Below are 71,062 nucleotides of genomic sequence, written 5' to 3' on the forward strand. Positions count from 1 at the left end.
AGAATCCTGTTCAGGACTAATTCTTCCCTTTGCTTATGTGTTGAAGTATTTTTCCCTGTTTACTCTGGCAGTTTCAAAGGTTCAGGTCTCACATTCAGGTATTTAATCTGTTTTGAATTGATTTTTGTGCATGGTGGGTGAGAAATACAGATCTAATTTCGTTCTTTTATATGTAGAAATCTAGTTTTCCCAGCACTGTTTGTTAAATGTTTACACCTACCCTGAGCCTAGATCTGCTTGTTCTAGAACAGTGGTTCTCAACCTTCCTAATGCTGTGACCCTTTAATACAGTTCCTCATATTGTGGTAACTACCAACCAAAAAGTTATTTTGATGTTATTCCATAACTAATAATTTTGCTACTGTTATGAATCATAATGTAAATATTTGTGTTTTCCAGGGGTCTTAGATAACCCATGAAAAGGTCATTTGCAACCCACAGGTTGAGAACAGCTGGTCTAGAAAAAGCAAAATATCTTTAAACAGACTCAGTTCTGATCACCCAAATCATTTGATAATTTTTAAGGAATAGAAAAAAATATGAGCTGATCAAATCCTCAGAACTGTTTCTTGTCTCCCACAGAACTGTGCTGTACTCAAGGTGTGTCCTTGGCAGCAAGGAGTGGCTGTCTCTTTTGGGGAAATGCTTAGTCAGAGAGTATTTGTAAGGGTTCTAGAGCCCCACTCGTCCATAGAATTGCCCAGTTGAATACGATAAACTGTCAACCCCCCTGTTGGAAGAAGCTTCAGGAACAAAAACTGCCATTGATTAAGTAAAATAAAAACGATGTGTGTCGTCATCTCTGATGCAACGCTCAGTTTTCCCTAGACCTTTTACACCTCAGTGGCCATGCCTCTCTCAGCCTGGTTTGTTGGTAGGTGCCTCTGTTGTTAGCTGCCTGGGAATCTGAAAAGGACGGAAGAGGTGGGAATGAAGCTCTGGAGTTTGACAGTCTGGCTTGGGCAGGAGACATGAAGACTCTGGGCCTAGAATTCTTCATCTGCAAGCCAGATAAAAGAGTATGCCCCACTCGGGTTACTGACCTCTGCTCACAATAACTCTGAGAAGGAAGAGAAGCAACACAGGGGCATGGCTGCTTCCCAGGTGTTCATTGAGTGGCACCTTGTCCTTCTGATCCAGTATGAGACAAACAATGTTTGGGACTAGGGAGATGGCTCAGTGGGCAAGAAGAGCAGCAGCTGCAAAGGCATGTGGACCTGAGCTCCAAACCCAGCATGCCTGGAAAAGTCACTCTAGTAGCCCCAGTGAGGTGGGAGTGGCGAAGAGAAGAGGCTCACCCGAGCTTGCTGGCTGATGGACTAGCTCCAGGTTCAGGGAGATCCTGACTCACATGAATAATGTGGAGAATGATAGAGCCAGACACCCAACATTCTTTTCTGGCCTCTGGGCAGGGGCACGCATGCCTCCCTATATGTGCATATAACACACACACACACACACACACACACACACACACACAGAGAGAGAGAGAGAGAGAGAGAGAGAGAGAGAGAGAGAGAGAGAGAGAGATTATCTTATCATCTCCTTCACAGGCACTGTGTACTTTAACCATTAACTACAAAATAAAGATTAAAAAAAATTTAAAAAACCCACAAATCTCAGTGTTATATAGTTCTCCAGTGGCCCCAACCTGCTTTCCAAACATCCCTAATCTATAACTTATTATTAATTGGACAATCCATCTCCTCTCACTTGATATGCCCCCTTTCCTGTTTGAACTCCAACTTTGTTTCAAGGTGTGGACTGAATCCTGCCTCTTCAGTGAAGCCTTCCTGACTTCAAGGAATGCTCCCCACTCATGAGTTTAACAGAATACCTGGACCAGCCTTTCTCAGTTTTCTCTTGCATGAGACTACACTCACACGTTCCATACACAACCATGGGTACCCAGAAAAAAATGTGACAACTAAATTAACTGGGTGTGGTTGTAGTAACTCTTCCCCACTTCTAGTCAAGAAGATAAATCATTGAGTGGCATCACAGAGAGTCTTCAAAAGGGAAAAATAACTCTGATGAAACTGAGGACTTTACGACTAGTAACAAATCTCACAATGATGTCACAACTTGGAGCTGGAAAACCTCTGGTTTATGTTTCTAGTCTGGACTGTAGTATACAGGCATTTCTCATGGGATCCTGTCAAAATAGCCCTAAAGCTAAGCTTGCAGTTCCATGGCCTTTTTTTTTTTCGGTCTAAAAAATGTCCTCATGATCAGTGTAGTACAAATTAGCTAGGTCTTAGGAGAGCTCACAGGAAACTTCTGCTAGAGACGTAACTGTACTAAAGTACAAGAGCACCTTCGTATACTGCATGGCACAACTTAAGGACCTTTCCAGTACTGGACAGACGCTGTGAAGAGAACAAAGTCGTGTGTGTCTGTCCATGTGCGTATGTGTGAATGAAAAATTCAGGAAGAGAAGACAGACTTCATGGAGGAAATGTGGGAGCCTCTGATGGGGAGAAAACTAGGACAGACAGAAGAAAGGGGACCAGGAGAGGAATGATTGTACAAAAACAAAGGGCACTAACTTAGACTGCTTGCTGTTCAGTTCTTGTCTAGCCAGTTAAAACTGAAATTCCCAGAACTAAATGAGGTGTTACATACTAAATACATGTGATATATTTCTGCACATTACAGCTGCAATGCATATCAACTAACTGGTAGCTCATCATTTTCATCATTATTAAACCCTGGAAATGCATTTCATATTTATGTATTTATTTACAGACATGCATTTTAGTTCAAGTTACTCTGGAACTCATAGTCCTTTGCCTCATCTACCAAAGTGCTGGGGTCACAGGTGCATGCCATATTTACAGAAGACAAATATTGTTTTTATGTGTGTAGCTAATGTTTTCATTTTGTGATTACTATTCAGGAAATTTTTGGGCTGGAGAAATGGCTCAGAGGTTAAGAACACTGGCTGCTCTTCCAAAGGTCCTGAGTTCAATTCCCAGCAACCACATGGTGGCTCACAACCATCTGTAATGAGATCTGGTGCCCTCTTCTGGCCTGCAGGCATACATGCAGGCAGAACACTGTATACATAATAAAAAAATAAATGTTTAAAAAAAAGAAATTTTTAATGCATGATTCACTTTATTTTGGATTTAGTTTATTTGCTCATTAAATGATGGGAGACGGTACTTGAGCAGTCATGATAAACAGTATGAAGTATTTGAGTAAAGAGGATCCCTAACATTTCGACATGTTGTGTATTAGTTTCCTAGGGCTTGTGTAATGAAGCCTCTTCTTTATGGGAAATTGAAACTGCTAACACCATTACCCTCTTCTCTTACAGACTTTCACAATCAATATTTAAACTGGTGACAATGATATTACATCTTCAGAATAATTCATTTCCTATTTTTATCCTGAGGAGTAGACAGCACAGCTAGCTGCTTAACCAGTTTTCATAAATATCAAGATGAAACTTGTCTTTGAGGTATGGCACAGACTGCTGATCTTAAGAAATTTTGCCTGAAGATACTTGGAATCACTTGTGAACTGATCATTCAAACATAAATAGACAAATTCCGAACTTTTATTGTCATGTGTCTCTAAAAATGTTTAAAAAGTTAGAAAGAAAAGAAGTTGAAAGATTTTTTATTACACCCAAAACATCCTTTGAGGAATTGCAAAACGGAAAGAATGTTTTTTAACATTGTTAATACAGTGGGATGAATGGTCACATATCAGTGCTATAACTAACACACGGAAACATGGCTTATCAACAGCTGCTGATGCTATCGAGGGCAGCAGTTCACCTGCACGGTGGCAAGTATCTCACCTGTGTGTCACACATGAAGGATAGAAACAACATTCTCACAAAACAGCAAACAACGCATGTACACACAGTGCTTTAGTAAAACACCCAGGAAGTGGGATTGCTTACACATATACTCCATGTGCAACTTGTCACACACTGGAAGTTGCACTCAAAAAGGTAATAACTTAAAAGAGGTCAAGAACAAAGTCACTCATGGGAGGTACCAAGATAGAAAACAGTTTTGGATCCAATGGTTCTGAATTCAATCTCCAGTTGTGTGCCTTACTAGCTGTGGGAGAGCTAGCAAGTCACAAAGTCTCTCCAAAACCAGTGTGGCTGTGTGTGTGTGTGTGTGTGTGTGTGTGTGTGTGTGTGTGTGTGTGTTTAATGGGGAGGAATGCATGAGCAAGACACATAGTCTCTCCAAAACCAGTGTGGCTGTGTGTGTGTGTGTGTGTGTGTGTGTGTGTGTGTGTGTGTGTGTTTAATGGGGAGGAATGCATGAGCAAGACACATAGTCACTCCAAAACCAGTGTGACTTTTGTATATGTGTATGTGTTTAATAGGAAGAATGTGTGAGCACGTTACACCGTCTCTCCAAAGCCAGTGTGGCTCTGTGTGTGTGTTTAATAGGGAGGAGTGTGTTTGGCTATATAGCGCAGGCTGGCATGGCAGTCATGATCCCCCTACCTCAGTCTCACAAGCACTTGGCATTTCAGGCATGAATCACCATGCTCATATCACAACCAGCATTCTGATCTGTGTCCATCTTACTGACAGAATCAAAATAGCTACCTGGCATGTAGCAGTTATTTTCTGCATTGTAATTATTAAAGCTCAATGAGATTATTATTTTTTTTTTGAGATAGAGTTTCTCTGTGTAGCCATGGGTCTCCTGGAACTTGATCTGTAGACCAGGCTGGCCTTGAACTCACAGAGATCTGCCTGCCTCTGCCTCCCAAGTGCTGGAATTAAAGGCATGCACCACTACTGCCCTGAGAGAATTTTTTTTTTTTTTTTTTAGTTTTTCGACAGGGTTTCTCTGTGTAGCTTTGCACCTTTCCTGGAACTCACTTGGTAGTCCAGGCTGGCCTCGAACTCACAGAGATCTGCCTGGCTCTGCCTCCCAAATACTGGGATTAAAGGCGTGTGCCACCACTGCCTGGCACCCTGAGAGAATTTAATGGAGTAAAAATTTAGGAATCATTATTGTAACTAAGTACTTTATAGGAATACATACAAAACAATACATAATTTACTGTATTTACTACACACCAGGCATATGGCAAATACTTTACACTTATAAGTTTAACATATTATTGCTCCTAAATTACATATGAAAGAAACAGAAACTTATTGACATTGAAATATTTATTCAGGATCATATTGGGTGGAGCCTGGTCTCAAAATTGGAACATACCCTCTTAAACAGTCATGTAACTCCAATGACGTCTAAATAATACTTTTGGGGGGTGGCTTTAACATTAGTCATCAGAGCTGGAGAGATGACTCAGCAGTTAAGAGCACTGACTGCTCTTCCAGAGGTTCAATTTCCAGCACCACAACTGTCTGTAACTCCTGTTTTAGGGGATGCAACACCCTCAGACATACATGTGGGCAAACTACCAATGTACATAAGACACAAATGTGTGTGTGTGTGTGTGTGTGTGTGTGTGTGTGTGTGTGTGTATCAGTCATCAATACCTTTCATTGAGGGTATTACTGTGACTTTCTTGTTGGATTCAGACCCCTGTAAAGTTAAGAAAACTATTCTGTAGCTACACTCCAACCAAACTTACAGAACTGAGAGTGGATGAGATGGTCAGCAGATAAAGGCACTTGTGGACCCTGACAACCTGAGTGTGAGCCCAGAGCCCCACATGGTGGACCCCAGCAAGTTGTCCTCTGGAACTTTCACATGCATAACACCTCCCAAATAAATAAATACATGTAATTCAAAATTTAAAAAACCTAATAGACCTTGTACAAATCTAGTGTGTTAGTTTAAAAGAAAATCAAGCCACATACTGTGCTGTATGCCTTTAATCTAGCACTCGGGAGGTGGAAGCAGAAACACCTCTGTGAATCAGATGCCAGCCTAGTCTACATGACCAGTTCCAGACTGTCAGGGTTGTATAGTATGACCCTGTCTGAACAAAACAAAAATAAAAACCCCAAAATCTATTGGCAAATACTATCTGGGTATAATTCCCATCTGTTGTTTCCATTATTATAATAAAGAAAAACTATGAGTAAATTTTAGCCACTCATTTTTTTTCAGTGAGTTCTCTTCATAAGAAAATACTTTGACACTAATAGGCCTACATTGTGTGGACTCAGCTTACAGCCTTGTTGACCAGTTGAGGCATCAAGTTATGCTAGAAGGCCATGAGTCAAGAGTCAGAGAATAGCCATGTAGAAAGTGGCCTGTACACACCTTTAGGGTAATGAAGTGTCAACCTGTCTGCTCCATGGACTCCTGGGTTTTTACTTCATCATAGTTTCACTGGATCAGAAGTTAGTATTCTGAGCAATGCCTCTTCTGTGGAGTGTCTGACCACTAGGATTCAAGCCACAGTCCCTGAATTTGAGGTTTTGCATAACTTTCCTCACTTCAAAGGACCAGAGATTTACATGCTTCTGTCCTGGAAGTTGTCATTAGGCTGGAAGGCCAGGGTAGTTTTTCTCCCCTGTGGTAGAGTTTGGAGGTCTGACCTATCCCAGTGCTATGTACAGGGGGTTCAACAGCCTTGTGATTCAGTAAAATAGCCTGAGGAGTAAAGAGACCACAGACCCAAGTGTACAAGGAACTTAAACTGTTGGGTCAGTGGAGTTTCAGTCATTGTGCATGTTCAGGGTAGTGCTGCTCACTTTGAAGAATGGCAAAGATACAATCCCTGCTCTATAGAGCTGACCACTGCTTTTAGAGATAAGAGTAAATTCTAGACATCACAAAGCAGCATGTGATTCACAACAAGGAAGTTGTCAGAAGTTTCTAAGGAGATCCATGGAAATAACCTATACACACGTCAAGTTACTCCTAATACCTCAGACAGGACAACTACCTATGGATAATCCCCACACAAAGGCTCCTTTTAGGTAAGAAGTTTGGTCACATTGCCCTTGGCACAGCATCTATTGCAAGATGTACTTTTCATCAATCATAATTACAGAGAGAAAACAGAAGAGACCATGCCTACAAACTAAAGAGGCCTGAAAGGTGAGGCTTTTTTTTTTCTTTTCTTTTTTTTCTTTTCTTTTTTTTTAATCATGACATCCTTTGCAGGTGGAAGCTTGGCAGAGTGCCCTTGAAAATGACCTTTTACTATAGCCAAAGCTTGCCTGCCTCTGTGTTAAGGTACACTTTCTTAGTTGGATCGTAACTGGATCTCTTTTCAATGGGATAGAGGATTGGTAATTGGACTTCTGCTACTGTTGGCTTGCTCAGTTTGTTTTTAATTAAGAAATTTTTTATTCATTTTACATACCAACCACAGATTCCCCTCTTCCCTTCTCCTGCTCCCCTCACAGACTTTCCCCACCCCCTCCATGCCCTCAAAGGAAAAGGCAAGGCCTCCTATGGGGAGTCAGCAAAACCTGGTACATTCAGTTGAGGCAGGACCAAGCCCCTCCCCCTGTATCAAGGCTGTGCAAGGTGTCCCACCATAGGTAGTGGGCTCCCAAAAGCCAGCTCATGTACCAGGGATAGATCCTGATCCTACTGCCAGAGGGCCCCTTAAGCAGACCAAGCTATACAACTGTCTTGCTTATGCAGAAGGCCTAGTCTAGTCCCATGGAGGCTCCATAGCTTGGTTTGGTTGTCTTTATAGTTTCCCCCATCATGACCTTGATACCCCTTGCTCATAGAATCCCTCTTCCCTCTTTTTGACTAGACTCCTGGAGCTCGGCCTAATGCTTGGCTGTGGATCTCTTCATCTATTTCCATCAGTTACTGGAGAAAGGCTCTATAATGACAGTGTATTCATCAATCTGATTACAGGGATAAGCCAGTTCAGGCACCATCACCACTATGGTTACTAGTCTAAGCTGGGGTCATTCTTGTGGATTTCTGGGAACTTCCCTAGCACCAAGTTTCTTCCTATCCCCATGTTGTCTCCCTCTATCAAGATATCTCTTTCATTGCTCTCCCACTCCGTTCCTGTTCCAACTCGACCATCTCGTTCCCTTATTTTCTCATCCCCTATCCCCTACCCTCTATTGCCCCCCCCCCCTGCCCAGTTTACTCAAGAGCTCTCATCTATTTCCCCTTCCTAGAGTGTTCTGTGAATCCCTCTTTGGTCCTCTTTGTTAGCCAGCTTCTCTGGAGCTATGGGTTGTAGTCTGGTTATCCTTTGCTTTACATCTAGTATCCACTTAGGAATGAGTACATACCATGTTTGTCTTTCTGAGTCTGGATTACCTCATTCAGGATGATATTTTCTTCTTCTTTCTTCCTTCCTTCCTTTCTTTCTCTCTCTCTTTCTTTCTTCCTTTTTTTTTTTTTTTTTTGAGATAGGGTTTCCCTGTGTAGTTTTTGTGCCTGTCCTGGATCTTGCTCTGTAGACCAGGCTGGCCTCGAACTCACAGAGATCCGTCTGGCTCTGTCTCCTAAGTGCTGGGATTAAAGGCGAGTACCATCAGCAGGATGATATTTTCTAGTTCCATCTATTTGTCTGCAAATTTCATAATGTCATTGTTTTTTACTGCTGAGTAGTACTCCATTGTGTATATATGTACCACATTTTCTTTATCCATTCTTTGGAGGAGGGGCATCTAAGTTGTTTCCAGGTTGAATAATGTTGCTGTGAACACAGTTGAGCAATTGCTCAGTTCTTTTTAAAAGGCGTTCAACAGTTTGGTTTTGCTGGAGAAGGGAGGCCAGTGCTGTGTTCACCCTGGATAAGGAAATCAGTATGTTTCATGATAAAACATACTCTCAAGCATCTGAGGCACACATTTGTCCCTAGGAAGCTGTACTGAGGCAGGCAAACCATGAGGAGTGAGAGAATGGTGATTCTCAGCATTAGGCAGGTGGTATAAGGTGCTTAGTAATACATCATTGCAGTTCTAACTCTGGCTCATGATGGGTCATGATGTTGTGTCTTTATAGGCATCCTATACAAGTGAACAATTTCAGAGCAGCAATAGTTGCTGGTAAATGGCTTTAGTTTCCAGACCTTATTTTCCAACTTGATATTCACAGATAAACAAAGAAAAGATGTTTTATTTCTTCTTTTCCTGTGGTAGTTCTTATCTCTAGAAGCTAACAAATAATCCAGATTCTTTATGACTATGTTATTGAACCAAATCTGTATGAAAATAACTGAAATGATGAGGCTCCCTCCCCCAAGCATTCTAAGATGCTAAGGTTAAGAAGATAGACCCACGTCTCAAATCTACATAACTGAGGATAGGGTTTATTGATATTTGTGGGATAAAGGGGATAATTTAAGGCATGGGAAAAGTTGATTGGAGGGAGATAAAGCAACCATTTATAATTAATCTTTATGGCACATATTCAGAAAATTACAGTGTTAGCATGATCTGAGGGTAGAGTTTTGGCCTCCTAACCTCAAAAAGTCAACCACTGAACACTTATGCAGACCTAAGTAAAGAGTTACTAAATTTGATGGGTAGTGATTGGCACACTCCTTTAATCCCAGCACTTGGGAGGCAGAGGCAGGTGAATCTCTGAGTACGAGGCCAGCCTGATCTACAGAGTGAGTTCAAAGATAGCCAGGGCTACACAGAGAAACCCTGTCTTGATCCCCTCTTCCCCAAAGGTACTGAATTCAATGAAAGTGTTCTTCAAGTACTGAAAAGTAGCCTAGGTAGCAACCATAGTCATGGCCGTTCTCACCGAGGGCTAGCTAATGAAAAGCTAGTGGGAGACTAATAATACAGGCTGGAAAGTTTATTCACCCCTATTTTACAAGCAGTTTAAGAGGTTATTTTATTGGCATTCATAAGAAGGAAGAATTCCTAAAAGAAATTTGGCATTAAATGCATTATGACCAAAAGGGATTTTAGAATTAAAATTTATGACTAATAGTGGTTGTATTGTCCCTCAATTCATGTTTTGCTTTTGTGTTCATATTTCTTAGCTGCCATCAGTAATCCTTTGAGGGCAGGTATTAGTTGTCTCCCCACCCCACCCCCTATTACAAATGAGGAAACTAGAGATCAAAGGAATTAAGTGGTAGGTTCTGGCTCACACAGCTTGTAAACTGGAGTTGAAGCCTTAACTTAAAGCTTTTGACTCTGCTGCATTTGTTTAAATATAATTCTAGCCAGGCATGGTGGTGATGTTTTTAATGCTAGCACTCATGAGGAAGGGGCCTTATTTCTTTTAATGAGTGATTCCTTTTCTAAATGAAAAGTAAACTTCAACTGTATTGAGTAAATTGAGGCGATTACATATTACTGACATTTCATATTATGCAAAAACTTCTGTCCCTTATGTGTGTTGTGTATATAATGACTGTTTATGAGATAGTTGAAAGTACAGCAGGCCTCAACCAGATCTGTCCTGTCTCTGTCTGCCACTTAGATCTGTGTGACCTTGGACAAGAAGTTTCTAATCAGATCAGAAGGTCACTGAGGTTCTTTCATTCCTTTTTTTTTTTAAGACAGGGTTTCTCTGTTGTAGCCTTGGATGTCCTGGAACTTGATCTGTAGACCAGGCTGGCCTTGAACTCAGGGGATCCACTTGGCTCTGCCTCTTGAGTGTTGGGATTAAAGGCAGTTGCCATCATGCCTGGCTATTACTGGGAAGTTTTTAGATACTAAAAATCGAATGACTCTGTAAATATTAAGGTCATATAAAAGTAAGTAATTTTCAATTACTTCCCTCACACTAGTGCTGAAGAAAGGATGGCTTCCCATCAGAAGAAAATAAAGTATTATCTAAATGATGGTTTAAAAAAGAAGAGGGCTGGGGATAGAGCTCAGTGGCAGAGTGCTTGCCTAGTACATGGAAGGCCTGAGTTCAATCTCCAGCACTCCAAAAGAAAAAAAATAATTTAGCTAGGGGTGGTATCTCATATCTATAAACCCATCACTCAGGAGGCTGAGGCAGGAAAAACACCACGAATTTCAGGCAAGTCTGAACTTTTATACAGTGAGTTCCAGATAAGCCTGGGCTACATACTGAGTTCCAGACAAGCCTGGGCTAACCAGCATCTCAGACTAGTCTGGGCTACAGAGCAAGACTTCATTTCAAAAAGAAAATATCAACCAACCAACGAACCAACTAAACATCAACAAAAAAAGAAGAAACTGGTTCTGAGAGTTTGGAAAAACACAAGACCTAAATAAAGGGGCAATAGGGCACCAGACAGCTGTGGCACACACCTTTAATCCCAGCACTCAGAGGACAGAAGCAGGGGGATCTCTGTGCTTCTGGGGCCAACCTAGTGTCCAAATCCAGTTCCAGGGCAGATAGAGCTGTTACACAGAGAAACCCTGTCTTGAGAAAACAACAAACAAACAAAACAAAAAAAGGAGGTGGCAATAGGGAAATAGCTTTGCGCATTTCAGATATGATGGATAGAGCATTCCTGGGTAGTACATGATTACAGCCAGTAACTTCCCGTGATCTTGGAGGTTTCCTTTAGAACTATCAAAGACATAGGAAGCACGGTTATCTAACTTGCTGACACAAAAATGGGCAGTGATGTTAAGATAGTAAATGGCAAAACTCAAGTTTCAAATTGATCTTTAATATTGGAATCTTGGGAAAGTATGAGAGATATTTTCACAGAAGAACAGGACTTGTTAAAAGGTTTGAAAAGTCATAGGGCATGCCCAATGACTTAGAAGCAGTATGTTAAAGCAGGTCTTGTAGGAGCCAAGCTGCTTAGATTCAAGGTTTACTCTGCTGCCTATGAGCTGTGCAGCCACATGCTGGCTTCCGGCCTTGCACTGCTTTTGTATCATCATATGGTTTTTGTAGGCGCTAAATGAGTTAATTTGGGGTCAAGTGCTTTGAACAGTGCTTGATTTACAGTCAGCCCTATGTATAGTTTAATGCCATATGGGACTCCTGAGTTAACCTGAGAGAGTGGAAATTATATTAACTGTCCAGCTGCTGCACCCTTATTTACTTTCTCCTAGTTGAGTTGGGCTCTGAGGGCTGGGTCTCCCAGGTGCATCCTAGAGTCTACTAACCCAATGTATGGAACCACTTGCAGCTCTTTTGCCTTATCCCATGATTTTCCTTCCTTCTCTGCTCCTGTTCCTTAGATTTATCATCAGTGGGATCACTGATTTATGACCTTACCTTTGTCCTAGAGGCCTCATCTACCTTCTGGTTTCAATGTCTTATGGTCCTGAGCAGCCTTGTTCTTGGCTCTGTATTCAGCCTTGTTCTGGACCCTGGTGGGAGCCAGGATGCGAGGCTGTTTTTTTTTCTAACAGCACAGAGGGCTGCACTTACTTAGAAAAGCAGAAGGTAAATGGTTTTGATTTTCAGATATGCCTAATTTGACATATCTGGAATCACGTAGTGTAGAAATTTCACTTCTGATTGAAAAATGTCAGATTGGAATAGAAAAAGAAACCAGGCATCATCAAAAGTGTCATCAAAGTAGTCCATATGGAGGCTGTAAAGCCACCGTTAAGGAAAAGAGACATTGAAGAGGAAGAACCTTGAGAAGTATCTGGTTAGGGAGAAACAGCAGGAAGGTAAGTTAGCAAAGAAGACTGGATTCTAGACATTAAATACCAGAATGAAGGATGTCACAGGAACAGAGAAGAGGATTTGAAGGAGATGGTGGTACCTGAGAAAGGGTCATATAGTTAAGGGTAATCAGGGGGCAAGAGTTAGATGGATTGTGCCAGGCGGGATCCCAAGGATCCAAAGAAATAGGTGGCTTAAATTTCACTGACAGTGAAAACGAAGGAGAGAAGGTTGGCTTCAATCTACTGTGGATCTCTTCGGGTTAGACTTTGTGTCTCTGTCTTGAGCTTGATCTTGTTCAGGGTAGCAGTGCTGGGCAGGGTTTCTTCACTTGCCCAGGCCACGTGGAGGCTGCAAGGTCGGGAGAGGGAGCTCAGGACACCTGGAAAAATACAGTCTCTACCACCAACAGAGGCCCCGTGTCAACCTTCCACAGACCCAGGCGACAGCACTTGTTGCTGAGGGGACACCAAGTGATGAAGGTGCCCCAGCGCAGCGTCTTCCCGCTACTCCGTCACTCTCCCTGACCGCGGCGTCCCTTGAGGCGGCGAACAGCCTTTGGAGTGAAGGGAGTCTTTCCAAAGACCCCCAAGGTGGCCAGTCTGGGGTCCCTCCTACACCCCGCTAGGTTTTAACTCCCCCATCACTCAAACCCAGCAGACCTCTTCCGTGGCTCACCTGGCTCGTCATCTCTTGGCGGTGAACCTCTTGGCCGAGCGAGGGCGCTGTCTGGACTAGGAGCTCGCCTTGGCGAATGCACGCTCCACCCCATATTCAGGAAGTGACGCAACACTTGAGCCCGGCGGCTAAAGTTCTGTCAGTCAGAATGGCGGAAGTCCCGCCTATCCCCGACAACGGAAGTCCGGTCCGCCGCGTCTCCAGGTTTCCTCGTGCGTGCCACTGCCGGCATGGCGCACTACAACTTCAAGAAGATTACGGTGGTGCCGTCTGCCAAGGTAGGGATGTCAGAGGTCGTTCCTGCTTATCTCCCTTTAACCTGACAAGTCGCCGTGGAGGGTCCAGCCCTATATCCGCGCGAGTAAGAGAGGGAGGACCCCGTAGATCACTCGGCTCCCACTTAGTAGGCTTTGTCTTCGGGATCCTCAGAGATCAGGCCCCGGCTCTGAATCCAAATCCCTCTCCTCGTGTCCGTGGGTCCTCCAAACCTAGAGTCCCTCCAAGACCCCAGGACTCCTCCTGAGCCTGTGATTCTTGTATGGCCCGCCGATGTGACAAAATGTCTGGGTGGTGGCCGCCTTGAGGAGCAAGGCAAGAAGCCTGAGGTGTTCAGTGGTGAGCGTCGATTCTAAGTTCATCGGAGTATCTCCCTCCCTTAAGTAAAACATCATTACCATTACAGTCTAAAAATTTGTGGGTAGTTGTCATTTGTCATTGGACCTGGGAAATGCAGTTGATTTTAAGCATGCCAAGGTAAATGTAGCCAGGCCAAATTTGTGAAACGTAGCAAGATACATTCCCTGAAGTGTCGAGTATTAGCTAGGCTAAAGATCCTATGGGTATACACGTTTCTTTGGCAAGCCCTGGACATTGAATTGCAGGATGAATTCAGAGAGGGACCTGCTGTCACTATCGTTAAATTTACAGCAGCGTGAGTATTTTCAGTATCCCCCCCCCCTTTTTTTTTTAGTATCTCCCTTTCTGAATGAGCGTGTTTTGAAAAGTTTTGTAAAGAACTAGTATTTTCTAGTAGGCATGGTGGTGCATACCTTTAAGCCAAGCACTAGGTAGGTAGAGGCAGGTAGATCTAGGGAAACCTTGTCTCAAAGACAAAAAACCGTATTTTCCATTAGTGACATACAGAGTTCTTTTCCTTACATGTCTCTGTTATTTCTCCTTTCCTCTTTCTGAAAACCGTTGTGGTACATTTCTCACTAGTTTGTAATATTTGGAAAGAAACTGTATTTAGGAATCACATGTTGTGTTTTAGTCCTCAAGATTGCCCCAAATACCTCTCAAGTGCATATTGAGTTTGTACACTTTTTGCCTCACTTGAAATAGAGTTTATTGGATCAAATGACCTTTGTTAATATAATTGACTGAAGAATGTTTTTTAACGTGTTAGTACAGCATGTCTCTCTATTGCCCTGACTGAGGTCTGTTTCTAGAAAACAGATGAATTTGTGTATTTGTAGAAGGTGAGTGGTGATAACGCTTTGGTGGTTGGAAATAATCTGAAGAGTATGGGATACTTTTGTAAAAGTCTGTGCTAGGTACTGGCTATATAGATATGCATTAAGAAAATAATATGCTTAAGAATAATTTCTAAAGGAATAAATAAGTGCATTTATACACACAGTATGATGGAGAAATGTGTGATGTAATACAATTGGCCCTCTGTGTTTGTGAGTTCCAAATCCACATTCAAACAACTGCAGATCAAAAACACTATTTGAAAGTTGCATCTATATTTAATGTATACAGACTTTGTTCTGCCTTCCTTTCTTTTTTTCCTTTTCTCCCTCTTCCTCTCACTTCTGTCTGTCTGTCTGTCTTTTTCTCTCTGAGATGTGGTCTTACAGTGTTTCTGTTGCTGGCCTAGAATTTTCAGAGTATTGGGATTCTAAGCATGAGTTACCATGCAAAGGCCTTGCCTGCAGACTTTTAAAAACATTTCCTAAGGGATGGGGATTTAGCTTAGTGGTAGAATGCTTGCCTAGCAAGCTCAAGGCCCTGGGTTCAGTCCTCACCTCTGAAAAAAAAAAAATTCTCTACATATATTCTTCCACACAAGATCTGTGCCATTTTCTTCATTGAACTCAGTATCTGTTTTGTTGGAGATGGGAGGATCCCTGAATACAAACTCCCCATAAGTACCGAAGATTTAGGACAGTATAAGAATATAGTGATAAATGGGCCTGTCTGGGGAAGCTTTTCAGTAGGTGTCTTTTTTTTTTTTTTTGAGCTGAGGATCGAACCCAGGGCCTTGTGCTTGCTAGGCAAGCGCTCTACCACTGAGCTAAATCCCCAACCCCTCAGTAAGTGTCTTTTAAACTGTCTCCTTAAAGAGTCAGTAGGTGTCTTTTAAACTGTCTCCTGGAGCAGAGCAGAGGAGGGGCAGGTATCATTTTATCTTCAGTGTTGTATCTATTTTATCCTTTATTATAGGAAATAACCTATGTTGTTGAATTAATGGAAGTGATCAAGGGAAAGTTAAAATAGCTTTATATGAGCTGGGCGGTGGTGGTGCACACCTTTAATCCCAGCACTCAGGAGGCAGAGCCAGGTGGATCTCTGAGAGTTCGAGGCCAGCCTGGTCTACAGAGCGAGATCCAGGAAAGATGCAAAGCTACACAGAGAAACCCTGTCTCCAAAGGGGGGGAAAAAAAGCTTTATATGGTATATAAGTGACTGGGGAGACATGAGCATAGAGAAGCAGAGGAATAAATACAGAAATCTCAACTCCTCAAATAATTTCCTTATATACATAGGACATTTTAGATGATGGGTTTTAGGTTTTTTTTCATTTTATATCCCTTGAAATTAAAGCTGCAAAGTTCTTGAAATTGAAAGACTTGCTCTTTTTTTCTGATTTATTTTTGAGTTTTTGTAGGAATTTGAAAGTTAAAATAGCATTTTAAAAAAAGCATGGGGTAAAATATATCTTACAATCATTTAGCAAGTTGCCCTCCCATTTTTATTAGAGTGGCAACAGGGGAGGGCCTCTTCCTTCAGCTGAGTATTCACAGGACTTTCAGGCATTCCAAGTGAGGGGCCTGGGGGTGGCTGGGCATGGCAAGCGTGTTTCCATTTTCTGGAACAGTTGCTGGGTAGTTGTAAGGTGTGGCCTGGTTGATCATGGTGGCATACTTGGTGTAGGGCTGAGTGAAGGTGTAATTAAAGCAAGGCTTCTGACACCAGTGGACACCACCAACACTGGCCTTTTCGCTCAGGCATTCTTGAGGAATGTGGAGAGTCTCTAAACCATCTTGGTCTTGGTGGTGGCTAGCAAGTTTTCTTAAAGGCCAGAAACTATAAAGATGAGTTAGGAAAGTAAATTTTGTAGTTTGCACATGTAGTACTGGATTAGTGTTTTAAGACAGTTATAAGCAAATGGATAGAAAGTACATGTTTGAATTGTATCTTATTTTCTTTAATCATAGGACTTTATTGACCTGACATTATCGAAGACTCAACGAAAGACTCCAACAGTTATTCATAAACATTATCAAATTCATCGAATTCGACATTTTTATATGAGAAAAGTCAAATATACTCAACAGAATTACCATGACAGACTGTCACAGATTTTGACAGATTTCCCCAAATTGGATGTAAGTGATATAAATGGTTATATAAATATAAGCCTTTAGAGAATCAATGTTTAGCCAGTTTGATATATTCTTTTGTCAGAGGAAAAAATGAAATAATTAATTTTTCAGTTACTCAGCATTCAATGAGAAAGCTAGTTTTGGAATTGAGGTTTTTTTCAGATCTTCAGTGTTCTTCCCAAAGCTACCTTCCCAGGCTTTGTTTGTAGTGAGTGTCTGGACTTGCCAGTGCCAATGTTAGCTTAGATAAAAGCTGTTGGTTGCATATTTCTGAAGCCCAGGATTCCTGGGTGGCCTGTGGCTTGTCCAGACTTCACCCTTCCCTGTTCTGAGGCCTCCTTTTCCTCTGGGTTTGTCAGAGTCAGTGGCCAAAGGTAACCCCAGTTTATGAGCTTGTTACTTCATGGATGATGGTTGGTTCAACACTGACAGTAGTTTCCTTTGCTAACAAGGGGCTGCACAGAGAGCTTTAAACAAAGCTGCACACACTTCTCTGCAGTTGACCGCTGCTGTCACTTGTTTATCCCACACTTCTCTGCAGTTGACCGCTGCTGTCACTTGTTTATCCCACACTTCTCTGCAGTTGACCACTGTCACTTGTTTATCCCACACTTCTCTGCAGTTGACCGCTGTCCCTTGTTTATCCCACACTTCTCTGCAGTTGACCACTGTCACTTGTTTATCCCACACTTCTCTGCAGTTGACCGCTGTCCCTTGTTTATCCCACACTTCTCTGCAGTTGACCGCTGTCCCTTGTTTATCCCACACTTCTCTGCAGTTGACCGCTGCTGTCACTTGTTTATCCCACACTTCTCTGCAGTTGACCGCTGTCACTTGTTTATCCCACACTTCTCTGCAGTTGACCGCTGTCCCTTGTTTATCCCACACTTCTCTGCAGTTGACCGCTGCTGTCACTTGTTTATCCCACACTTCTCTGCAGTTGACCGCTGTCACTTGTTTATCCCACACTTCTCTGCAGTTGTCACTTGTTTATCCCACACTTCTCTGCAGTTGTGACTTGTTTATCCCACACTTCTCTGCAGTTGTCACTTGTTTATCCCACACTTCTCTGCAGTTGTCACTTGTTTATCCCACACTTCTCTGCAGTTGTCACTTGTTTATCCCACACTTCTCTGCAGTTGACCGCTGTCACTTGTTTATCCCACACTTCTCTGCAGTTGTCACTTGTTTATCCCACACTTCTCTGCAGTTGTCACTTGTTTATCCCACACTTCTCTGCAGTTGTCACTTGTTTATCCCACACTTCTCTGCAGTTGTCACTTGTTTATCCCACACTTCTCTGCAGTTGTCACTTGTTTATCCCACACTTCTCTGCAGTTGACCGCTGTCACTTGTTTATCCCACACTTCTCTGCAGTTGACCGCTGTCACTTGTTTATCCCACACTTCTCTGCAGTTGACCGCTGTCATCACTTGTTTATTCGGCTTCACTGTTTATTCTTGGGAAAGGTCAAGTACTAGAAAGAACCCGAGGCTTTGAAAAAAATAATGAAATGATCTAAACAGACTTGATCTTAGGCAATACTCGATTTCAATAAACAGTGTATTTTAAAGTAGTTAATTAATTTTTTGTAGGTTTTTTTTTTTTACATTATCTTATTTTTTTTATACGTGAGAGATGGGAGAAATCATATGCTTGCCTGATCTGTTCTTACTGCCTAGTAACAATCTCACCTGCTACTCTGAAATTGTTCTCAGGTGGATACAGTTTTCAGAATTGTAAGTCATTGAACATATTATATGGCAAGCACAGTTCCAAGCACTAGGGATAGAGCAGTAGTAAAGGCTTTATTCTCAGCTGAGCTTGGTGTCGCAGTAGATAGAGGATCTTGAGTTCTTCACCAGCCTGGGACGCAAAATGTGACTGTCAAAACAAACATAAAACACAGAGCATAAACATAAAAATACATAGCGTGTCACATCAAAGGAAGAAAGCTGTGTAAGGAAATAAGGTGTCTGCAGGGAAACTGAGAGACTTGAAGAGAGTGTATCCTGTAAGCAGAGGGAGCATCAGGCAAGCAGTGAGAATTGGCAGTTGGGAAGTTATTAGTGAACTTGAGCTCATAAAATTCTGGTGAAGTGTGTTAAGTGGAAAGAAAAGGTGAAATACCTCCCTCTCTGCCAGCATTAACTAAGTTCCTGTGTGTGTGTGAGTGTGAGTGTGAGTGTGAGTGTGAGTGTTGTCCTAAGTCATAGGCTGGAGGTTGGGGTGACTACAAGTGATTGCTATAGCTCCATCCCTGGGGGGGAGCACTTCTGTTTCCTTAGGGAGTAATTTGACAGGGTTATTGGCAAGGAGAGGGGACTGAGGATCATAGCTGCAGGTAGAGGAAAGGGAGATAATTCTCTACTGTTTGTTACATAAAGCTAAGAAACTACTGCACCACGGTGACGTTGTCTATTTCACTTTTTCATTATAGGACATCCATCCATTTTATGCTGACTTGATGAATATCCTCTATGACAAGGATCATTACAAGTTGGCTCTAGGTCAAATAAATATTGCCAAAAATTTGGTGGACAAGTAAGGTATTTTCTTACTATAGTATCTTATAAGTTATTATAAAAAGTACAAAAAACTTAGATTATTTTCTCTTTTCTAAGTGTTGCTAAAGATTATGTGCGGCTTATGAAATATGGTGATTCTCTGTACCGCTGCAAGCAGCTGAAGCGTGCTGCCCTTGGGCGCATGTGTACTATTATCAAGAGACAGAGGCAGAGTTTGGAGTATTTGGAACAAGGTACTTGTTATATATAAGTAGAAATGGGTTTTACAATGTTCTTTTGTTTGGGACTTATTCTTAACTTTTTTTTATTTTAATTTTTTTGGAGCTTTGGGAAATGCATATTTTTAGTATTTAGCAAGTAAAACAAACACCTAAAAGCACTTTATTTAATAGGATAATTTCTGAGTTAGAGCTGGAAATTGGACCTTGTGCTTACACCTCTTGCCCTACAGTCGTTTTGATTGGCATTTTTCTTCTTCCCTGAAATGATTGGTCAAGGCTCTTTGAGAGTGTTTCCTACAGATCTGAGATTCTCATGATAGCCTAGTGGGCTCCATGCTAGAGCTGTGCTGGTGTTATAGGTGAGGTAACTAAGTGGAACTAGTTCATGTCACAGCATGCATGCTTCAGAATACGCTGTAGCCAAATATCAGTAATCATCTTTTCCAAGCATGGTTCTTAGTCTCACTTCAACTTAAAGCAACCAAAATGCAGATTGGTAGGTTAAACACATGATTCTTGGTGTAGCCATATTTGGAAAATACTCTTGTGTATACTTGTATATGCTGTTAGTTTCTGCAGTTATTCCTTACCCCCCTCATTTTCTCCATCATTTTTGCAATTATAAAAGTGTAATCCCAGCTACTTAGGAGGCTCAGGTAGGAGTGCAAGTTCACAGCCTGCCCGAGCTAGAGTGAATGCACAGCCTGCCTAAGTGAGACTTTGCCTCAAAATAAAAAGTAGGATTGGGGATGTAGCTCAGTTATACAGCTCTTCCCTAGCATGATAAGGCCATAGGTTCAACAACCAGTGTGTTCCTATCACCCCAAAAAAAGTTAGGGTGAAGAATTTGTACCATCTTAGTTTATTAAAGTAACTAGGAGCCTATAATATGACTAGAAAAATTTCAAGCCAATCTTAAATTCTTAATTTTTCATTTGAACTCTTTATAGTACGTCAACATTTATCCCGCTTGCCAACCATTGACCCAAATACAAGGACTCTTCTTTTGTGTGGGTATCCAAATGTTGGGAAATCCAGCTTTATCAATAAGGTAGGTGTGGTTTATTTTTATTTTTTTTTTATTATCATAAAGCAGCTATCTGATTAAACTTAGGTCAAAGTACTACTGCATTCCCTTTGTTAGATTTAGGATGGGCTTGGGAATATTCTAACTAATCATTAGTAAAGATTGCCCTTGTCTTCTCTAGGTCCTGATATGGAAGCACATCCAAGTTCCTTTCAGGAAGTTTAAATCATTGTAGGAACCTAATTTATGTAGTGATTGCTGGGACTGTTCATTTTGATTCTTGTGTGCCCTGTTAACTGATGGAGAGGTTTTTCTGATAGTGTTGTGTCAGCTCGTTCTGGGAATGCTCTTATGCCTGGTGGAATTCACTGAGCTGGAGTTTCCCAGCCTAAAGCTACATGGGTAATTTGTTACCTTGGTGATTGTGTCAGCCTTCATGTGAACTATGTATGTGTCCATTGTAATAGATTTTCTGAGTCCCTCTCTTATTTATTTATTTCTGAGACAGAGTCATGTTATGTAGCCCAGGCTGACCTTGAACCTGCTATCTTCTTGCCTCTGTCTCCAGAGTGCAGGGATTATTAGGCATGGGCTCCATGCCTGGGCTGTATCTTTATCTGAGAAGAATTTTTAAGCTCTGGTATGACATTTAAGTAAAAGTAATTTGCAACTTATGGACATACTAGGACTCACCTAGTTCCAGAACATTTTTGCTTTAAACTTTGTGCATGTGTTCATGTGTGAGTTTGTGTGTGTGATGGTCAGAGGACAACTTACAGGAGTTGGTTCTGTCTCTCTACTATATAGGTCTTGGAAATTGAACTCAGGTCATCAGGCTTGGTAGCAGGCACCTTTACCTACTGAGCCACCTTGCTGCCCCAATAGGTTTTATTTTTGCCCACAAGTTGTCCTGACTTGTTACCAAACAATGTTCTTGGGGGTTCTAATTGAAGTTTCAAATGCTTGTTGGCTTGCTCTAAATTTGCTATGATTGTTTTTGCTCTGGGGGATGATACAATGGCCTCTGGCCACATGTGGCTTTTTGAATTGTGGTTTAAACTAATTCAGCAAGATGAAAATTTCAGTTCCTGAGTGACATGAACTGCATATTGAACCTTGGAGAACAGAGAGTAGCTGGTAGGACCCTGGTGTAAGGGAACAGCCAGGCATTTGCCAAAGCAGATATCTGTCCTGTGCAGTTTACTCATATACAGTCCTTGGGATTTTATCTTCTATCAAAAGGGGGCGCGTGCATGCGTGCGTGCGTGCGTGCGTGCGTGCGTGCGTGTTGAACCCAGGGCCTCACATACAAGACAGCGCTCTCTAGCTGCTATCCCCCAGCCTTTTAATTTTGAGGTAGTCTTTCCAAGTTGTCCAGACTGACTTTGAGCCTATTATCTTCCTGCATTAGTAGCCTATGTAGCTGTGACTTGAGCAGTGTTGTGTTTGGCTAAAATTAGTCTTGATAAAGTGTGGGTGCCATGCTTAGATTGTTTTGGAGGAAATTGTGGTATGGAACTCTTGTGACTGAAAGTATTTTTGTCTTCTTCAAGGTAACAAGAGCAGATGTGGATGTTCAGCCCTATGCATTTACCACCAAATCTCTGTTTGTTGGGCACATGGACTATAAGTATCTGCGCTGGCAGGTAAGTTTTATCTGCAAAGAGAACATCCTGGATTTTGGTTTAATATAATTTGATGATTTCTAAAGAACTGTAGCATATCGCCTCATTGTAGTGTACCTGGTATATAGCCAGTGGTAAGCAGTGTCCTCTAGGGACAATTCTTAGGTGGGGGATGGTTTCTCTGGTCTCACCAAGAACTTGATATCTCTCCATCATGATAAAGAGAACTGGCCCAAGGCTTGGAGAAGCGTAATGACAGATCACATTTATGTAACTGAGAGAAAGCTGACAGTCTGTATTTCTGCATTACTTCTGCAGGGGTGATTTTATTTTTTTAATGATGCCTCTAATGAATTAAAATACTCTGTGTTATTTTAAACTCTGTCACTAGAAATGGCATTTTCTATTGAAAAGCATGGAACAGTCTAGTTTACAACCAAATCTAATTTTATAAATGGTGAAGAAGCCAAGTCTTAGGAGTTGGGAGATTTTGTCATTTATTCCAGTTTTCCTGGGTTTTGATGGCTCTGTAAAGAGAGGGCTCATTTCTCCCAAGGCCAGTATCTCTTTAATGGGCTCTACTAGTTTCTTTAGGTCCCTGTATATGTTCTTTTGAGACGGGACCTCATTCTAGCCAGACTGGCCTCACTGTGTAGATCATTCTTGCCTTAAACTCCTGGCAGTCCTGTTTCTGCTTCCTTGGTGCTAGGGTTACAGGTGTGAGTTACCATACCAGACTCTTGGATTTGTTTTTTTTGTTTTTGTTTTTTCGAGACAGGGTTTCTCTGTGTAGCTTTGCACCTTTCCTGGAACTCACTTGGTAGCCCAGGCTGGCCTCGAACTCACAGAGATCCGCCTGGCTCTGCCTCCCGAGTGCTGTGGTTAAAGGCGTGCGCCACCACCGCCCGGCCCTTTGTTTTTGTTTTATAAAGAATTATGTACTTTTTCCTCCTTCCTTTATTTTGTTGTGGGCTGTTTCTGATCCCTATTTTATTTACTAGTTTTGCTAGAACTGGTTTGGATGTAAGAGAATGGCTCTGGGAACAGCCAAGACATTTTTGAATGAGGGTGCTTTGGGTAATGAAGCCTGGTTGTTAGGTTGTAGATACCCCAGGGATTTTGGATCATCCTTTGGAAGATCGGAACACCATTGAAATGCAGGCTATCACAGCCCTGGCCCACCTTCGAGCTGCAGTTCTGTATGTGATGGATTTATCTGAGCAATGTGGACATGGGTTGAAGGAACAATTAGAACTCTTCCAGAATATCAGACCTCTGTTTATCAACAAGGTAAGTGTGGTAACTAATACTTTAATTTACACACCATTGCCTACTTACTCTTAAGACCACTGTGAACACCTGAAACCATGGATGGTACTGAATGTTCTGTGTTACTTGACCACAAACAGTACTGTGACAGTTGTGATAACTGACATAAACCAAGTGGCTGGTTGCTTGCTAGCATACACAGTAAAGAAGCCAGACAAAAGGATGGTTTGTGTCCTGGGTGGAGCCTAGCACCAAGACAAGAGGTTTCATTGCACTGCTCAGGAAGGGCCACAATTTAAATGTATAAATTGTTTATTTATAGAACTTTTCACTTTGTATTTTCCAGCAGTAGTTGATCTCAGCCTGGGTAACTGAAATTGCACAAAGCAAAGGCATGGTCCAGGAGTGGGGACTACGTTACTGTGTAGTGTGAGAGTAATAATTTCTTTTCTTCTTTGCTAGCCTCTTATTGTTGTAGCAAACAAATGTGATGTGAAGAGAATAGCTGAGCTTTCTGAAGAAGATCAGGTAAATCACTTGGGTATATTAAATATATATACTTTTTTGAATCCTCAGATGTTCATTTAGAAGGAATTTTTGCGCTTCTAGACCAGTTTTTTTTTTATTCTAGAAACAAAGATAGCCTTCAGTGTTTAGTGGCAGGACATTAAAGCTGAAAAACAGTTTCCTGATTCCTTTGTCTTCAGTCTGTGGAAACACTTGTGTTTTGAGGGATTTGCTACACCCGAACCATTGGGAAATGTGGTTACCGAGGAAAGGACTGCTTTTAAGTTGGTACCGAAGAGGAAGCCAGGTGCCTTGATGTGCCTTAGGGTATCAGGTGATCTAGGGAAGCATTTCCCAGAAGTTTCTCTAGAAATAGTGTGACTATGGCTTACTTTATTATGTAAAGGAGTCTGTGATTAAATAAGTTGGACAAGTGAGTGAAAGAGGACAAGAGAATCTGTAAGCTCTCAGAACCAACATTATCCACGGAGCAGGCAGTGTTGGTAGGCATAATATTTTAAATTTTTAACCCTTTTAGTAGACAGTTTTCAGGATAAATGCTCTGAGAGACTTGTACTCTTGCAGTGTTCTCGCTGTGGTCCTGACTAGAAGCTCTCTTCACATTTACCTGGTAGCTTGTCAAAAACTAATATCTTGGGCACACAGATGCCTGGTCCAAACCCTGGGGTATGGCAGCAGTATGAGTTTTCACAGGTGACTGGTGCACGCTGGCTTTCTGAAAACCAGTACACTAGAGTGGAAAATGCTGTCTGGCTCTGTCTTCTGTAATATTAGGGTATTTTATAGAGAGTAAGGACTCTTCTATTGGGGTATTTTATAAATGGCAGGGAGTCTTCTATTGGGGTATTTTATAGATAATAAGAACTCTTCTATTGGGGTATTATAGATAGTAAGGATTGGCTTGTCTTAAATTGTCTACTTAGGGCAGAACACAGCATATTTTGGTTTTGTTTGGCTATTTATTTATTTAAAGACAAGTCAGGATGGCCTTGAACTCTTGATCCTCCCGTGTGCATCCCAGTGGTAAGACTAGCTGTCAAGACCCTGCATTCTTTAAGTTATTAATTGTCTGCCCCTGATGTCAGAATCAGTTTGTTTTACAAAATCAAACAACCCTTATATCTTTCACAAGTAATTTCAGTTTGTCAGTCTAAAAGGCGCTGATGAGTGGAGAAGGAGAGTGGATAGCACAAGGAAGGCTTGAGAAGTGAAACAAACTGCTCAGGTGCTCGGCTTTGGGGTCAGCCTCACGTCCAGCTTCATACTCACCAGTAGTGCAGTAGGACAGTGAGTCACCTTTCTGAGGCCCAGTTGTCTGTCTACTGAAGGCAGTGTCTGGATAATTGACTACTTGCCAGCTGTCTAATAGAGAACGGACATCACCTTAGGTTATTTTTCTGGTCTTATCTTTCTAGTAAAGGTAATGCCTACATTTTCAGTTGTTGGTTTTTTATATTTTCTAAAGAGTTCTGTTGGGCTCATTTGGTGGAAACTTTAAAATAAGAAAGAGCATTGAAAACATCTTTTGAAAAAGTTGTTCTTTTCTGCTTATAGAGATATACATCAATTCTACAGATGGAGGCTGAGGCAGAAGCTACCTTGTATTATATATTGTGTTCTAGGCCAGCCTTGGCTATAAATTAAGCCCCTGCTTTTTAAAAAACAAAATAACAAAATTTGGTCTTTCTCTTTCTTGCATTTTTTTTTTTTCTCTGAAAATTTACATCTTGAGGCTAGGGATGTAGGTCAGTGGCGGCTTACAGCTGAGTTCAATCTCTAGTACTGGGAGTTAGATGGGAGGGGAGAACTTACAGAATGTTCTGTAGGGTTTCAGGTTTGTGTGACTCTGATCCGGTTTTATCCTGTAGGAGTTTGCTTATTTATTTATCTTTTTATTTATTTATTTTTAATTGTAGACTATTATTGGAAAAATTAACTTACAGCTGTTTGTTCTTTAGGGGTTAAAAAAATCATGGCTGTTGAACAAATAACATTTGCAACTTTCATTTGCAAAACAGCACAGCTTGTTCTCTGGGAAACTGGAAAACAACAGTGCATGTTTCTTTTTTATTCCTAGAAAATATTTATGGACTTGCAGGCTGAAGGATTCCCTGTCGTTGAGACCAGCACCCTGACTGAGGAAGGTGTCATTCAGGTTAAAACAGAGGTTAGTGCTTCCTTAACTCAGATGCCAGTGTTTTTGTTTTAGACAAGTCAGTGTGGTGGGAATTTTTTTTTTTTTTTTTTAAGTAATTACTGACATTTCCTTGAATAGGATTAGTTGTTGAAATTGCTAGAGATCTCTGGGAAAACAGTTGATTTTTGTGAGGAAGAAGGGGGTAAGGACACTGAGCTGCTTCAGCATTCAGTCTTGGGTTGGCCCTCAGCCATGAAAGAGGTGGCATAGTTACCTGCTGAAGTAGGTATGGAGGACTTTCCATACCTAGTTGTCAACCTGTTGATGAATGGGGCACTGGATTCTCCCTTGTTAGGTGTGATGGGGGTGGGGGCGGCAGCTGGTGCAGAATGGTTTTGTGACTCTGCTGTGGTTTTGTACTTTCTCAGGCTTGTGATAGGCTTTTGGCTCACCGAGTAGAAACAAAAATGAAGGGAAATAAAGTGAATGAAGTTCTGAACAGATTGCATCTAGCTGTGCCAAACAAGAGAGATGATAAGGTAAGGGGCCCTTTGCAGGGGCCTTTGAGGTCCAGTGACTATGCTGCTGTGCTTGGCTCAGTGGGTGCTTGCCACATGTCCTGGTGTGCAGCGTGTTAAACATGGATACAAATGGACTTCACATAGTGGTGTCAGTTTTCCCATTCATGGTAGTCACATGTGCATGGAGAAAGACCAAAGCAAAGAAGAGCTCTGTGCACCCTGCTTCTTCCTGTCAGGCTGTTGCTAGGAACCATTTTGTTTGTCCCTTAGAAGTGGCTTGGATGTAACTCCCCTCCCATATACACACACCTTTTTTTTTTTTTTTTTCCCTGAGACAGGGTTTCTCTGTAGCTTTGGAGCCTGTCCTAGACTAGCTCTGTAGACCAGACTGGCCTTGAACTCACAGAGATCCACCTGCTTCTGCCTCCCGAGTACTGGGATTATAGGCGTGCGCCACCACCACCTGGCTTACATACACCTTTTTAAAATTTAGCCAATGGAAGTATATTTTTTTTTTTACATTTTTATGTTATTAGCATTATAAGCTGTAGTTGGAGAGCTTTTCTCCAGGTGCCACCAAGCCCCAGCAGTCTGGTAGCCCATTTATAAAATGAACACACAGACATTTATATTACTTATAAACTGTATAGCCATGGCAGGCTTCTTGCTATCTAGTTCTTATATCTTAAATTAACCCATTTCTGTTAGGCTATAAATTGACTCGTGGCTTACCAGTACCTTACATCTCACTTGTTATGGCAGAGGCTGACAGTTCTCTGCCTCAGCCTTCCTGTTCCCAGAATTCTCTTCTCTGCTTGTCCCGCCTATACTTCCTGTCTGGCTACTGGCCAATCAGCATTGTATTTACACAGAGTGATATCCACAGCAATAAGCAGCCTACATCTTTATCCATGTGTTACTACTATACATAAATCTGTATTTTGGGATTTAAGATTCTAAAGTGTTTTTTTTTTTTAATTAATCTTTGTCACTTTTTTTAAAGTTTTATTTTTCTATTGTGTGTATGAATGTCTTTCCTGCTTTGTAAGTATGTACACTGGTTGTGTCCTGGTGTCTGGAGGCCAAAGGAGGGCATTGGATGCCCTGGAACTGGAGTTAGAGACAGTGGACTGGAACTCAGGTCTGCAGGAGCAAAAGTGCTCTTAACTGCTCAACCATCTCTTCAGTCCTCTTTTTTTTTTTTTTTTTTTTTTAAATCTCAAAAAAGCTACACCTTTTCAGACTATTTACATAAAATACTTTCATAGTTGTTAGGTTTTGAGTTGTTTTGAGTTGTATAGAGAACAGGCTATGCTCATTCCTAAAATACTTTAAAATGCCATTTTTTTTCTATATTTCCATGGTTTCTTTTTTTTTTTTTTTTTTGCTTTGATTTCTCTTCTGGGTAGAAGGTGTATGCTGAATTTATTTTGTTCTGAGGGAGTGTGGTTTACCACTTGTGGGCCTGGTTTCATGGGGTAGTCATTGGTCTAAACTAATCAATGAATTTAATGCCATTGAATTCTAAATGTACTTGGATTTATGTTTGTTTCTTGTTCATTGATTGATCTACTGTTCTCTTGTCTTTCCTACATAGTTTTCTGGGTCCTTTGGATTTTTGCCTAATGGACTGTGGAATCAGTTTTGAGGGTCGTCTTGTCTCCTTTCAGACCCTGTCCCTGAAACTCACTCCCTAGAACGCACTTTGTTTCCATTGGTTTGCGTGGTTTTGTGTTTCCCCATAGACTGCCTTTGTTTTTAGTTTTTGCTTTCTTTTACGTTACTCTCATATTCTGGAAGGCATTTCACATACTTTCAATAATGTGTTCTTAGGAGAGACCCCCTTTCATCCCCGAAGGAGTGGTGGCCCGCAGGAAAAGAATGGAGATTGCAGAGCCCAGGAAGAAGAGGGTAGGTTACTGTACCTCTTTGGGTTTCTTATGGAGTGTGGCAAAGACTTGTCTGTGCTGCAGAAAAGGCAGCATTGGGGGTCGGGAATGTAGCAGGCCTAAGGGCTTTAGTCACATGAAGGAGGCTTGATGCAGTAGACTCGACTGAGTGTCCTCAGAGTTCGGCCCTGTAAGGTTCACGAACAGAGTGGGGACCCCTTAACATACTCTTTAATCTCACAAAGCTCTTCAGTTGGTGAGTCACCGTGAACAGAGTGCATGAGACACATAATCCACCAAGTGGGCAAAAGCAGCCCTCAGAAAGGGTCAGGGGCTGTTGATTGGCAAGGAGCTAGCAAAGCATTTGGGGACGTAAAGGCTACAATAAAGTTTTTGGGGTTTTCTTTGCAGGAACGAGATCTTGAGCTGGAAATGGGAGATGATTATATTTTGGATCTTCAGAGTAAGTAAGGTGTTTTAAAATGTCAGTTGTATGAAAAGTGTTTCAGGAAAAAAAAGTTCAGGGAATGAAAGTCTTCTAGTGAATTTGTTGGTTTATAAGTTTTTAATTTTTTGAAGATTAAAAGTTATAGATATACAGAGCTGTGTGAAATGTTTTCTGTATTGTTTTCTGTTGTTTGATGTGATGGGATTATTTTTGTAGTATTTGAAGGTTGGACATAACAGATATTGGTCAGTGTTGATCTTGTTAGTAATAACTTAGGCAGTGTTTGACACAACTGTTCTGGTTACCTTTGTAAAGTGGTTTTACTTGACATCTAGAATAATCATTTTGGTGATACAGTACTTGAAGATACTAGAAACTACCATGAACATAACTTTTTTTCCAACGTAACTTTTTTTTTTTCCAACCTTAGAATACTGGGATCTAATGAATTCATCTGAGAAATATGATAAGATACCAGAGATCTGGGAAGGCCATAATGTTGCTGACTATATCGATCCTGCTATCATGAAGGTCTGCATCACATTTTAATTACTCTCCCCTAACAACTTCAACTCTTTGCCCTTTGTTCTCTTCTTGTTCTGTGCCCTGAGGCATCTTCCACCCTGTTCTCTGACTGCTTGGAGCCATCACTCTTCCATTAGATGACTCTGTTCTTCCTTTGCCCTGTGTAGTCCTAGTGATGCCCAGGCCTTTCACACTGGTCTGGAATGGGCTGTGTCATTTTGGCTTGTATTGGTACTATACTGTGGAGATCTATCACTGGCTAAGTCTTCTTTCTGTAACTGTTGTAGACATTTTCTGAGTATTCTCAGACCTCCTCCTGCTAGTCCAGCAAGTGACATTGCTTTCCCAAGAAAATTAGGGTGTGAACTCTGACTTCCAGATTCAATGTCTCACTGACCGCTTTATGTTTAGATCCTTCTGAAAGGGGGGTTTCATTTCAGTGGGTCCTGTCTTTTCTTAGATACATTCTCCCTAGAGAGCTGTCCCATCCTTGGTACTTATCCCTTACTTGCTTTTCACTGCATGTCAATGTTTACACATTCATCTCATTGAGTGTGTGATTGAGAGAGAGAGAGAGAGAGAGAGAGAGAGAGAGAGAGAGAGAGAGAGAGAGAGAGAGAGTGTGTGTGTGTGTGTATCCACCCAGGGTCTTGTGCTTGTTAGGCCAGGGCTTTGCTACATAGCTACATCCTCAACCCCACATATGTATTGAAAACTTCCTTTTGTCTTATTTTGTAAATAGTGTAGCTGTGTACAGGATGCTGTTTGAGAGGATGAATGGGAGTTTGTACAAATTTCTTCCATGAGTCTGCTGGGAACCCTGGGGAATGAGGGAAGGGGTCCCAGCATTTGTATCTTTAAAGACGAAACAGAATTGGCAGAAAATAGGGCATGCAGTGTTCATGCTCTCTGTGGCCTTTATATATCCCCATTCCTGTGAGATTATCTGTGCACAAGTGGAGCCCAGTTGTGACTTGATCACAATACACCATTGTCATATTTTCAAAGAATCAAGGAAACATGGTTCCTATAGATATGCTGCTGCATTTAGTTTCTTTGTTAATTTTATGGTTTTTTTTTTTTTTTAAGAAATTGGAAGAGTTAGAAAAGGAAGAAGAGCTAAGAACGGCTGCTGGGGAGTATGACAGCGACTCTGAAAGTGAAGATGAGGAAATGATGGAAATCCGACAGCTGGCAAAACAAATTAGAGAAAAGAAGAAGTTGAAAATTCTACAGTCCAAAGAAAAGAACACGCAGGGACCCAGGATGCCCCGAACTGCTAAGAAGGTCAGTCTTGAGCATTGCAGAGGCAGGGCTGAGCTCCCATGCTGGATCCTGTGTGAACCGCCACTAGAGACAGGCTTCTACTACTTGGGGATGTCAGGTGGCACGCTTTGAGGGACTGAAGTATGCTGATTTACAAGATTCTTTGCTTTGAGCATGCTGTATTCTGACTGTTGCATCTTTTTCTGTGAATCGCAACTCCAGGTCAGTCCCTGTTACAAACTGAGTCATTGATGCAGTTATGCAAGTTAAAACTAAACTTGTTGAAGTTAGAAGATGTTAGTTTGTCATCCCCCCCCCCCAAAACACACACACACACACACACACACACACACACAGAGACAGGTTTTCTCTGCGTAGCACTGATTATCCTGGAACTCGATCTTTAGACCAGGCTGTCTTTGAAATCACAGAGATCTGCCTGCCTCTGCCTCTCAAGTGCTGGGATTAAAGGCATAATTTTTAAGTAGGGTCTCATGTTGTCCAGGCTAGACTTAAACTTGCTGTGTAGCCAAGGAACTCCTGACTCCTGCTCCATAAGTGCCAGGATTATAGTTGTGTGCCAACATTTTTATATTATTTAAGTTCTTTGTTGATTAAGATTCCTAAATCCGTAAGGTAGTTTATCAGTCCCTGTTACTGGTGAGGATAGGGAGAACCGCTCCGTAGGTGTGAATGGATCAGAAGACATCAAGATTCTTCCCACTTCGTGGCTTCATATTGGGATGTCATTGTCTCTTATGCTTTTGTCTGGATGACAGTCCCCTATCACATGACTACCCCTGTGGCCATAGCCTCCCTAAAAGTTCAGGTAAGGGAGTGGCAGGTTCCCAAAAGAGACAAGGTTCTGGGAACCTAAACTATAATTGGGGGTTGCAGGGAGAGGATGGAATTTGGCCCTTTTGGTGCCACATGGACATTCCTGGTTTTGAAAATACCGTTTTCATGTGATTGGCTGCTAATGGTTGTAGACATGTTTGTTTTTCTCCTGGTAGTCCTCAGTGGTGTCTGAGGAGAGACTCTCTGGTCACTGAGTCTGTCTGACCTCAGCTTTAGTACTAGTACCTTCGCTACCCTATGCAGCCATTCTCTTACTCCCAGGGTCATAATGGTCTTGCCATGGCTTCAAACATAGCAAGTGCACTGTTGGTTTTCATGAGATTTAACTGAACTGTTCAGAAACAAAAGTCATCCCAACTGGAAAAAGGCATTTTTACAGTGTGTATAGATGATTGTAAAAGGTATCCTTGAAAGCTCCAGAGCAAGAACAAACTCAGGTTTTCTCCCTGTATGCTGACAATGTGGATCCTTTATTTGATCCCAGAGTGTGAGTGAGTGGGAGAAGTCTTCATTGTCAGACAATTTCAGTCCTGCAGCAGATACTGCTGGATATTCCCCAATGTAATTCACTTCTCACACCATCTTCCTGGAGGTCACATCAAAGCTGAGAAGCTGAAAGTTCCTCTCCACCAGAGTAGCCCTGTTGAAAACATCAGTCATAAGTCTGGGCCTCCAGAGCTTGGCTTTCTAGCTACAGAGTGTGATTCCTTGACCCTCTCTTTGAGTTTGGTTTATTTACTAGAGTACTTCACAAAATGGGGAAACACACAGCCTTTGCTGAGTCCATTTGCCAGTTCAGTATAAAGTATATTTAAAAAGATGATGAAGGTCAAGAGGCAGTGAAGTGCTGAATAGGGGCACTCTGAAGGAACCGTCACACTTCCAGGAGCTGGGAATGCTGCCCTCCTAGCACGTGGTTCAGTTCTTTCTAACTTTCCTGTCAGAGGAAGTCATCTGGAACCACTCCACCCTTTGTTCCTTTAGTTTTTTATTCAAACTTGATTGCATAAGCACACATGGGATGTGCTCTAGAGATGTGCTAGCAGACTGCACCTGTCTGTTTAGCCTCCTCTGGCCTTTCTGTGCTGCCTCCCTGCGTCCTCTGAAACAGTCAGAAGAACATACTGCCACAAGGGAGACAAAGCTGGCCAGCTCCCAGACAGGCAGGGGAAGGTTAGAGTTCATGAGAAAAGAAGTATGATAGCATATGTAGTATCTTACACATAATGAACGGTGTGATCATGTAGCATGTACTTACATATAGACCTAATTGTTGGAGCCCCTTTTTCCTTGGGAAGAAAAGGGAACATGTGAAAGAGGAGCAGAAGATGACAGAAACAGAGAGAGAGAGATAGACTGACTGACTGTATGGCCTGAAGCACCATAATTAACAAAGACTCCTTTACCTCAGGCAGCTCTCGGAACCAAGGACTAAAGGCCAAATGTGCTAGTCCTTTCTGTTCTAGTCCCGAGGAAATGATAAAGTTTATGAGGTTAGGATCCAGGAACTGTGGACAGAACATGTGTCTACCTACCTTCTTATCTATCTGTATCACAGTATTATCTGTATATTTTCCCTTTCAAAATTAAATATTACCAGGCATTTTACTTATAATAAGTTATCTTCCCCCTCCCTGACCCCCCGCTTCAGGTTCAACGGGCAGACTTGGAGAATGAGATGCGTAGTCTTGGTGTTGACATGGATGATAAAGACAATGTAAGTCTGTGGAGGGGCAGCAAGGTTTCAGATATGGTTTGTGCGCTTTTGTTTTGAGACATTGTCTTCTATGTAGCCCAACCTAGCTTCATTCAAACTTAGTATTTCCTATCTTTAGTTCTCTAGTGCTGGTAGTCAGGCATGTGCTGCCACACCCCGCATACAGTCAGGGTTGCTTACCAACGTTGATGTGTTCTGAGAAATCTGTCACTAGGGGATCTTGTTACATGACTATCAATAGTACGCACATAATGTACATAAACTTAGACTGTTTGGGGTGAGGGGAAGGGAGGGAGGGAGTTAAAAACCTTGACATACACGGTATAAATTGTGAACCAGAAGTATTGTTATTATCATACATGATCGGTGTTAACCAGTAGAGAACATTAACACACAGGCAATCCCTGCTCATCCTCAAAAGCACTATCTGATTTACCAACAGCATGGGTACTGAGCTGGACATTCCTGAAACCTCCCCTAGAGGGACAATAGCAGTGTGGCAATGCCTTTGACCCTTAACCCTTTGCTTCAAACCAGACCCCATGACAGTAAATCTCGACAGACATTCCAAATTCTTCCCCTTGTGTGATAATGGTTCTTAAGACCTTAACTGTCTTCTCTTCTTGTTGAAGGAGTAATTTTGGTTGTTACTGAGTTTGCTGTTTGTGCCTTTCAGGCCCACTATGCAGTCCAGGCGAGAAGATCTCGGAGTGTCACTAGGAAAAGGAAACGAGAAGAGTCTGTTCCACCCTCTTCTATAGCCCGGAGTCGGAGTTGCTCTCGAACTCCACGTGATGTTTCTGGTCTTCGGGATGTCAAGGTTAGTTAGTGTCTTTGATATGGGACAGAAGAAATAGGAACCTTCAGGGTGTTTACTGCACAAAGCCTCCAGCAAACACCAGCAGGTGTCTGGAGGAGCAGGGCTGTGGGTAAGTAAGAGCTTAGCTGTTCGGCCATCCTCTAGTTGTTGGAGTCCTATGGAGAGGAACTTGGGCCAGGAGCAGTTGGATCCCCTGGATCCATCCTGAAACCCTTACTCTGAAGAAGGGACAAAAACGTGATCTGATAAAGTATGAACAGGCTGAGCTTAGGTCCCAGTAGTTTGGAAACTACTAGGACATGGCCCTGAGGAAGAGGCCTCCATTTCCCTGTGAGGAAGTAGTATTCCAGGGGAAACTTGGTTCATTACCAGATAATCTTGTGTATCTTTACGTTATTAGAAATTTTCCTTCAAGGTGGTATTTAATTTTTCACTGAAATTTCTTTTTGAAGAAAACTTTATTTTCAATGAAAAACAATTTTATTTTAAATTTTAGCCTTTTGAAAATTCAAATATAAGAGAAAACCTATGCAAACTGGTAGACTGCCTACTCAGTGAAAGGCTGAATTTTTCTTTTTCATATGTCCTCTCCATCTGAAAGTCTAGAAAGTGTTACTGTGCTTCCCATGTTGGCCGGGCGGGAGCTTGCTATGTAGTTCAGACTCACAGTTCTTCCCCAGCTTCATCTTCAGCAGGGATTACAAGTGTGCACTACTGAACTACAGGTTTTAATACTGCCATTGACAGTTAGGAGTCAAATGTGGCAGTGTGTACTCTCCTGAGTTTCACTGTGTTACTCTGAACATTTGAGCAGATACTCTGCAATCTAACTCTAAAAGACCCTCAGTATATTCAGATAGTCATTGAGTTTCTGCAAATAGTATGGTAGTCTGAGAGAAAACAGTGACTGAGACTCAACAGGGTCTTTATAGTTTATATCTGCACTCTTACAAAATGTTTCTCAGGTAATTACAATGCAGGATAGAAATGTGGTTTTCATTAATGTGTGTTCTCCTGTACAGATGGTGAAGAAAGCCAAGACTATGATGAAGAAAGCCCAGAAGAAGATGAATCGCTTGGGGAAGAAAGGGGAAGCAGATAGGCATGTGTTTGATATGAAGCCCAAGCACTTACTCTCTGGGAAGAGGAAAGCTGGGAAAAAGGACAGGAGATAGTGTTCCCTTGAGTTGGAGTGCTTTGGCTGGACTCTTGCTGTTTATTTCTGGGTATGGTGTGGTGTGCTTTATACAGTTTGGAATCAACATCCATTAACTGAAAAGAGAAACAATGAAAATGACCTAAAGATGCTTGTTGCTTTGCTGAAAACTGGTAAACCTGATTAGGTGTACGGTGTCCTTGTCACTGCACAGTACAAATATCTAAGTATGGAGCGTTCTTTTTTTTTGTTTTTTGTTTTTGTTTTTGTTTGTTTGTTTTTGAGACAGGGTTTCTTTGTGTAGCTTTGGAGCCTGTCCTGGAACTCACTTTGTAGACCAGACTGGCCTCAAACTCAGAGAGATCCGCCTGGCTCTGCCTCCCAAGAGTGCTGGGTTTAAAGGCGTGTGCCAACACCAGAGAGTTTTCTGTTCTTAATGATGTGATTTGATTGTTTCACACCTGCAGGACTCAAAGATTTATCGGTAGGCGGGTGGTGGTGGTGTAGGCCTTTAATCCCAGCCCTTGGGAGGCAGGGACAGGTGGATCTCTTGAGTTTGAGGATAGCCAGCTCTAATAGCTCTAATAGAAACCCTGTCTCAAAACCACCCACCACGTCCCCCGTTCCCCCCCCCTCCCAAAAGAAAGAAAGGTAAACATTTATTGGTATAAGTATGCTGCTTTTGGTGAAGAAAAAAACTTTGTCATCCAAAGTAACTATTTTTTGTGAAGAAAGCCATCCCCATTGGGAGGTGTAGGCAGAAGACTACCAGCCTTTCTGAGGGCCTGACTCTCTTAAATGATTTTCTAGACCTTCAGTACAATGTATCATTGTAACTTTAACCATTTTATCCAAAATAAACCTCCAGTAAAAATGTAGTTTTGATTACTTAAATATTGTTGTTTGGTTTAATTATAAGTTGCTATGATGGCCAAAGAAGAAAACAGACAGGGCTTTGCGTCTTTGTTCTTAGAGCAAAAATACTTTTCAGGAAAATAAATGCCTGGGTTATTGCAATAATTAAATGACATCTTCCATGAACTCTTGCTGAATTAAGGAACAATTCCATTTACAGGAAAGAACAAATGAAAATAGACAATAGGATTTCATCATCAAAAGGAGACTACCTGTAGAGTGAAAGAGAAGATTTGCAAGTGGCATGTAGTCAGGGATGTGAGTGACACATAGTTTGTAAAATTCAATGGTGGCCGACTCAGATATTGGCAGGTGTCTGGATATATGTTCTTAATTTTCAAGAAAATTGTGTAAGCCACACATAATGGCACATGCCTTTAATCCCAACACCTGGGAGGCAGCGGCACACAGATCTGTGAGTGGGAGGCTAGCCTGTCTACAGAGTGGGTTCCAGGACAGCCAGAGGAGGTACATAATGAGACACTGTCTTGGGGAGGGGGGCGGGAATTATCTAATGTAACTACAGATAGCAAAGTGTTTGAGAGGTAATGAAATAGAAATTCTTCATTATGCTAGTAATAAAGAGGAATCAGTGAGCTGAATTGTTCCTCTCCAAATTTTCTGATGACTGACTCTTTTAATATAATTTGCATAATAAAGACTATGAGTTTAAATTATTGTTGATAAGTATCCACAATAAAATTTTACGAGACAGACTTACTACTTGATCTATACTAAGGGACATTAAACCGTTTGATTTTTATTCTTTTTTTATACATGCAAGATGGGTGTTTTGTGCTGGGGGTCAGCACTGGCTGAAGTAAAAATACAGCAGGAAGTTAACTGATGATGCTCATCAGCTCCACATATAGTCCCTGTGAAATTTGTGAACCCAGTGAAGACTAGCAAAGTTCTTTGTTTTCAGTATGTAATCCTCATACACCATTATGCTTGTAAGCACCAGGTACAGAGGTCACCTGCAGAGCACTGGACATAGGAAAAGTGAACAGGGACTCCAGAGGGAGAGTGATAATACCACCAGGGGGAGGTTTAGGAGAAAAGTGGCATTTTTCATAGATGACAGTTGAAAATTCTTAAGAGCTAGAGCTAGAGCAAAAAAGGAAGCAATTAGGTAAAACTAAGAGCTTGAATTTTAGTTTAATAAAGCAATAAAAGGGTATTAGAACTCAGCTTCTGTAATGCATGCCATTCTAACCACAGGGTAGTGATGAACCCTACCTTTTTAGATATTTTAAAATTTTATGTGTATGAGTTATTTGCTTTTGTCTGTGTATACACCACATTGTGCATGCCAGCTCCCTGCAGATGTCACAAGAGTGTGTAAGAGCCTCTGGAACTGAAGTTATGGATAGTTGTGAGTCACCATGTGGATCTGGGAGTGGAACCCCTGCCCTCTGCAAGAGCAGAAGTGCTCTTAACTGTTAAGTCATCTCTCAACCCCAATCCCTGCTTTGAACATTACTTTCCCATACGCCTCACAGCCCATGTATCTTGTCAGACTCAATGAATGGAGACACATCCTCTAAAGAAGGCCACCAAGAGAGCAGGAAGCCTTCTACAATGGTTCTGAACCATGGGGTGATCTTCTCTTCTCCACAGGCTCCCCTGCCCAATAGCTCCTGCACATCCTCCTGGCTCATGTAGTGGTAGCTTCTCACTTCCCTGGTATCTGGGTTCAGCATGAGGTCTTCCTCACCAACAGAAGATAGCCAATCTCGTGGTCTCCCCAGATACCATCAGAAGGACTCTTGTGATATATTCGATTCATAAAAATTATGTCCTTTATGGGAATCTGCGTAAAAATTAATACAGTATTAATTCACTAGAGATAGAGAAAATTAGAATTTAGATAGAAAAAAGTTCATTCCTTTTCACAGAGTGCCACACAAGCATTTGAGCTTTAAGTAGATATTAGGTAGACCATATCAAAGGGGCACAATTCCATGGTGTTTTCATTTTTCATTCACAATGAAGACCACATGTATACAGGACATGAGGCTAAAATAAACACAGATCTGTGCATTAGGGCATACAGCAGTGTGAAAGATTTCTTTTGAAAATGGAAATGAGAAACACTTGAGCTCCGGTATAGTGATTTGTTTCACAGCCTGTGTGTGGGCCAGATTTGAGGCATTTCCACAGGAAAACTATTTCTTATACAAGGCAGAAGCCATGTTAGTCCAGCAGCCACCCCTAAGTGCTAACATTTTGATGGATGAAATTGACAGTACTGTCACATGACACTGTAACTATGAAACAGATCTCTGAGCACATGGAACGCTTCATGGAGCCTCGTATTGGAGTGATTGAGTACCTGCTCCTGGGGGATGCCCAGTTCAGCCTGCAGACGTCTCAAGGCTGCCCTCCTCACTCCCAGAGCATCTTTCTCTTCCAGCTCATCAGGCATGTATAAAGGGTGACTAGAACAGGAGTCTGTAAAATGTCCTGGGGGAAAATGTACAACATGCTACTTTACTGAGAGTGCCCTTTTACTAAATAGGGGTCAGTTTCCTTCCTGGCCATATTTAGTATATAAAGTAGATCCAACTGACTTATCAGTATCAGTTCTATTAGACAGATGTTAGAATATAAAATACCACAATTCAATTCCAGTTGCAAAATGCTTGTAATTTAGTGTCCTTGTATCTTCATTTGGAGTGGGGCTGATGAGCTCCAGAGGGAGGGAGGAGGGAGAGAGAATATGAACGCTCTGATAGGTTTGCTTATTCGTCGTTTCAGACTCCCAAACCCTAAGTTGGAATCTGGTGCTCCCTGGATTTCACCTGGGTGGCTCACCGGGAAACGTGCACTTGGCATCTGCTCTCTTCTGGACCCAGAGCTGGGTTTTTTGTGTTGAAGAGGACGACACTGAAGCCTCGGTGTAGCAGGCCTGCAAATGGTCTGTACATGAGTTAGGGCCACACTTAAGCCAACATGGAGCCTGCATCAGCATTCCCTTCGAGAGAGTAGCTGGTGCTCATGCCTGGGATAGAATCTATACCAGTTGCTTAGCATTTGGTGATGTTCAGTATTCGTTTACCCACAGTAATACTGCAAGTAAGTACTGCAGTTTTCCTCCACTTGTAAACATACAAACTAAAGGGCCAAGAAGTAAAGTAAGCCATGCTAGCTAGCACAATTCTAAGTCTTAGACCCTCCTGTGTTTCTGAACCTATGGTCTGGAAACAATTGTAGTTACTTTTGCCACCCTGTGCAGGAGTATGGATGACCCAGTAGCAAAGAGTGACTGCTTATGTCCTGGAAGTTGTTACACATGAGGCACGGAGAGTGCCTCACAATGAAGTGCCTCCCCTACTCCCTTTCCTGGAGTCTAGGTATCACTGTATAGACAGGCCAGGAACTGGCTAGGTGGAACAGGCTGGCTTTGAATTCAGAGATACTTGCCTCTGCCTCTATACCTGGGATTAAAGGTGTTTGCAGCCACCCCCAGCTTGGCTGCAGTTCCTGACTCTCCCAGCCCATTTCAAGGTAGCAATCCCAATCTGTATTACCCAACCCACTGAAGCAGTGGCACACTTTGGGCACTTGCCTCCCCACTCCCTTGTTCAGAGAGTGATGGCATCAGGCCTGGATGCTTAAGGCCTCCTCTTTCCAGCTCACCCTTCTCAATGTTTTCCATCAGGTGGCAGTTCTTCTTGGTTTCAGCTCCAATGATCTGATCCTGCTTGTCAATGACAATGCACATCTCCTCCAGACGTTTTAGCTGGAGTTCATCAAGGGGTGTTTTGCTTGCCTGGAACATTTCTGTAAACACAAATGTACTCTTTCCTAGACAGCAGAAGGGAAAAGAAAGGCAGGTAAGTGTCTCCAATATCCATGACAGAAGTTGCACAAAAATTGAAATATAGTGGTTGTGTGGAGAAGCATGAAGGTTTTAATCATCAGACAGACAGTGAGCTACTGGCAACTTGAAGCATGCTGACAAGTCTTGAGTTTTATTCCTTAATGGTTTTTAAATCCATGTGTTGAAGGAACAGTCTTCTGAGATGAAGCCAATGATGAACCTGCCCTGTCCTGTCCAATCTTAACAGAGGCATTTTCTCAGTTGAGAGTCCCTTTTTAAGAATGACTGTAGTTTGTGACAAAACCAACTAGAACAGTTGACTCCTAGTCAACTTGGCACAACCTTTCCTTTCTTCTTTGTTCCCAAGATGTCACATTGATATAAATATCACAATAAAGCACATTCCAGCTTTTAAAAGTGAAAAACTCAAAACACTTTAAAAATTCAGTCTCTTAAAAATATTCAAAGTACCTCTCTAAACTCCAAAGTCTCTCTAAAACTCCTGACCCTTTCAATATTCAAAGTCTCACCTGTGGACTCCTGTAAAATGGGAAAAAAAATTTTACTTTTTATTTTTGAGATTAATATGATTAGTATAGGAAGGTTTGGAGTGAGAAAAGGGAAAGGAGAAATGTTTCAATTTCATGGCCTGTTTTTCATTTTTATTGTATGAATATATGCATATGTATATATATATATTCCTAAATATAATCTGCTCAGTCCATATAATATTAGTTGTATGTATGTTTTCATGGCTGATCATTGGTATTTAATCACCAATTGGTGTGCCATGTCTGTGTCTTCCTTTAATTCATCATTTTTCATACGATACTTGCCTTGTCACAAAAGAAGTCAGGGAATATGTAGAAATGGAGAAATCAAAAGCACTGGGGCTGGGGATATAGTTCGGTGGTAGAGCAGTTGTTTAACATGAGCAAGGTCGTGGGACTAGTCTCCAGTACTGCAAAGTACATAAATATTCCAACAAGCACTACTGTAACTCAACTCCTAGTAGAAGGTGATTTTTCCCCTCTTTGGTTTTTTTGAGACAAAGTTTCTCTATGTAGCTTTGGCTGTCATGGAACACACTATGTAGACCAGGCTGGCCTCAAACCCAGAGATCTGCCTGCCTCTGCCTCTCAATTGCTGGGATTGAAGGTGTGCGCCACCACTGTCCAGCCTAATAGAAGGTTTACTATGCTAAGGAAGCCGGGAGATAAGAGTGCTTGGGTTAGATAAATACAGCACTGATAGCAAAGTTCTGAAATACCAGCTACAAAGTTGGGCACAGACAGAAGCTCTCACCTCTGATGATGGGTCTTATGCAGCCTCTGAAACCTGGAAGTGGAGATGGGCTGTCTCCTCTCTGCTGCTGCCCTATATATGCTGGGCGTTCTCTTTGAAGATCTTTTCAAATTTGGCTGTGTGACAAAATACTGCTGGAGGGTGTGCTTGCCTTATGCATCAGCAAAAAATGATGAATAACAATGTCATGTGTGCAATTTTATTCCTGGAGTCCATGCATTGAATACTCCAGTGTGGTTGATCTTTTGTGAAATCTCTGAGGCCTACCTAAATGAACATCACTATAGAACAATCCAATAAGAGAGTCTTGATTGTATTAAAAACCAAAACAACAAAATAAAAAGTTGGGTTAGCAATTTGAATCATTAGTTATATGTCTAGAATGGAGTAATAGAGAAAAACACTATGATCAGGAAATACTTTTCATCTCAAATATGATTAGTTCAAATAGAGAAAATAAAATTGGAAGTAAATTTAAAAACAAGGTGACAGAGCAGAACTGTCTGGAGCAGACAGTATGGTGGCCAACTGCACTGCTCAATAGGGACATGCATGTCCATATGCTTTTCTCCTAGTTCCTGGTATATGATGTACCCTCACTTATGCAGCCTTCTGAGATTCTGATGTGACTCTTCCTCACACTTCAGATGCGGGGAACTCTCTAGAAAAGATTTTTAACTGAGGTAAAGGATATCCCACCTACCACAAAGGGTCAAATTAGAATCTGTACAAAAAAGTACTGCACGGAAACATGGGATTGGCCTGGCCTAGCTACCTTGGGAGGCATGTGTCATAGGTTTTTCAGGTTACAGTCAGTGGCTCCTGGTGTACTGTGTACCTTCCAGTTCCTGAGAGATTGATGAATTCCCTCAGGCGGTGAAGCAATCAGGGCACTTTGTGTTTCTCTGTTTTCTAGGAAGTCAAGGGAACATGGAAATCTGACAGGACAATTGGTCATGAGCATTACTCTTGTGTACCTTGCTTAACTTGCAAAAGTCGTTGTCTCCGGGCAACTACAACTGTATTGATCCTGGCAATTGCTACTATATTCTGTTTCTGATAAGGGTATTAAAAAAAAAAAGGTCTGATTGCTCTCATTAAAATTTTCACCGCCTCGGTCTTGCCATGTCCCCTCAAACCAGCTTGGTTTAATTCCTTGACTGGCCATATCAGGTAATCTTGGATTGGTAAGTAAGCATGGGACAGGCCCCAGTTCATGTGGATTATGAATCCTTGACTTCATTATGATCCATTTTGTTTGGGCTTGGTATGTAGTCTAGTTGGTTAAGTGATTGTCTAGTGTGCTTGAAGCTCTGGGTTTGGTGCCCAGCACTGTGTAAGATCAGGTATGTTGGTGAACCCCTAAAATCTCAGCACTTGGGAGGTAGAGACAGGAGTATTAGAAATTCAAGGTTATCCTCCGCTACATAGTGAGTTTGGTGCCAGTCTGGGCTATATGAGACCTTCTTCATAACTATCTAAATAACTAAATAAAGGGGGAAAATTGATCCCTTGTTCTTGTTTCATGTTTGGGTGGCTGTAGAGTCCTCTGATGGGTGAAGTGTACTCGAATATTTATGTAACAGGATTACCCAGACTTGAGTTCATTTTTCTATCCCTTCTGCTCCAAACCGCCATAAAAAATTATGAACAAATATAAATACAGCACACAAGAGATTTTTTAAAAAAAATCAATTATCAAATGATACAAATGAGTGCCTCCAACAAGAGGGTCAGCTATCAAATGTTTCCTGGCTTATTTTTGCCCCTACCTCTTGTGCTGAAATTACAGGTGTATTCCAACTTCTCTGGTTTATGCAGGGATGAGAATAGAATCCAGGGATTCATGCATGCCAGGCAAGCTGCCTACAAACTGAGATGTATCTCCACCACTCCTTTATCTTTTTGGGGGGGGGGGCTTTATTTTTTAAGATTTATAGATTTTTATATTATATTTATCTTAAGTTTTGCCTACATGTGCATGTATATTGTGCAGTACCCACAGAGGCCAAAAGATGGTGTTGGATCCCCTGGAATTGCCATGTGGGTGCTGGAAATTGGACCCAGGTCAGTTGAAGAGCAGCCACTGCTCTTAATTGCTAAGCCATCTCTTCTGTCTATTTAATTTCTATTTTTGAGACATTTCAAGAGGATAACCTTGAATTTCTAATACTCCTGTCTCTACCTCCCAAGTGCTGAGATTATAGAGGTTCACCAATATACCTGATCTTACACAGTGCTGGGCACCAAACCCAGAGCTTCACTATATAGCCTACGCTGGCCTCATATGCACTATGTAGCCTGGGCTAATCTTGGACTTGGCTTTCTGAGTGCTAGGATTGACGACATGTGTCACCTTTCTTGGTTTAAATTATTTTTTATATTTTCTATAATTTTCTTTTCCCACTGTATTCTGATGCAGCCCCTCTTTGTGATGTTCCATTTGAATAAATTTAACCTCCTCCCCATTTTCTCACCAAACATCTGTTGTTCCACTAAACATCTAAGCTATCATTTTCTTTCAACAATTATATTTTCAGACCTAGCATCTAATATGTAATGGTTCATCAAGTAAACAGGGGATGCACCTTAACTAGGCTTTGTTTTGTTTCATGTTTTGAGATTAGACTGTCCTCAAACTCACTGTATAGCTGAGGCTGACCTTGCTTTTCCTGTCTCTACTATCCTAGTGTAACCATGCGCACTGTTCCCATTATTATGGGCTATAGATGAACAATAAATATTTTTCAGTTTACCTAGCCCAAATATGGGGCCTGTTACATGGCCATGACTCAGCAGCCAGTTCTAGAAAAGGAATGCTGATTTGAACTGGTCAGATTTAAACTCTCAACTTGTGAGTGGGTCATTGTCCTTGGGGGACTCTGCTATCAAAGAGAAAACACTGCATGAACTTATTTATACCAAGATTTTTAAATGTCTTCTAATTTTTTTTTTATGTGTATAGGTGCTTTGCCTGGATGTGTGTCTGTGCACCATGTGTATGCAGTGCCCTTGGAAGCCAGAAGAGAGTATTGGATGCCCTGGGATTAGAGTTACCGAGGTTATGATCAGTCTGTGTGGATGTTGATAATTGAACCCAGGGTATCTGGAAGAGCAGCCAGTGCTTTTTAACTGCTGAGCTCTCTCTCCAGCCCCACCTGTACCTTTTCAGATGTTTTTATTAGCATATATTAACTAGGCATAATATTGAGTTTCATTTTTAAATTTTCTACATGTGTACATAATGTATTTTGATCGTATTTACCTCCCATTACTCTGTTGTCCACCTTTCTTTCCTGCTCATCTCTTTGCTCTACCAATTCCACTTTCCTGACCCAATGAGTTTAAATTAGAGTAGCGTACAGGGGCATGGGCACTTTTCCATTGGGCGGAAACAAACCTCTCCCTCTGCCAGGATTCATTAACTGTCAATCCCCAGGGACAGCATTTTATAATACTCTTTGCCTTTTTTTCTGATTTTTTTTCATCCTTTCTATTCCCTCTTCTATGATGATCCTAGCCTTGGAGAGGATGATGTAGATGTCTTATTTAGAGCTGAGTAATCCACAGCCACTGATTCTCATCACTTTGATCAATTGAGTCTCTGAAGTTACCCAGTGAAAAAGAAGCCTCTGATTAAAGCAGACATCAATAATAATCTTTGAATATAAACATAATTATTTAGAAGGCAATTTGATGTGCACATTACACCCATTTAGAGAAGCAACAGTAACAGCTTTCCTACTGGAACATATGGTTTTTGATAGGTTTGCAATGCCAGACACCGGTTTCCTCCTGTAAAGTGAGGACCAAATTCAGAAAGCAGTTGATTACCCCCATAAAAGACCTGTGTCAATGGCATATCCGATCTGGCTGGTCTATAGTGTTACTCTCAGGGTCCACTGACATGAGTTCAAGGCTTGTCTAGTCCACATAGTGAAAGCTCACAAGACAAAATGAGGAAGGAGGGAGAAAACCAACCAAAATGAAATGTAGGAAAATTCTGTATGAAAACCTGTTACTTGGTAAACTAATTTGAAAAAGAAAAAAAGAGAGAAACATGTAAGATACTTAAAGTGTGAACTTATTATTATTATTACTAGTGTCTCTAATGTGTCTTTAATGGGCATAACAATTGTTGATTCTGAAGACAGGAACAGAACTTATCTCAAATAAAATTCATAAAGAAAAATAACATTTCAAGGACTGCCAGCACCTGGTAAATATGTATTTTACTTTAGGAGCTGTTGAGATGATTTAATAGGTAAGTAAAGTGTGCAAGCATGAGAACCTGAGTTCAGATGCCTAAAACCCATGTAACCCAGGGAGGATAGAGCACATCTACCAGTCCAGCACTCCAATTAGTCTGGTGTTCACAGTAGTAAAGAAGAGATCCTGTCTTAAAACATGTGAAAGATGATGCCCTGTACACATGAGATACATGTGCTTCCCACCCCTCGTATCACACATATAGACATGGAAGTGTATGTACACACACACACACACACACACACACACACACACACACACACAAACACAAACAACAAAACAAAATAGACATAGAGTAGCTCAAGGCAGTGATTTAATAACAGCCAATGTTAGCCAAGTGTAGTGGCACACACCTTTACTTCCAGTACTGGGGAGGCAGAGGCAGTAGGCAGATCTCTGTGAGTTCAAGCCTATTTGGTCTATATAATGAGTTCCAGGACATCCAGAACTATATAGTGAGTCTTGAAAAAACAAGAGAATAGTAAAAAAAAAAAAAAAAAAGAAATAACAGCTAATGTGTGCTGGGGCTTGTGTCTGGCACTGTTAATTTGTGTCTCTCCTCACACAGCCTTAGGAGGCACAGGCAAATACAGAAGAGAAAATAGAGACCCAAAGTCAAACAAAAAACAGATCAGGGATTCAAGGATATCTTGTCCTCTCTACTTCTGAGGTGTGGTCCTTGTATGGCTGTAGTTTCAAGAGCTTAGTCCAAACTCTGTTGAGATGGGCTGAACAGTGTCTTTCTTTCTTACATTAATTTCCCAACATTTTGACCATGACATGTAGTGGAGTCAGGCATAATGAAAAGTGAATTGCTTCACCCTCTCTCATTAGGAGTGGTTGAGTATTACTGAGAACACTATCATTTTCTCATGACAAGGCAGCTGTGGTTGTTCCTTGAGAGGGGCTGTGGCTCCACTCATCTCCCTCACACTGGCCCTTATCTCCTTGGTTCAACTCAGAAGTGTCTTGAAGCACATCTGAGGCTTGTGGGTGTAACTATGCCTGTCTTTGCCATTCCTGCTGGGTTTGTGTTATCTGGAATTTTGACAGTATGAGAACTCCTCCTAGGTTTCTTTCACCACTTCCAGATAACTGGGAGAGATCTGAATCAGGAAAAATGTCAGAATGATGGATTCTTTCTGCGAACTGTCTGAGCTTTGGGGCCTGTAGGTTGGTTCAAGACCTGGTAACAGTAGGTAGCACCTATTGGCTTCTAGCTTTGTTCTTTCTTTATGTATGTGTTTGATTTTGATAACAGATACAAGCTCTTTGGGGTGCTATCCCGTCCCAGTCTTCTGGTGTACATTACATAATTTTGGGGCAAGATGATTTGGTTGCTATAGGGTCCAGCAAACCCTAGAATATTCGATTTCATGGGTTTCAGTGTTTAAAACTAAATGGTGCTGAAGAGATGGGTCAGTGAGGAAGAGTACCTGCTGTGCAAGCATGAGAACTCGAGTTCAGGATCACAGCACCCCTGTAAAAAAGCAAACCATGCCTGCTCTCGCTTCTATGTTCCTGTAACTCCAGAATTGGGCAGGAGCAGGGATGGGGGACAGGAGGATTGATGGGGCTCGTTGACCACTAGTCTAGCTCAGATTCAGTGAAAACTCCTACTTCAAATAGCCGAGGCTGAGCATGATAGAGCAAAGCATTCAACATCCTTCTCTAGCCTCCACATGTGCATAGATGTGCACACCTGCCCAGACACACAGGATGCAAACACACATAGACACACACTCACACTGTGATAGTATGAATGAAGGCTTCAGGGAACCATCCACCTGTAACCATTAGATCACTAGAGCCACATGCAAGGTTTCTGGAAGAGTCAAGTAATAAGAGGAGATCCAGATTAGATGTGAAGTAGACAAGGACATGGCCTGTCTAAGAAAGGCCTGACTGAACACCTGACTAGGCTCTAAAGTGGAAGACAGATGGATAAGTGGATAAGCAGGCAATTGAATATATGCATGGATAGTAATATGGACAAATGGATGGATGGATGCATGCATGCATAGATGTACAGATGGATGTATAAGTGTATGTACAGACAGATGAATGAATGGATACATGGCTAGAGAAATGGATACATGAATACATGGACAGACAAATAGATGCATGGATGTTTATATGTCTGGGCAGACAGATAGTTGAATGGATGGATATCTGTGAATGGATGGAGAATGAAGGGGGATGAGTCCTCAGGAATTTGAGACTGCACAACAGAGCAATATCCTGTCTCAAAAACAAACAAAACCATAGTTTTAGTTTCTTGCTTAGGAGTCATCCCTATTTCTTCCACTACTTATGTTTGTCTTTGGAGCACTGCATCAGGTCGGGTGGGGAGAAAAATTGAGGTGATGTGAGGAGAAAAAGTTTAAAGATACATAATCATTTTTCTAGAGTATTCCTCTCTTGGTAAAAATTGCGTATTCTTGTTAGTGTTCTTCCTCACTGACATCTACTAGAAAACCAGGGAAACCTAGTGGAGATGCATACTTGTGAGGGCGTGTGATCCTTGCTTTGTGCTTTTACTGCTTTCCTTAAATCTTTTTAAAAATGTATATCTGTAATGTATGTCTGTATGTGTGGATGCCATTTGTGTGTGACCACCCTCGGAGGCCAGATGAGGGCATCAGATCCCCTGCCAGTGGGTTGTAAGCCACCACGTGGGAACCTGGTTCCTTTGGAAAGGCAGCAAGTGTTCTTAACCACTGAACCATCTCTCCAGCCCGATTCTTTTTTTTTTTTTTTTTTTAATTTATTCATTAGTTGATGTGCATCTAGGCTTGTGGAGAGCAGATGAAGTTCTGAGTGAATGTGTATTTTTGTTATTGTTTTGTGTGGTCTTTTTTGAGACAGTCTCTCTGGATAGCTCTGACTGTTCTGGAACTCACTAGACTAGACTGGCCTCAGACTCACAGAGGTCCAACTGCTTCTGCCTCCCAAGTGCTTGGAATTAACAGTGTGTGCCACATGCTTGTCATAAATGTGTGTTGTTGACATGAGCATGGCTATGTTGAGGACCCCAGTGCCTTAGACCCTTGGAAATGGTGAAACCTTCCTCTAGTCCAAGAACAGATGTTTGTAGGGGAGTGGGGGCTCAAAGTTGGTACAGTACATATCCAAATACCAAATTCTCAGCACAGAAGGGATTTATTACCCTGGAGGGACAAGTGGGGGTTGCCTCTGGATGGGATAAAGACACACAGCAAGCAGCAGGTGTTTGTTTTGTTTTGTTTTGTTTTTTGTTTTTTTGTTTTGTTTTGTTTTGTTTCTCAGGATTGGATTTTTAAGGAGAGAAGGGGAAGTCTGTACTAGGGCGAGTTGGTAAGTCCTTATTAGACAGGTTAGCCAGTGTAGCCAAATAATGAATTTTGATTACTGGACCTTGGTGTTAGTCTCAGGGATGAGTCAGTGGTCAAATAAGGGAATAGACCTTGGGGGCTAGCTTTAAGAATGCAATCTAGGTTTGGGGATTTAGCTCAGTGGTAGAGTGCTTGCCTAGCAAGTACAAGGCCCTGGGTTCGGTCCTCAAAAAAGAATGCAACCTAATGTTTGCAAGGTTGAGGGAATGGGAAAGGGCAAAACCTGTTTCCAGTGCTTGCAATGCTGGGGTCTTGTAGAGAGCCCTTCATTACCACCTTTTTGTTTTATATTTGGGTCTCTGGGTGTTGGGTAAGTGGGCATAGTTCTTTTTGGCTGCTTTCTGCTGATACTGAGACATCATTGTCAGGGGCCCAAGGAAACTAGATCAATGGTCAAGGCTGAGAAGAGCAGGGTGTGTCATTTGATATCTAGACACTGTGAGACCATCTGGGGCTAGGGAAGTACAGATAACATTAGAGCAGTCTGTGAGGCTGGACATCTGGGGCTAGCTGCTTTGGAGCTGTCTAGGATGTAGATTCCGAGGGAACACCAGGGCTGGCAAGTTGCTGGAGCAGTCTGCAGTTAATTTGAAATTTATGGGACAGATAGGCTAGGGACAGAAGGTAAAGTTAAGAATTTGGGGGAATTTTTTTATCTTGGATGTACATTTGAAATTTTAGGCCCATGGCCTTAGTAGTTGGAGTAGAGGAGTCCCAGGACCAGGGAAAGGGGGAGAGATCCCACCCTCAGGAATAGACAGGTGGGGAAATTTAGGTTGTTGGTTGACAGGAGTACTTATCTGGAATCCATTTGACCTGTGACAGGTGGATTCAAGTTGATTTCCTGAATTTATAAGAATTTTTTAAGTTTAAAAATGAGATAAAAGTTTTAGATTTATTAGAATTACCATTGTTTGTAATCTGTACTGAAACTCATATTGCAGAAAAGGCAGTAGATTTATGTTTTTGAGTCATAGTAAAAGTTTGGGACTCCAAATAATAGCATAGAGAAAGGGAAAGAAATCTGAAACAACTTTTCATATAACTAAAATCACTTTTTTCAGACCCAAATCTTAAATCATTTTCTTAAACCCTCATAACTTACTCAAGCTTTTATATCCACCTTAAAATGCTTTCTTAGACCTTTATAACTTGCATTTACAGACTTTCACAATTAAGCTTTTACTTCCTCAGACCTTCATAACTTGTATTTACATACTGCACAACATTTTCTTAGATTCTCACAATTTCAGGCCTTTATAATTTGATGAGACAGGTGAGGGTTTGTATAGTGGAGGGGGATTAGTCCTCTGACATATATTGTAGGTTTGGGATAGATTCTGTAAAAAAGTCTTATCTGCTAGGGTGTAAATATTTGATCTAAGTAGCAAATAATGTCTTGTGTTGAAGGAAAGTTAGGTATATTGCTATCTGGGTTATGTAGTAGGGTAGCCTTTAAGGAAGTAGGGTGAGTCATAAGGGATGAAAGGGCAGCATGATGGAATGCCATGTCAGAGTGATTATTGCCATTACTGACAATGGACGAGTCAGTCCGATATGCCTTACAATAAGCCGAGACAATTTAAGAGGGTAAAGGAGAGGCCTTGAGGAGGTTATGGATATAAGAAGAGTTAGCAATTGAGTTGCCTTTTCTGTTTAGAAATTCTTGTTCCTTCCAGGTGACCAAGTGTGTCAGCAAGGTAAGTAAAGCACATTTGGAGTCTGTATACATGGTTAATGATGTGGTTTTTTGGGGTTGTTTTTGTTTTGTGATTGGGAAGGTTCTGGTGAGAGCTGTTAATTCTGCCTGTTGATTGGTAGTGTGTGGGAGCAAGGAGATATATCCTGCAACATGGTGGCCACCTGATAAGAAAGACCTGCCATCTCTATAAAAACTGTGGGCAGATCCAAGTGGTGGTGGTACACGCCTTAAATCTCAGCACTCAGAAGGCAGAGGCAGGTGGATCTCTGTGAGTTCAAGGCTAGCCTGGTCTACAAAGTGAGTTCCAGAACAGCCAGGACTGTTACACAGAGAGACTCTGTCTCAGAAAACCAAAACCAACCAACCAAACAAAAAAACCCAAAAACACTGTAGGCAGCAGCTAAAGGACTGACTCTCTTGTATGTGAGAGAGATGGGGAGGAGGTCTTCAAGAGTCTCTGGACAAGACTGAACAGGGATTGGGGAATGTTGTGACAAAGAGCTAAACCTGGAGGGATTGGGGTAAGAGACGTGAGTGGTGAGTTTTCTAATGAGAAGGTTGGAGGGATAGGGTCTGAGACGTGGAAGGAATTGGAGTCACCTGTAAGCTAGGAGTTGAGATGGAGAGTGGTAGGACCATATTGGGAGAAGGGATCCCAGAGTTAGTTAGAGTTGAGTACAGAGGCTGCAGCAAGAGCTCATAGACAGGGAGGCCACCCGCAGACTCTGTTGTCTAGAGGTTTGGAGAGATAAGTGACAGGGCAAAGGCCAGTTCTAGAAAGTGTTCCAGACCCCAAGGACATAACTTTGGTTTTTTGGAAGTGTAAAGATGGAGAGGACTACATAGATCTGAGAGGTGGAGGGCACGGGCTGAAAGGAGAGCATTTTCTTTAAAGAATTGTTTGTCAATGGGAGAAAGAGGCTTATGAGGAGATCAAGTAGCAACTTGGTACAGGGAATGAATTAGAAGTGAACATCCAGGGACCCATGAGCAGAGGAAATTGGCCATCCCCCCAAAAGAAGGGCAGTTTGGATTTTGTTGAGGGTGGAGATAAAGAGTGGAGCTGGGCAAGGCTGTCTAAAGTGTTTATAGATTGGGGTGATAGAGAATCCAAGATAAGTGACTTGGAGAGAGGAGAGTTCAACTTCAGAAGGTGAGATCTGGTAACCTCTGGAGCCAGGGAAATTGAGGTATGAGGCACTGTCAGATTGGCTATCAGAGAGGGAAGGACTGTAAAGGAGGAAGGAGGTCCTCTACACACTGAAGCAGGCAGGAGGAAAAGGCAGAAGGCAGGGCAGGTTTCTTGTGAGCGCCAGCCAAAAAAGAAGGGGACTGTCGCTGAATTCCTGGAGAAGGAGAGTTCAGGTCAGTTGTCAGGATTGTTGAATGTTGGGGTCTGTCTTAAGTGAAGGCAGAAATGGGCATCTAGGGGTATTGAGAAAAAAGTATCTTTAAGGTCTAGGACTGAGAACTGAGTAGTGTTGTCAGGGATAGTGGATTGGATAGGATAGTGTAATGGTTGGGGACCACAGGGTGGGGCGAGACAATGGCAGTGTTGAGCAAAGGTCTTGGACTGGGTAGAAGGTCTCATTGTGAACCTAAGTTGCATCAACACCCTTAGGATTTAAGCCCTAGAATTCTGTAACTGCATTTGCTTACTATCTCGGCACTGAGGATATTCAAACCCTTCGGCTTTAACTTCTTGCCCTGGTTTAAAGACTGTAGCCCCTTACTGACATTGAGATGCTTTCTCAGACTGTGTCACATACATCTGGGACCTTAGAAGAAGCTGTTTTATCAGAACTTCCTCCTAAGACCTTCATCAGTTTCTCGTTAGATACCCCGGAGCTCAGACCCTGTGGTTGATATCAAGAGAAACTTGAAAGCCCAGAGGCCTATAATTAAGAAAGTGTTGTTGTTAAGGGAATGGGGGATGCAGCAATGCCCTCCTGCTCTTCAACAAAGTGCCATAGGCTGGGTCATTTATTCAGCACAAAAAATTGATCTGTTGTATTATTAGAAATAGTGATGTTAAGACAAAGCTATGAAGAAATGCACTGTGGGAGGAGGGCTGCTTTCTCTTAGTAACATGGTAGTCTGTCTAGAGGATAGGTGGGGTCTCATTCAAGGCCATTGTGAGGAAGGAGAGTGGCCCATCCATGTAAGGCACCAGCTGGGCCTGGATCTTGTTCTTAAGCTGCAGTGAAGCTGTTGGTTGGTTACAGAGGACTTGACTCAAATCTTTGGTCCTGAGAGCTTTTTTTGTTGTTGTCTGTCTTTGAACTGAACATCTGTGATCCCCACTGACCTGAACCTAATGGGTTGAGTGTGTTTACCAGTGGGTTGGGTTTGGGCCTGGATTTTGACAGGTTATTGTTTTAGATTAAGTTTGTGCATGTGCTTCAGTTTATTTCATTACCACCCATTTATAATTATCATCTAGTCATTTACCCTTGGCATTTTGTACATTGATTTAGTTCTTAACTTTTTTTGTTAGTATATATGAGCTGTAAAAGATACAGAAGTTGATTCTGGAGCACACCCGCTGCTTCGTTACCTCCTGCAGCCTTTCCCTGTGGTTATAAATTCCCCTATCATGTTAAGAGTCTTCTCCTGCCACCATGCCACTCATGAGACAAAACATGCTCTGGGGAATCTTGAGGGACAATTTCAAGGCCATGCAGCGTCATGGACAGGCAATCATCCTTTTGATGCCCATAAATATGAGTTTAAGGAAAAGCAATTATCATGAGTATAGAAATGAAGAGGTCTGCAGGAGTTGGAGTCATTAGAGAATGTCAGGTGTGAGTGAAAAGGACTTGAAGAAGCCTGGGTGTGCACTCTCTGTCTAATCCTTAACTATGTCTCTAACCCAGTCCCCAGACATATCTGTCCCTGTCTTCTGAGAGCCTGAGCCAAAGCAAAACGTGTGTACCGCATGTTGTTACTTCTCAGAGAATTGGTCAGGGCAGTGAGAAAACTAATGTATTCCTTGGTGACAGAAGGTGAAGAATTTCTGGTTTGTTTTTTTTTTGTTTTTGTTTTTGGTTGTGAAGAGGTGTGATTGGTTCATTTCCTCCTCTGACATCACAAAGCCCTTGTGAGGAGTTGAAGACTCCGCCCATATAAGGCACTGGCTGGGGCTGGGGCTTCTCACACTGAAGAGAAGCTGTTGCTTGGTTGGCTGTAGAGTTGTTGACTCAGATTTTGGTTCACATAACCTTTGATACTATTGTTCTCCTAAACACAGACACACTTCATCTGCTTTGACATCCAAACAGTGAGTTTGTTTTCTGGTTTGTTGGTTTTGATATACATCTCTTAATTGGTTCTTGAGTTAATTTGTACTTTGAATTCAGTTCCTTTTTACTAGCCCCATATATCTGTTCTTAAGCATGATTCTTTGACATTCTTAAATTTAATTTTACTTGTTTCAAAAGTTTTATTCATTTGGAAAAGCTGTAGAAAATAAGAAATTTCATCACCATATGCATTTTGAGTACATCTACCTGAGCTGTTATCTCCTGCAAGCTTTGATGAGCTTAAATATTCTTCTGTTGCTGTGGGATGTTCTGTATGTTAAATGTGTTGCTCTGATTGGTTAATAAATAAAACACTGATTGGCCAGTAGCCAGGCAGGAAGTATAGATGGAACGAGGAGAGAGGAGAATTCTGGGAACAGGAAGGCTGGGGCAGAGGAGACACTGCCAGCTGCTGCCATGAGAAGCTGTTAAGATACCAGTAAGCACTAAGCCATGTGGAAGCTTACAGATTAATAGAAATGGGTTGATATAAGATATAAGAACAGTTAGCAAGAAGCTTGCCATGGCCATACAATTTATAAGTAATATAAGTCTCTGTGTGTTTACTTGGTTGGGTTTGAGCAGCTTCAGGACTGGCAGGTGAGAGAGATTTGTCCTGACTGTGGGCCAGGCAAGACCAGAAAAACTCTATCTACATTCTATCATGGTAGCTACCTACCACACTTGCTATGCCGCACCCCAAGACTGCAAAAAGAAACAAAAACATGTATATCATGAGGTACAATCCATTTCATTACAGCATCAAAGTGTCAGGGAGGGCTACTATCCTTTAGATGACCATCTATGTGAGTTTAGATAAAGGAATTGAACATCTTACGTATAGAGATAATGACTAAAATGAATGATAAATGTCTGCTGCTGGCTGTGGCATGGATTAAGGTGCAGATTGTGTGACCACACCCCGCATATGTGATCACCAGCACACACTAATGACCCTTTACTTAACTCCTGAACTGCACATGTGCTAATCATGCAACTGGTATAAGGGCAGAATTCTAACAGACTGTAGTAGTCAGAATTCTTAGAGAACTTTAGGGTACTAATGCAAAAGCATTAGGACAGATCATAGGTTGAATCTCGAACTAGTCAATAACCCTGTCCCTAACCCAGCTCAGCACAGAGTTCCTGAGTCTGCCCACCTTGTTACTATGGCACTTGTTACCATGTTACTGTGTTGCCTAGTTACTATGTTCTTAAAGTCAAAGTGTCCTCCTCAAGGTTTGATATGAATGGTCTCACCCCTTCTCATGTGTCTGAATGCTTAGGCTCTAGCAGGGAGGTCATAAAAGCCCAGGACTGTGGAAAGCAGCAGGAGGAATTGGGTGACTGGAGACTTTAGGGACCTGCCAAAGTCATGTACCCAACTGCTTCAGACCCATCTTCCCAAGTCACCAGCTCCTCCAGCTGCCATGCCTCCCTGTCCTCTGAGAGCCTGAGAGGAGGGTTACTCTTTGTCTGTTAAGTTGCATCTTGTTGGGGATTTGCTCACAGCTGTGACAAAAGTTATGCAGTCCCTGGAGCTGGAATGAGAAACATCTTTGGGTTAGTCCCTGCTGTCACTGGTCCATTCCTTACTGGGACATTACAAAAAGCCTTTGTGAGAAGTGATGGAAATCTGTTCATATAAGACCCTGAAGTGGGGCTTTTCTTTTTTTCTTCCTCCCTTCCTCCCTCTCCCTCCTTCCATCCCTCCCTCCCTCCTTTCCTTCCTTCCTTCCTTCCTTCCTTCCTTCCTTCCTTTCTTTCTTTCTTTCTTTCTTTCTTTTTCTTTCTCTTTCTGTTTCTTTTCTTTTCTTTTTTTCGAGATGGTTTCTCTGTGTACTCTTGGTCCCTGTCCTGGATCTCGATGTGTAGACCAGCCTGGCCTTGAACTCACAGAGACCCACCTGGCTCTGCCTCCTGAGTGCTGAGATTCAATGTGTGTACCACCACCACCTGGCAGGCTGGGGTATTCTTGATGCTACAGAGAAACTCTTGCTGGCTGAAGAGCAGTTGTACCTCTACAGTGGTCCTGATAAACTGGACCTAACCTCTTGGACCTTGGCATTGGGAGATTTCCTCTGTTGGTTGGATTGTGTTCAGTTTCTCTTTTTGGTTCATGCACTCATGCTTTTGCTTGAGGCATGGATTTCTGCTTATTGTTCATTTTGCTTAACTGTTTGATTTAAACATATTTTTGCCATGTTTTACGTTCATTTCATTTTCTTTTTTTCTTTTTTTTTAAGATTTATTTATTTATTATGTATACAGCATGTATGACGGCAGGCCAGAAGAGGGCACCAGATCTCTTTACAGACAGTTGTAAGCCACCATGTGGTTGCTAGGAATTCAACTCAGGACTTCTGGAAGAGCAGTCAGTGCTCTTAATCTCTGAGCCATCTCTCCAGCCCCAAACACACATTTTCTATTCTTTTTTTTTTTTTTTTTTTTTTGAGCTGAGGATCGAACCAAGGGCCTTGCGGTTGCTAGGCAAGTGCTCTACCACTGAGCTAAATCCCCAACCCTCATTTCATTTTCTTATCTTAAACCTTTACTGTGTAAAGTAAGGAATTCCCCTGTAACACTTCTATAGATGCATATAGTGACCTGGGGTAATTTTCATCTGCTCTGTTACATTGCAGCTGCCCCATGTATGTGCCCCCAAAGTCCCCATTTCAATTAAGGTTCCACCCACTGATCTGTGGCTGTGGTTAGGCTCACAGTATCTGTGGATCTGGGGTTTTACAGACAACAATCCTAGTGTCTATTTCCACTTCAGAAAACGACAAAATTTCATTCTTTGTGGCTGAGCATAGGCCCCTCCCTTGACCTACTTACATGCTTGTTGTCGAACACTTTCCCCATTGAATTATCCTAGGATTCCCTGCTGAACTCACTGTGAACATGAAGCATCAAATTGGTTCCGTGTTGTTGAACTTTGTGTGAAATACCAAGGAATCCAATAGTCTCTCTCTCTCTCTCTCTCTCTCTCTCTCTCTCTCTCTCTCTCTCTCGTGTGTGTCTGTGTGTGTGTGTGGCGGGGGGATGTGTATTGTTGTGGGTATGGCCTCAGGGCTTTCAAAACTAAATTTGGAATGATCAATCTTGTGTCTTTGGTGATGAGGATGAGGAGAAAGGGTCTCCATTATGCTATAAGGCCAGTAGGTAAGATCCATCATGCAATCTGTGGGTCCTGGGCTATCCTTGTTTGCAGAAATTGTATTATTCTTTCTATCCTATCCCCGTATTGATCACTTACAACACTCTTTAGCATCCAGAATTGATCATCACACCCATGATGTAGTTGAAGTAAAGCACCAGGCGGTAACCATATTAAAAGACATCAGTGTCAGTGTCTGTTTATGATTCAATAAATCTCTTTCCTTCAGGATTACCACCCCTCGAGAGTTAGGTTGAATCACATAAACACTCAGCTTTCCCATAGATCCTTCTTGTCTTTCTTTCATACTTTATTTCTTGTCTCAAATTTCAATAATTTGCATCTTCTCTCTGGGGGATACAGGTCAAGGGTTTGTCAGACTTCATTCATTCAAATCACCAGATCTTTGTTTTGATCTTTGTTTCTTTGGTCTTTGTTTCAACCTCTACCTGACCACTTATTTCAACTCTGGTCTTATGCTTTCTCCTAACTGCATTGGGGTTTGGGTTGGGTTTTTATCTTGACCTCTGACCACCAAGATGCATCATTAGGATGTTTGAGGTAGCTATGATTTTCATGATGTAGAAAGCCAACAACTTGCCTCCTAGACCTGCTTTTGTGTTCTTCCTTCTAGCATCTTGTGGTGGTCCCATTCCCCACCTGTCACAGTGGTGAACATGGAGGGAGAATTTCCATGGACCAGTCTCTGTGATTTACCACCAGCATGCAGAGAAACAGGATCCAGGCTGTCCATCTCCACCATTGTAGATGCTATGTGTTGCTTAGGCCACATGGCTGAAGAAACCCTGGGACTCATAGGAACAAATAGGATTAATGATGCCCTGGCAAAAAACACTATGTTCAACAAGAGGAAAAGTGGTGGTCCCATCCTTGGTGAAATATGGGATGTTCCAAAAACCTATTCGTTCAAGAGTCCTGCAGGTCCCCCCAGCCTCCCTCCCACCCTAAGGAAGGGAGGGAGTGAAGCTGTCTTGCCCACACCGCTGGCATCTGAAGACAACAAAGGGCAAGATGAGAATGAAGAGAGATGTAGCAAGATCTCCTCTAGGTCCAGCTCTCCAGATTTATACAAGCTGCTGGATCTCAGCTGGCCTGGGAATTCTGCCCCACACTTTCATGCTGTGCAGGCCTATAACATCAATAGGAATTCTGAGGAGACAGAGAGAACAACCTGTTCTAGTGACGGTGACACATCCGAGGATGACCTCTCCTTCATGGAGGACACCACTTCTACCTCAGCCCCACAGGATGATGGTGTGGAGGCTGAGATGGAGGAGACTGGCAACACCACCTTGCTCAGTCACCCATCCTTCAATACATTGTTCTTCCTGGAAGACATCGGCTGTCAACAGATCCCAGGACCTCAGGATGATGCTGAGGTTACCAATAGCTTCAGCACATCTAGAGACCTGAAGGAAATTGACCTACAGTCCAGTGAGAGAGCACATGATGCTATTGACTCTGTGGACTCTCCCCAGAATGAGAACATTGAATATGAAAACAAGGGAATAACCCTTGAAGAGTCACCACATAGATCTAGCAAGGACCAGCCCCAGGAAGTAGCCATAACTTCCAAGAAGAAGCAAAGAAGGGGCTGGAAAGGGGTGAGGAGGCAGATTAGTCACCTGACTTCTAGTTTATTCTGTTGCCTCCTCACTCCAAAGACAGGAGACACAACCCTCAGGTAAGGGACAACAGGCCTGGGCAAATAGCATATGGACACTGAGGGGGCATGGCCAGTGACTTTCCTGTGTATGGATCTTTGCTTTGGCAATGCCTTTTACCACTGATAAGCTGCACCCATTTAGAGGTTGCGAACCCTAAGATGTCTGTGACCCTTGAAGGAGCTTTCCACTGCACCCCTTTATGTGGAATCTGGGGAATTGAGCCTGAAGCAGACAAGCAAAGGATGCAACCAAGGGCAGTGGAGGGAAGGGAAAGAGGTGGACTTGGGGAAAGAGGAAACACGTAGCTGAAGTTGGAAGTAAGATGTAAAAGTACCAGCAAGCCACAAGCCCCATGGCAACTTATATAATAATAAAAAATGGGTTAATTTAAAATATAAGAACTAGATAGCAAGAAGCCTGCCACAACCATGCAGTTTATAAGTAATATAAGTCTCTTTGTGTTTACTTGGGTTTGAGCGGCTACAGGAGCTAGGGGACACAGGAAAATTCCAGCTACAGAAAGAGCTTAAAGAGAGGAATCATAGGAAGAGCTATGGGCAGCAGGGCAGCTCAGTATTAAGTCCTGCTGATATCTGAGTCACTAACAGAGTCCTTTGCTTGTGTCTCCTTTCAAGGGATGAAGAAGAGGCCTGGGTCCATGGTTCTTAAACCACTGTTCTTAGTTTGGCCTGGTGTGGTCTACCAGCTACAGGAGGGAGCCAGGCCAGAATTCCATAAAGCTGTGGACCACAAACTACTTTGTTAAGTATCAGCCACCTCAAGCAACCAGGGCACAAGCTCTCTACCCCTCATCTCCCTGCAGTATGAGCTGTTAGCTCCCCAACTTAAGCTCATAGTTGTTCCAGCACTATTGCTGGACAGAGAAGTCAGCCACACGGCCACCCTCTTTGAAAGAGCTAGCCAGTCACCTTCTGCAATCCACATTCTAGAACTCGTTTTCCACATGACTTGGGCTCTTCACCAACTCATCTCCTAACTTGTCAATGACCAGATGGAAAGAAGTACATGTACTGTATAAGCCCAAAAGGTAAGGAGGCACAGGAAGAAGGGAGGTGAGGAGGTGAGGGGCATGTGGGACATTTCAAGGAAAATGAAATCAGTAAGAGAGTAAGGAGGAAAGAGCATGAAGCTGAGGGAAGAGGGAGAAGAGTCTGCCCATAGGAAATTATAGTTCTAGTCAGGCAGCCACTTGAGACCCCCTCCTACTCTCACATGTGTGAACACATGCAAGTGCTCCAGAACTCACATATCAACCCATACACAGGTACCTAGACACACACTGGACACATGGGGAGCATGGAGAAAAGGAGGTAGAAAAAGACATCAATAAGGTTTCATCTGTCACCAATGATTGTTCTTTTGTGGGGGATCTATTTCCTAACCTGCAATAACTGTGACTTGTCCAACAGCATTCAAGTGAAGGCTCCTGCATAACTGTGGTTTCAATGTAATTTTTGTCTCCTCAGATGAGTCTGCTGAAAACCACGTGTGTGGCTGGAATCCATGAAGAATAGAAGGGTAAACCCTTGTCGGCTGCCTCTGTGGGACTGTCACAGAACCTCAGCTCTTAGCTTTGTGTGGGAGCCTTTCCCACAGCGACTCAGTACTGTGGATCCTATGGCTCATTTCTGCTTGATGTGGACACATCAGGACTATATATGAAACTGGAGCAGTGGTGCACTCTCCATAGTTGGAACAAGATTTCCCAGGCCTGATATGGAAATTCTTTTACTTTATTAAATGCTCACTTGATTTTTATCCTGATATGATATCCAGTTGCAAGTGAATTGAAATATTGCAACACAACTCCTCAGTCAGCATTTTCTAATCTTATATACTCTTCATGGTGGCATGTACTTTCTGGAGTTATTCCACACCAAAGCTTTGGCACTGACACTTATAGCAACTCTTTGGTCAGGGCACCTAAGTCTTAACGGTAGCTGTTTATGAAGCCCAAGGACATGACATGTCAAGTCTGTAGCACAGGGATACCTAATGTCTCTTGACTGTATTAACATGGGTAGTACAGCAAGGAGCTAGAAAGGTCTTCTGTGCTTTGGGTCACATGGTCACAGGGCTTTGATTGGTGGGAACAAAACAGACATTTTCTGGACTGGGCAAATGAAAAGGAGACTTCAAGGGATATAAAGGTGCCCACCACAGAGGAAAACATTTATGGGTCAATAAAACAGCCAAAGGCCAGAGAAGGTGCCTCAGTTCAGGTGTCCCTGCCTCAGCGTCCAATTGTCAGCACAGACCTGCCTCAGGAAATTGAGAGATACAAAAACTGTAAGAACAACTAGGGAAAACATGAAAACCAAAGCAAGCACATTTAGGAGGCACAGGCAGGTAGATCTCTGTGAGTTCAAGATCAACCTGGTCTACAATACAAGTTCCAGGATAGCAAGGGCTGCTCCACAGAGAAACCATCTCTTGAAAAACCAAAAACCAAAAGAAAACAAAAAAATAAATAAAAAATGCCTGTGAGCCTCTTGCCTGTACACTGCTTGGTAGGCAAGCATGAGGCCTGACTCCCATCCCCTCCTTTAGCAAACAGGTGTGGTGACATGTGCTTCAATCCCACCACTGGGAAGGTAGAGATCTGATGAGTCCTGGGTCCCACTGCCAATCCAGCCAGGCTAGCAGAATCTCTGAGCCCTGCTATAAATGAATGACCCTGTCTCAAAATAAGCAAGGGGAATGTGTCTGAGAACAAACTCTGAGGTGTTCCAGTGGCTTCCACATGACATACACCAAATGAATGTATGTGTACAAAGGGACACAAGCACATCTGCACACAATAGGAACACAGACAGGATGTGCAGACAAGAGAGAGAGAGAGAGAGAGAGAGAGAGAGAGAGAGAGAGAGAGAGAGAGAGAGAGAGAGAGAGAGAGAGAGAGAGAGAGAGAGGAGACAGAGGAGAGAGACAGAGAGAGAGAGAGAGACAGAGGAGAGAGGAGAGAGAAGAGAGAAGAGAGGGAGAGAGAGATCATAAAAGGTCAATTGAACTTTTGTGGACACATTTGTGTCCCTCACAGTACATATTTTTTAATTGTAGAGTTTTTATTTATTGTATGTCCATTGGTGTTTTGCCATGGATGTCAGGTCCCCTGGAACTGGAATTACAGATACTTTTGACCTGTCATGGGGGTGCTGGGTATTGAACCCCGATTCTCTGGAAAAGGAGTCAGTGCTCTCAACCGCTGAGCCACCTCTTCAGCCCCTCTCAATATTTTTACTTTTGATTCTTTGAGACAGGGCCAGTAGGCCATTCTGAAGCTGAATCAATGCCTTATATATCTAATGGTGACCTCAAACACTGATGCTCCTTATGCCTCTACTGCCCAAGAGCTGACATTACAGGTATTGGCCTTCCTCTTCCATCTGTACAGTGCCACACTCTATATCAGATACTGTAGTATGGTGGGGCAACACTCTATGACTGAGGTGCATCCTGAACCCATTTTACAAATTTTATAGAGAGACCTGATGTCAGGTAGCAGTAGAAGGGATCTCCTCTGGACTTGGGATCACTGTGGATGCTCTCAACTTATGTGTAGTGAGGGTCTCACATAGTAGACAGATACACCCAGAAAGAAGTCGAATCTGGAGAAACAGTATCACAGGAGAAGTATCAGTGGACATCATGGTCACCTGCAATTCCCAAAGCTCAGAGAGACAAGGGACAGAACCCTCTCTGAGCCTCAGAAGAGAAAATTCCTTGTAAGAATGAGAAGACCAGGAGTTGTGCTAACTCCACACAGCTAAACCTCTAGCATGTTGATGGCAGTTCTGACCAATGGGCATGAGATGTCATAGTGTTCTTCATTCTGGGTTGTCATGGTCAGTGCACAGGCCAAGGTGACATCGACACAGACGGAAGGGTACCACTTAACCTCTGCCCTGGGGAATGGACTTCCACATTCCGAGGAACAGCCAGCTCACAAGAGTGACACCGAGTAACATTCATGGTGAACACTGAGATTAAGAAACTGGATCTAGGGTTGGGGATTTAGCTCAGTGGTAGAGCGCTTACCTAGCAAGCGCAAGGCCCTGAATTCGATCCTCAGCTCAAAAAGAAAAAAAGAAAAAGAAAAAGAAAAAAGAAACGAACTAGGAGCTGTGTTGCGGAGATACCTCCATCGGCACAGTACTTGTCAGAAAACAATGAGGACCTATGTCCTTGTGCCAGCTTCCACACACAATTTTGGCTGCACTAGCACGCAGCGGTCATTCTACTCATGTGATTCACAAGAAGGAGTCTAGGAGAACTGAGGAGCTCCACAACTGGTGGGACACTGTTTCTCAAGAATCAAGTGGGAAGGCCAAAGAGAGGAGAATTTTGAGGTTGATTTATGGATCCATGAACAAGTATACACAGGGACGAACACATAGGTCTCACAAACACACACACACACACACACACACACACACACACACACACACACACACCAAATAATGCTTGGAAAGGTTTCAGCAACTGGTCAGGATGGAACTAGCAGCACGCCAGGTCCCAGCAGCCAGCTGAGCTTGGAATCCGTGTCCACAGCTGTCAAGCATAAAGTTCTGCTTGAGTCAGAATAATTTTTTTTCATCTGATTGGAATTTAGGATCCATGCACTATGTAACACCTAGCAAATAATCATAAACACAGACCTGTACACTGTCAACCAGTTCCAGAAGGAACCAGAAACAATCAATGCATTGCAAATTGTAAGTCACATGACCTTCATAAGCCAGGAAATACTCAGCAAACACAAAGCAACAGGTATTGTCGAAGTGGCAACCCAGAATCTCTTTCTGGTCTTCTTTCCTAGTATGACTGTCGTGTCCCAGTGGTGGGGTAGCCTGTCCAGCCTGCAGTAGGTGAGGCACACGCATTACTGGCTATCATGAAGAATTCTCCTGCCATTCCCTAACAATACAAGACATCCTTATGTTGATATGGTCATCCAATAACTCCCCTAGCTTCATCATGGAAAGGAATAATTCTGCCTATGGGATATACAGAGTCCTGTGTCCATTTTATCTGAGCCAGACACAGGAAGGCTGGAGCACTCCACCTTAGTCCTGTTCCCACAGCACTGAGAACAGTAAGAGGATAGAGCAGGAGTTGTATGACACACTCATTTAAAACAGCCTCCCTACCAAGCACGGGTGGTTTCCAGGTTAAATAGAGGCTTATTAAATGATGGCACTATAAATTGAACATATCCGTACATGCAGGGGCCATATCTCACACAACACAATTAATACTAAACAACATCTATCCCAAGTCTACCGGGGGCTGTCCCTGGAGTCCTGAACCTGACTCATTCCTGAAAATGACAGCAGCTGCCCTGTGGAAACTTACAGCAAGCTCCTCATCTACAAATCACAGCATGTCCAAGGGTCATGTCATCTGCACAGGCTTTTTTGGGCTCTGCTTCACCCTTATCCTGCTTGTCTCTCTAAACCCCTCACCTACACTGTCAACTGCAGTTTGCCATTAGCATTTTCAGAGGGCTCAAGACACTCCCTCAAAGAGGAAAGCCCTGATGCTAAGACCAGTATTAGTTATTGTGTGCTCGTGTGTGTGTGTGTGTGTGTGTGTGTGTGTGTGTGTGTGTTTTGAACCAATGGTTTCTGTTTCCTTTGTGTTACTCAGTTTCCCCTTGTGGGGTCCTCTGTTGTTTACTGTGCTTTGATCCCCAACTTGGTTCCACGGGAGACATAGTTTTATGTTTCAATTTTTATTAAGAAATAACTTAATCTTACATTAATGTATTACACACACCTCTTCATGACTTCAAAAGCAGATCACAAACTTCCAACATATAATGGCACAAGATATATATTACCATTCCAAAAGGGGGTACTGTGAGGAAGCACTGGATCAAAGCAAGACTGAAAACTGCCTGGGCAAACTCCAAACTCTGCATCTCCATGTCTGATGTCAAAACACCCTAGATTTCCAACTCCTTTCAGCTTTGTTGACTGCAACACACTTGTTTCTTCCTTTCTCTCTTTCTTTCTTTCTTTCTTTCTTTCTTTCTTTCTTTCTTTCTTTCTTTCTTTCTTTCTTTCTCTCTTTCTTCCTTCCTTCCTTTCTTCCCCACCCCCCCCTCCCCCCAGAGCTGAGGACTGAACCCAGGGCCTTGTGCTTGCTAAGCAAGCACTCTACTACTGAGCTAAATCCCCAATCCCCACACTTGTTACTTATAGGCTGGTTCAACTCCATGTTAGCAGGTCTCCTTGGCATGTATCCTACAGCTTTCTCATGGGCTGGTTCCACTCCGTGTTAGCAGGTCTCCTAGGCATGTATCCTACAGCTTTCTCATGGGCTGGTTCCACTCCATGTTAGCAGGTTTCCTAGGCATGTATCCTACAGCTTTCTCATGGGCTGGTTCCACTCCGTGTTAGCAGGTCTCCTAGGCATGTATCCTACAGCTTTCTCATGGGCTGGTTCCACTCCATGTTAGCAGGTTTCCTAGGCATGTATCCTACAGCTTTCTCATGGGCTGGTTCCACTCCATATTAGCAGCTTTCCTCAGCATGTATTCCATGGCTCTGGCATCTCCTTGATTTCTGGGCTCCTCATGGCAATCTAGGCTTGACCTTCACAGTTTTACGCAATTTCAGAAATGAGGACTATAATTGATATGATTGTTTCCTTCCTATTCTGTTCTGTATTCCCTCTACCCTCAGTAAGAACCTCAGCAGGCTTGGCTCCTTCCTGGGGGATTGACACAAAGCTTCATTCCTGATGTGTCTGTGCCTTTTGTCAGTCTTCCTGGGCCAGGCAATTGTAGTTTCCTATTGACTTTAATCACAGGACAGGGTAGCACCAAGAGACACCTTGAAGGATCTCCTGCATTCCAGACATAATCTCTTACCTCCACTGTGGCAAAGCAATCTAATTTCCTTATGGTAATCTAGATCTATCATCCCTCCTAACACTGTTGTTCTTTTCTTAGCCTGTTGTTTTATGGTCAATAGAAGCCCATAATGGCCAGGGGGAATTCTGAGCTTCCAGTTTATTGGAATGTTTGTTGTGGCTCCTGGCAGGAATGCTCCACAATGGGAGCATATGGTAACAGTACTTCTAGGCAGCAGAACTTAAGGTTGTGGGAACAGGAAGCAAAAATTTTCCTAGTGGGTCACTCTGGGTGTAATCAGTGTAAATATTTCCTTTTCCATGCTGCCTTGATCCCTGGACCCATGGATCCTGGCTATGGGAGTGAAACTGTACCATATATTGGATGCTGATTCAAAGCATATAATACACCTAAAGAGCCCTGCCTCAGCCCTCCAGGCTGCTGCCACCTAATTGGTGCTGTAACTATATCTTCAAAAGACCATTCCATCTTTCTATCAGGCCAGCTCCTTCAGGATAATGGAGAACATGGTAAGACCAGTGGATTTCATGATCATGGGCCCACTGTCATGAACTACACTTTCTACCTCCTCTTAGTAGCCTGCTTTGAATTAAGTCTGGTTGTAGGTCTAGAGCAACTATTGGTGGCCCTGAGGAACATCAGTCTTGTGTTGCGTGGCATTTCCTTCAGAGAAAGTCACAGCTGATTCAGCAGACAGTGAAGAATTAACTTCCTCAATTATAGGTGAAAATAGTAATATTTCAAGGGGTGGTGGATGAAGGTAGAGTGATTACTGCCCCAGGTGAGACAAACCCTTGAGAACCTGAGAGTTCACACTTCTCAGCCCTAATAGAGTCCTCCCACACATCCCTGTAGCAAGTAACAGGATCACATTCTTTTGTTTCTTTTTTTTTTTTTTTTTGGTTTTTTTTTTGGTTTTTTTTTGTTTGTTTGTTTGTTTGGTTTTTCGAGACAGGGTTTCTCTGTGTATTTTTTTTTTTTTTTTTAAAACAGGGTCACATTCTTTACCAATTAACACCCTTTCTTTAACTGCTGACACCCTCTGAAGCTGGGACTTGAATTTTTGCTGTAATTCAGCCAACCTTATAATGAGGGCTTCTCTTTGATTTTCTGAAACTTGAGCTCTGTGACTGCTAGACGGAAGATTCTCTCCCAGGGCACACTTAGACACCTTTAGACCTTTTATGCATAACTGGAGACGGTCAGTTTTTATCACTGATACTATTGTTGTCCTTCATTTTATTTTGAGATGCTAGTGGTTAGTTAACACATAGCTCATTCCCATCCTTTGTTAATTTATCCAGAGATGGTAACAGCAACTGACCAACATCATCATTTTCAACCAGGAAATACATGGTGGAGAAATGGAAGAGATAGAGAACCAGAATAGTTCAGGTGCTACAGAAACTCAGAAAGGATGAAATGAAGATGGTGGGGAGTGGACAGACATTGGCAGCCTGCTTGCCACCTGGATCCATGGTGACAGAAGTGAGTAGACTGAGAGACAGTTCTGCTTGTCACCCAGTGCCATGATGCCTGGCCTGGGCTGCTCTCAAGGACCATATTGGTGTCTCTGGTCCTACAGTAGCCAAGGTCTGGATTGATGTATGTGGCTCCTGTTGCCACTGAGTGTCATGAGAATGCCCAGGGTCAGATCAGCCACCTGAGTTCAGGTTGGTGCCAAGGGTCAGGATGTATCCAGATCTGAGCGACCTGTGCTGCTACTCAATGTCATGGTGACATCCAGGCCAGAGCTGCAGCTGAGGGCCATGTCAGGGTCCATGGCCCTATGCAGCCAGGGTCTATGCTGATGTCTGACACACTTGTTACCATTGAAGGTCATGCAGACACCAAGATCAAGGGCCATGTTGATGTCACAGGGCCATACTGCTGCTGGAACAGTGGTGACATCCAGACCACTTTCAAGAACCATGTTGGGGTCCATGGTTCTATCATGGCTGCTATTTGTGCTGAAGTCCAGGTCCAGCATTGTCACCAAAGGTCACATAGAGGCCCAAGGTCAACGCTGCAACCATTCCCACCTGAGTGGCCAGTCCCTCTACACAGAGCCAGGATGTTGACCAGGCACAAGCTGCTGCCAAGGGCCATGGCTGGGTCAGTGGTCCAGCTACAGCTGGGTCTGTGTGGATGTCTGTGGCCTGTGTCACCTCAGGAGGCCTTAGGAAGCATGTGAGATGAAGTCGTAGGGCCATGCTGAGCTGGCCACACTCTTCACTGGCCCTGGGAAAGCTGGCCTTAAGCCTCTCACTGGACACTACAGCAAGAGAGCTGGCTTCTGCACTCTCAAGAAAGATGGCCCCCACTCCTCACCACAGGCCAGGGTGAACTGACCCTGAGGACATGAATGTAGGGGAGATGACTCCCCGCCCCCACGGAGGTAGGTAGCCCCAGGGGCCTGGTCTGATCAGCTTGACTACCATCCACAGCCAGGCCTTGAGTTGACCCACCCTAGTATCTACCCCATCCAGGAACTACTGGAGTTGGTGAAGGGACTGGTCCTGTGGAATGATACCTAGCAAGATCTCCAAGACTTCTGGCAGCCACAGGATATCCCAGAGGAGTTCCAGTATGATCCAGTGATGATGGTGTACCCAGAAACCAGAGACCTTGAACCAGACCAGTGACTCATTGCAATAAACATTTCAGTAAAACTGATGGGACAAAGAAGTATATTATATGACAGACTTCAGCCTCCAGTGCTACCAGGATGAATGAAGAGGTATTGGAGAAATAGGAAAGAAGAAGCAAAGAGATTTTTTTGTTGAAGTGGGTTTTTTGTTTGTTGTTTGGTTGGTTGGTTTTGCCTTTGCTTTTGTTCACTTGCATACTTTGATTTGTTTCCTTGTATGGGGGGGGGGATGGCAGGGATGAGAGGATGATATGGGGAGACCAGGAAGTGAACAGAATTAGGGTGCATGATGTGAAACTCCCAAAGAGCAATTAAATAAGTTTTTTTGAAAAAAACTTCACCCAAGACTCTTTTGAGAAAGAGATTTATTTGGGAAGGAGGAGTCCAGGAGAGTGACTGTCTCTGCCAGGGTGGAGAAGGACAATCCACAACTGAACAGGCAGAGGGGTTTAAATAGGGCTTCTTAGGGGCAGAGCTTCTCCAGGGAGATGATTTTCTGCTCTGAGATTGGTTAGTTTTCCTGTTTAGGGATTGGTTGGTTTCATTGATCAGAGGCAAAGGTGGCTCTGGTTTCAGGGCCAAACTGTGTTTCTATCACTGGGCCTTTTTAGCCTTTTGACTCTAGTTTTAGGGCCAGGGCAGATTTCTTTCCCTGACTCTGGTTCTAGGGGCAAAGTGTGTTTCTTTGGCTTAGGTTTCAAAGACAGGAAGTGTTTCTTAGGTTGTGGGTTCAGGGCTGAAGTGTTTCATTCACTGGCTTAGGTCTCAGGGGCAGAGTGGGTTTCCTTCAATAGCTCTGGCTTCAGGGGCATGGTGGGTTTCTTTTGCTGGCCCTTTTGCCATACATTATGAGCATGTGACAGCCACAGGAACACCTCAGAGTTTGTTCTCAGACACATTCCCCTTGCTTATTTTGAGACAGGGTCATTCATTTATAGCAGGGCTCAGAGATTCTGCTAGCCTGGCTGGATTGGCAGTGGGACCCAGGACTCATCAGATCTCTACCTTCCCAGTGGTGGGATTGAAGCACATGTCACCACACCTGTTTGCTAAAGGAGGGGATGGGAGTCAGGCCTCATGCTTGCCTACCAAGCAGTGTACAGGCAAGAGGCTCACAGGCATTTTTTATTTATTTTTTTGTTTTCTTTTGGTTTTTGGTTTTTCAAGAGATGGTTTCTCTGTGGAGCAGCCCTTGCTATCCTGGAACTTGTATTGTAGACCAGGTTGATCTTGAACTCACAGAGATCTACCTGCCTGTGCCTCCTAAATGTGCTTGCTTTGGTTTTCATGTTTTCCCTAGTTGTTCTTACAGTTTTTGTATCTCTCAATTTCCTGAGGCAGGTCTGTGCTGACAATTGGACGCTGAGGCAGGGACACCTGAACTGAGGCACCTTCTCTGGCCTTTGGCTGTTTTATTGACCCATAAATGTTTTCCTCTGTGGTGGGCACCTTTATATCCCTTGAAGTCTCCTTTTCATTTGCCCAGTCCAGAAAATGTCTGTTTTGTTCCCACCAATCAAAGCCCTGTGACCATGTGACCCAAAGCACAGAAGACCTTTCTAGCTCCTTGCTGTACTACCCATGTTAATACAGTCAAGAGACATTAGGTATCCCTGTGCTACAGACTTGACATGTCATGTCCTTGGGCTTCATAAACAGCTACCGTTAAGACTTAGGTGCCCTGACCAAAGAGTTGCTATAAGTGTCAGTGCCAAAGCTTTGGTGTGGAATAACTCCAGAAAGTACATGCCACCATGAAGAGTATATAAGATTAGAAAATGCTGACTGAGGAGTTGTGTTGCAATATTTCAATTCACTTGCAACTGGATATCATATCAGGATAAAAATCAAGTGAGCATTTAATAAAGTAAAAGAATTTCCATATCAGGCCTGGGAAATCTTGTTCCAACTATGGAGAGTGCACCACTGCTCCAGTTTCATATATAGTCCTGATGTGTCCACATCAAGCAGAAATGAGCCATAGGATCCACAGTACTGAGTCGCTGTGGGAAAGGCTCCCACACAAAGCTAAGAGCTGAGGTTCTGTGACAGTCCCACAGAGGCAGCCGACAAGGGTTTACCCTTCTATTCTTCATGGATTCCAGCCACACACGTGGTTTTCAGCAGACTCATCTGAGGAGACAAAAATTACATTGAAACCACAGTTATGCAGGAGCCTTCACTTGAATGCTGTTGGACAAGTCACAGTTATTGCAGGTTAGGAAATAGATCCCCCACAAAAGAACAATCATTGGTGACAGATGAAACCTTATTGATGTCTTTTTCTACCTCCTTTTCTCCATGCTCCCCATGTGTCCAGTGTGTGTCTAGGTACCTGTGTATGGGTTGATATGTGAGTTCTGGAGCACTTGCATGTGTTCACTCATGTGTGAGTAGGAGGGGGTCTCAAGTGGCATAATTACCTTGTTTCTGAGACACTATTCTTGAAGCAGGAGGTTGTCAATAAGTCTAGTCCATCTGTACAAGCCTCAAAAGGGGACTGTTCCCTTCTATCTCCATAGAGGTGGGATTATATGTTCACACTGGCATGTAAGGCTTTCATGTGGTAGCTGGCTCTGAGCTCCCGGCCCCATGCTGGAAGACTCAGCCCTTGGTTTGGTGAGTTATCATCCCTGTCACTAGGAGGGCACTTGGATGGCTAGATTCTCACCCCAT

The 71,062-nt window shown here is 42.6% G+C and overlaps 2 protein-coding genes and 1 pseudogene across 2 annotated transcripts; 2 read left to right on the forward strand and 1 right to left on the reverse strand.

The window, feature by feature from the left end:
* Positions 1 to 13,324: 13,324 nt before the first annotated feature.
* Positions 13,325 to 35,580, forward strand: Gtpbp4 (GTP binding protein 4). Its single transcript, XM_036189148.1, has 17 exons — positions 13,325 to 13,426; positions 16,592 to 16,762; positions 19,200 to 19,303; positions 19,384 to 19,520; positions 20,459 to 20,559; positions 22,089 to 22,181; positions 23,259 to 23,450; positions 23,892 to 23,957; positions 26,035 to 26,124; positions 26,523 to 26,633; positions 28,449 to 28,526; positions 28,916 to 28,967; positions 29,383 to 29,483; positions 30,567 to 30,764; positions 33,253 to 33,318; positions 33,995 to 34,138; positions 35,161 to 35,580. Exons 1-17 carry the CDS (start codon positions 13,379 to 13,381, stop codon positions 35,311 to 35,313), a joined length of 1,905 nt encoding a protein of 634 aa, XP_036045041.1. The 5' UTR covers positions 13,325 to 13,378; the 3' UTR covers positions 35,314 to 35,580.
* Positions 35,581 to 37,705: 2,125 nt separating this feature from the next.
* Positions 37,706 to 39,993, reverse strand: LOC118584891 (annotated as a pseudogene).
* Positions 39,994 to 44,344: 4,351 nt separating this feature from the next.
* On the forward strand, positions 44,345 to 58,856 carry LOC118584583. The gene is made up of 2 exons (XM_036188871.1): positions 44,345 to 44,401; positions 57,782 to 58,856. The coding sequence occupies exon 2, from the start codon at positions 57,825 to 57,827 to the stop codon at positions 58,854 to 58,856; it is 1,032 nt and encodes a 343-aa protein (XP_036044764.1). The 5' UTR covers positions 44,345 to 44,401; positions 57,782 to 57,824.
* The last annotated feature ends 12,206 nt before the right edge of the window (positions 58,857 to 71,062 follow it).

This window comes from Onychomys torridus, chromosome 5 (assembly GCF_903995425.1).
Source record: "Onychomys torridus chromosome 5, mOncTor1.1, whole genome shotgun sequence".
Lineage (NCBI taxonomy): Eukaryota > Metazoa > Chordata > Mammalia > Rodentia > Cricetidae > Onychomys > Onychomys torridus.

Excerpts from the sequence above, each read along its gene's own strand:
- LOC118584583 (XM_036188871.1), top strand. The coding sequence starts at position 57,825 with ATGGAGGGAGAATTTCCATGGACCAGTCTCTGTGATTTACCACCAGCA.
- Gtpbp4 (XM_036189148.1), top strand. The coding sequence starts at position 13,379 with ATGGCGCACTACAACTTCAAGAAGATTACGGTGGTGCCGTCTGCCAAG. Across the intron at positions 28,968-29,382 it reads TTATATTTTGGATCTTCAGA|AATACTGGGATCTAATGAAT; the intron begins GTAAGTAAGGTG and ends TTCCAACCTTAG. Across the intron at positions 33,319-33,994 it reads ACATGGATGATAAAGACAAT|GCCCACTATGCAGTCCAGGC; the intron begins GTAAGTCTGTGG and ends TGTGCCTTTCAG.